Source organism: Rhinichthys klamathensis, unplaced genomic scaffold, assembly GCF_029890125.1.
Source record: "Rhinichthys klamathensis goyatoka isolate OS25496 unplaced genomic scaffold, OSU_Roscu_1.1 h1tg000001l_1, whole genome shotgun sequence".
In the NCBI taxonomy this organism is placed as follows: Eukaryota; Metazoa; Chordata; class Actinopteri; order Cypriniformes; family Leuciscidae; genus Rhinichthys; species Rhinichthys klamathensis.
Window position 1 is genome coordinate 4,168,708 of NW_026606555.1, and position 72,089 is coordinate 4,240,796.

General features: G+C 38.1%; 2 protein-coding genes across 2 annotated transcripts; one reads left to right on the plus strand and one right to left on the minus strand.

The window, feature by feature from the left end:
* Positions 1-5,959: 5,959 nt before the first annotated feature.
* On the minus strand, positions 5,960-7,071 carry LOC130088606 (uncharacterized). The gene is made up of 3 exons (XM_056255488.1): positions 6,875-7,071; positions 6,516-6,648; positions 5,960-6,418 (listed from the first exon to the last, which is right to left on the minus strand). The coding sequence occupies exons 1-3, from the start codon at positions 7,015-7,017 to the stop codon at positions 5,960-5,962; spliced, it is 735 nt and encodes a 244-aa protein (XP_056111463.1). The 5' UTR covers positions 7,018-7,071.
* Positions 7,072-22,252: 15,181 nt separating this feature from the next.
* On the plus strand, positions 22,253-56,176 carry LOC130088675 (prospero homeobox protein 1-like). Its single transcript, XM_056255616.1, has 5 exons — positions 22,253-22,269; positions 25,058-26,900; positions 30,443-30,550; positions 30,624-30,818; positions 55,888-56,176. The coding sequence occupies exons 1-5, from the start codon at positions 22,253-22,255 to the stop codon at positions 56,071-56,073; spliced, it is 2,349 nt and encodes a 782-aa protein (XP_056111591.1). The 3' UTR covers positions 56,074-56,176.
* The last annotated feature ends 15,913 nt before the right edge of the window (positions 56,177-72,089 follow it).

A 72,089-nucleotide genomic window follows, 5' to 3' on the forward strand; every position in this document is an offset into this window, starting at 1 on the left:
AACTTCTCTTAATTTGAAATATTTGAGTAGGCTAATTCATATATTTAACTTAAATTATCATGTAATCTTAAGTTAAATATTTTTGGTAGTGGCTAGTTTTAGCTAATTCAGTAAATGCTAATTGGTAACACAATGCTTTGATAATATAGAACATTTAACATATATCTGTTCTCAAGCCAAGTTCATGCTCCACTCGTTACCTTGATTGAAAAAAACTCTAAAAAAACCAAGATAAAAGAAACTCTTCTAAATTATCACACATTGAAGCAACACTGTAACTTTTCAACCTTCATAATATATTTCCAAGACCCTTGTGATGGTACATTGACTTACAATAGGTTAAATGACACGTCTGCCATAGCCTGACGGGGTCTGTATCGCTTTTACTCGCACTATGTAACTTCGGGTTTCGGGTAGTAACCCGAGCACAAAAAGAACTACAAAACTCGACTGCTTTACGGCATACGTCACTTCCCCCACCACTTCCTCAAATTGTCTATGGCCATTGCAGACATCCCAAGTCTATCCGGTTGTTAAGTCGTGACGTAACCGCTCTCCGATAATACTGTTTCCGGGTCCAAATGCCGGGTCCTCTCTACTTACCGCTTTCGCCCGAGTTTTAACATGCCGCAGTGCTGTGTCCCGTGTTGTTTAAATAGATCGGAGTTAAAAAAAACAAGTGACATTCAACTGTCATTCTACACTGTAAAAAAAAATCCTAATTTTACAGAAAATAACTGTGATTTTTTGACGATCATTTTCTTTAATTTTAAATTGTACTCAAAACACTGTAAAATTACAAATAATATCTGTCAAATAAAAATTCAGCTGTTATTTTAGGTATTGTGACATTAATGACAAATTGCAGTAATTCACATTTTTTATATAGAAAATTGATTATATTTTTCATACAGTATTTTTTCTGTTTTCTTAAATTACATAAAAATGTATGTAAAATTACAAATATAATCTGTAATTAAACAGTAACAAAACAGTTAAATGATAAAACGGTCAAATGACTGGCAGCCCCCAAAAAACTGTAACATTAAAGTAAAAAATCCTAAATTAAATAAACTGAAAAACACTGTGATAATTCAGGATATACCTGTAAAATAACAATCATATACCTTCAGTGGGAAAAAAAATCGTAAAAAAAGGGTCAAATGACTGGCAGCTACGGCTGCCAAACAAAAACCATAAAATTAAAGTAAAATCTTCTAATTCAAATAAAACAAAAAAACACTGTTATTTCACAGGTATTTCCTGCATTATTATGATCATATCCCTTTATTGTAAAAAAATCGTAAAAAAAGGGTCAAATGACTGGCAGCTACGGCTGCCAAACAAAAACCATAAAATTAAAGTAAAATCTTCTAATTCAAATAAAACAAAAAAAACCACTGTTATTTCACAGGTATTTCCTGCATTATTATGATCATATACCTTCATTGTAAAAAAATCGTAAAAAAAGGGTCAAATGACTGGCAGCTACAGCTGCCAAACAAAAACCATATAATTAAAGTAAAATATCCTAATTTAAATAAAGTGTAAAAAACTTTAATAGACATGTGATGTCACCATGATTGAGATCAGTGTTTGCTTTAGTTGGGCTCATGACTCTTGAGTTTCAACATTACTTTTTCTCTGGTTGCTTCAACTGTGTTTTGATGCACATTTATTATGGCAATAATTGCAAGAGAAAATATAAGATGATCTTGGTCATTTATTGATGATTTTATAGTCATCATATGATGATCTGATTCATTGATATGACAGTCAAATCTCTATTGGCTGTGAATACATTATATATAGATTGACTTTAGTGTTATACAAAGTTATACTTTTTTCACGTGATTTGTTGAAATATTGTGGGATCAGTATTAATGCAATCTCAAATTAAAAAAATATATATATTCTACATACATTTTTTTGAGTTGGCTTATTTTGTTGGGAGTATGGAGACATCAAGAATCAACATATGAATCTCAACAATGGTGACTATCAACAAAGCCTTTTTGTGACTTTATAATAGGTCAGAATTTTTTTTTCATTGTCACCATTGTTGAGATTCATACGCTAATTCTTGATGCCTGAGTGAGTCTGTATGATCCTGTCAAAACATTTTTTACATAATGACTTCATAAAATCTTATATCAAAGCATTGTAGGATCTTCTTATAGCAATACTGGCATTCTAAATTAACAATTAACATTTTACAACTTATTCAGTCATTAAAAAGTCATACCAATCAGGTGGTATCAATACAGCAGACAACTGCTTGATGAATATTATCACTATTAAGTGACCAACATCATCTGATCTGAGTTTCTCTCGATTTCCTACATTAAGAAATATGCATCAAAGACATGCACAGTTAAGAGAAAAACTAATGTTTACATAGGAAGGGTCAAGAGCCCAACTAAAGCAAACACTGACCTCTATCATGGTGACATCAAACTTTATTATTTTCAATAAAATATCAACTTCTAAACCTCTGTTATTTCTCAATAGGAATGTTAGTATGAAAGAAGTCTGGATTGTAATAAGTGAAGATGCTGAGATCTTGAGAGATCTGGTAGTGTTTAATGTTCTGCTGGGATGTAAAGTGTTTCTGTATGGTGTGTTTTGTGTGTCACCATTGTGTTGAAGAGTAGAGCCTGAGCTTCAGTCCAGGATGAGCAGAGAAACACTGATGAAATGTTGTGTGTTGCTTTATTTAACAGACAGTAACTGTGTAGTTGCTGATGACATAGGATCAGTAAATCATGTGTGTAGTTTATAGCAAGATATTTACTTTTTACAGTGAATATGTTTTTTAGTAAAAATTCAGTAAATATATATATATGTGAAAGAACAGTGTTTCTGGTAAAATCCTTAATGAAGATTTCTGCAATAGTATTTATTATTTAAATTAGGATATTTTACATTCATTTTATGGTTTTTGTATGGCAGCCATTGCTGACAGTCATTTTACCTTTTTTTCACAGTGAAGGTATTTGATCATAATAATTCAGGAAATAACTGTAAAATAACAGTGTTTTTCTGTAAAACATTTAAGGACAAAGTTTGGAAAAGTTTTTTGCACTCAATTTAAATTAGGATATGTTACTTTATTTTTACGGTTTTTGTTTGGCAGCCGTAGCTGCCAGTCATTGACCGTTTTTTTACGACTTTATTTTTTACAGTGTACCGCTTTCCATGTGACGAGAAAGATAAGAGAAAATGGCTGCAGTTGATAAGGTAAGTTACAAATCTTAAACGAATGAAGAAACTTTGGCGCCAGTGGGTGCTATCAGAGACTATTTATATAGCTGCTAGGTGCTATCCCTTAATCCCTAACACCAACTGACGACTTTAAGAAAAGGGCTTATGTAGTCTATGGGTTTTATATGTTGTTTGTTGCTATAAACCCAAATCTTGCATCATGTTTCGGTTGTCAGGCCTTGTTCTGCCGCCTAGTTAAGATGAAACTAAGTTAAGGCTAACTTGCTAACGTTAGCTTTGGCAACAGTCTATAGACAAGTCGAAGCATGAAGATGTGTGTACATAGCAAGGAAAAACATTAGACCAGTTATAGTATGATAATCTGCTAACGTTTCTCATTTGTCTGAGATATAAGATCAGACTCATGTCTATTAATGTACTACAAAAAATAAACAATGAGTCCGCACACCAGAAAATGCTCCTAAGTGAATTTAATAGTTGCTCACCACTTGTAACGTTTCGGGCCCAAGCTGTCTGATGAAGGGCTTGGGCCCGAAACGTTACACGTGGTGAGCAACTATTAAATTCACTTAGGAGCATTTTCTGGTGTGCGGACTCATTGTTTATTTTTTGCAACTACCTGTCTGCCCAGCACCCAGCTTTATTGTTTTGGATGTGCGTGCTGCACCTCTATTAATGCACACTCTATTAATGTACTACAACCTGAAACAAACAAACCCCCTTTTAGTGAATTAAAGTAGTATATTATTATGTAAGACAGTATTATTAGGTATTATCAAAATGTCACATGTAGTAAGTCAGACAGGTCACTAGGAAAATACTACAACCTTTGGAACATGAAAAAGTACTTTAGGTGAATTACAGTAATTGTTTCATAAACCTACTTGATTGTTGTATGTACAGTAAGCGAGCTGCGAGGTATTGTCAGAATTTTACCTGAAATAAGTCTTTCTGGTCAATAGGAACATGGTACAAATGTTTGAATAATAAAAAAAAATCCCTTTGGTGAATGATTGTAATTTGATTCTAAAAATAATAAAAAGTAATATTTAAAAAATTCTTTTTTTTACAGACGTGAAAACTTCATCCCAAACTGCAACTCTAGGGTGTGCAGTTGGCATTTCCCCAATGGAAAAGCTGCTGGGCCATCAAGATTTGCTTGGAATGAGGGGAAGACTTTCCAATTCCCAGAGCACCTCAGCCATCTCCCTAAACGAAAGAAACAACTGGTCCCTAGCAATGGTGAGGATGAGGGAACGGATGCTGACATGGTAGAGACCCCTGCATGTACTTCAAAAAGTCTTGTGGCACTTGAGGTGGAGAATGAGATGCTGAGAGAAGAGAATGAAAAATTGAAAAAACAATTGGAGAACCAGAAGCAAATTTTTTCCTTCAGTCAAATTTCTAATAGTCCTGACAGAGTTCAATATTTTACTGGATTGCCTGATGTTGCCACTGTCCTGTTTTTGGAAGCGCTTCTTTCTAAATTTGAGTTAAAATATCATTCTGATTGGACTGTCCAAATTATGCCCTTAGTTGATCAATTGCTCCTGACCTTAATGAAGCTTAGACTAAATTGCGGCCACATAGACCTTGCAACAAGATTTAATTGTAGCACAGCCACAGTAACCAACATCTTCACCACCATCATTAGTGCCCTGTATGAGATTTTGTATGTCGGTTTGCTTGAGAACAACATCCCCTCCACAGGCAAGAATCAAACATCGCTGCCAGACTGCTTCCAGCCCTTCCCTAACTGTAGGATCATGCTCGACTGCACAGAGGTTGCCGTCTCCAACACAGAGAGGCTTGATGCACAGTGCCATTTGTACAGCCAGTACAAAGGACGAACCACTTAAGGCTTTAATCGGTGTGGCGCCTAATGGAATTATTACATTTGCCAGTGACCTGTACGGTGGGAGTGCCTCAGACAAGGCAATAACAGCTGACTGTGGACTTCTCCAACATTTACATCCTGGCGATATGGTTATGGCAGACAAGGGCTTCACAATTCGGGACATTTTGCCAGAAGGAGTTTCCCTGAACATCCCGTCTTTCCTCGTCAATGGACAATTTACGCAGGAGGAAGTGAACAATAACAGATTCATTTCAAAAGCTAGGATACATGTGGAGCGTTCAATTCAGCGACTGAAATTGTTTCACATTTTGGACCACATTCCATACCAGTTCAAACAAAATATAAACAAGATACTTAAAGTGTGTGTGTGTCTTACAAATTTACAAACACCCATTCTCCGTGAAATTGGATGAGTTAACTATTGTATATACATGAATTTCTGGGTGTAATTCATGTCTGTATATAAATAACTGTATTTATAGTTTTATTTTAATTATATATATTTTTTATTTTAAGGTGTCATTGTAACAGTGTAATTATATATTTAAGAACTGAGTAATATTAATTAACTACATGTACTTACTATAGGGTTAGGGTAGGATTAGGGTTTGTTTGAGGGTTAGTTGCATGTAATTATGCATCATTTACTGATATTACTATGTAAGTACATGCAACAAATGTAACACACTGTGAAATAAAGTGTTACCTTTATAAGTTCTGTAGCATGAAGGGCCTACAAACTATAATAATAAATATGTAATATTTGTGACATAATATAGATGTTAAATAATAATTAATAATAAATATGTATAATAAATAAATTACCTGGCTTGTGTGAAATGTCACATTTTCATTTATTTGCAAATTTTACAGCACTTACAACCGTGAGAGAATGTATGGTAGGAAACAATCTTTATAAAATATTTCCAGAATGTCAATGTTCACAGCCCATGTAGGGTCTTTGAGCACTGGTAGAAGGACAAGGTCAAGAGGAGTCCACACAAGCAGGTGACAGCTGTTAGCTCCAGTCAGGTGCAGGTTTCCTTGGATCTGATGCCAGTAGTTGTGAGTTTGTTTTAGCGTCAGGGAACCAATCACTTCATCAAACTCCATGAAAAAGTCCCTACTCTCCGCTGCCTGCAGGATAGTCTTGGTTCTGGCTGACCACGGACACTTGACTTCAATCATGCAGTTTCCAAACACCGTCCCATCCGGAGATCCACCAAGCAGGCCACTATCAGACAGGAACAGTCCCCTCTCTTGTATAACAACACCAGTGCGCTCAGTGTATTCCTGCTTTGCCCTTGGCTCATGCAGGATTCCCCAATCACATGCCTTGGCGGGAGGGGACAAATACCACTTAGTCTTAATAAGTGTATTCTTAGACACAGATGCCTTCATTTTAAATATTCACTTATTAACTACAACTTACTTTAGATCCTTCTTTGAGGTTGTACTGGCCAAGCAGGGTTTTGAATAAGGAAGGCGGGTAAGACTTCCGCTTGACTGCTGCCAAGACCAAACCAAAGTTACTTGCTGTTATCCTTTTCTTGCGATATGCAAACCTGTTAAAAGAAACCAACCATGAGAAAGATCAATTTTGCTCAACAACTGGCATTACAGTTTCATGTAAAAACAATCTGACATTCTGCAGCGCACTTTCTAAATTCTGAGCAAATTTACAGCCTTTAGCAGACACTTTTATCCATATCAGCTTACAATAAGTAAATTTATCGAAAGCAACTAACATTCTCTTAGAGCAGGGGTGTATTTATTAATAAGCTTTCTTACCATAATGCATTCTTAGCCTGGCCAACTGTTGCTTCCTCAATCTGCTGCTTCTCCTGATCATTAACAGCAAGCCTTGACAGCACATATAGAGCCTTGTCCTCAGCTTGGACAAAACCTGGGCTGGTCACCAGCCCATCAAACATCTTGATTGGGAGAGTCTAGATTTAAAGTTAGGCAAAAGTTGTAAAGTCAGTGAGGTGTCCACATACTTGTACATACACATACATACACATAGTGTATACAAAATACATTTGAAATGAAAGCAATAGTTTACATACACTGTAAAAAATAAAATCGTAAAAAAACGGTCAATGACTGGCAGCTACGGCTGCCAAACAAAAACCGTAAAAATAAAGTAAAATATCCTAATTTAAATTGAGTGCAAAAAACTTTTCCAAACTTTGTCCTTAAATGTTTTACAGAAAAACACTGTTATTTTACAGTTATTTCCTGAATTATTATGATCAAACACCTTCACTGTGAAAAAAGGTAAAATGACTGTCAGCAATGGCTGCCATACAAAAACCATAAAATGAATGCAAAATATCCTAATTTAAATAATAAATACTATTGCAGAAATCTTCATTAAGCTTTTTAACAGAAACACTGTTCTTTCACATATATATATATATATATTTACTGAATTTTTACTAAAAAACATATTCACTGTAAAAAGTAAATATCTTGCTATAAACTACACGCATGATTTACTGATTATATGTCATCAGCAACTACACAGTTACTGTCTGTTAAATAAAACAACATGCAGCATTTCATCAGTGTCTCTCTGCTCATCCTGGACTGAAGCTCAGGCTCTACTCTTCAACACAATGGTGACACACAAAACACACCATACAGAAACAATTTACATCCCAACAGAACATTAAACAATAACAGATCTCTCAAGATCTCAGCATCTTCACTTATTACAATCCAGACTTCTTTCATACTAACATTCCTATTGAGAAATAACAGAGGTTTAGAAGGTGATATTTTATTGAAAATAATAAAGTTTGATGTCACCATGATAGAGGTCAGTGTTGGCTTTAGTTGGGCTCTTGACCCTTCATATATTAACATTAGTTCTCTTAACTGTGCATGTCTTTAATGCATATTTCTTATTGTAGGAAATCGAGAGAAACTCAGATCAGATGATGTTGGTCACTTAATAGTGATAATATTCATCAAGCAGTTGTCTGCTGTATTGATACCACCTGATTGGCATGACTTTTTAATGACTGAATAAGTTGTAAAATGTTAATTGTTAATTTAGAATGCCAGTATTGCTATAGAAGATCCTTCAATGCTTTGATATAGGGCTGCACGATTAATCGCACGATATTGTTATGCGCATCTCATCAGTAAAGCCGGTTCCTTGATTAGTAGTAAATCACCTTCACCTGCTTTCAGATGGACGATATGATGCAGATATGAGTGTTAAATTAACACTCAAGAGTGTTAAAGTTAATGAGATAATTAAGTGATTAATTTAGTGATCATTGAGCATTATTGAGGACACCTGATGTTAACAAGCATAATCACTGAAGGAGAAAATCTAAAATTGTAAGCCACCGTTATGGCGATCAGTGTTTGCTTTAGTTGGGCTCTTGATCCTTATACCTTAAGTTTAATTTTTGTTTGTCTGCTATTATTGATTTATTACAGTCAAATGAACAAAGACAAGTGTGATCTGATAGTGTTGGTTATGTTTTGACATAATCATGCTGTGATCTGAAAAATGAAACTCATTCAGATGATCTGGTTTAACTTGATAGCAACAGTTTAGTGGTTCTAAGGCATATGATAATTGTATTTTTCTTATAATCCAAAACATTTATTAAAAATTGTTATGATCAAATCACTTTCAAATGCATTTATTTAGAAACACAGACATCAATAATCAGCCTGTGAATCTCAACCGTGGTGACAATAATAATCCTTGTTGCCACCAATCACAACTCATTAATGGCTCCCATCATGCATTGCGGTATGAATAAATTATGATCTGAATTGTCTATGTAATTTACTTTTCCTAATTTAATATTCTGCTCGTCACCATTGTTGAGATGCATTGACTGAATCTTGATATCTGTGTGTGCCTAAAAGAAAGACTTTTTTTTTTTCAACTTTTAAGAAATCCTTTATATTATATCTCAAATTCTGGATATTTATGCAGAATCTCAGTTATGCTGTAACCAACAGCATAAATCACAAACAATTAGTTCAAATGATGAATGTCATATTATAACCAACACCATTAGATAAATTTTTTTTCTTTGTTCATCTGGCAGTTATAACTCAGATACATCAGCCAAACAAAATCTAAAGTTAATATTATAAGGGTCAAGAGCCCAACTAAAGCAAACACTCATCTCCATAATGGTGACCTGAAATTCCGGTTTTCTCCTTCAGTGATTCTGCTTTAGGTGTCTTCAATAATGCTCAATCATCACTCAATTAATCACTTAAATATCTCATTAACTTTAACACTCTTGAGTGTGGACTCATATACACTCCCAGGTGTGTTCATTTTTGCTGTGTACAAAGAGCCGTAGTTAACTGACAAGCTGAGCCATATCGCATTAAACATCGTTGGCGATATGTCCTTGATTTTAATGCGATTTGGCTCAGCTTGTCAGTTAACTACGCCTCTTTGTAGTAAATGCCGCTCCATCTGAAAGCAGGTGAAGGTGATTTACTACTAATCAAGGAACCGGCTTTACTGATTAGATGCGCATAACAATATCGTGCGATTAATCGTGCAGCCCTACTTTGATATAAGATTTTATGAAGTCATTAGGCAAAAAATGTTTTGACAGGATCATACAGACTCACTCAGACATCAATAATTAGCGTATGAATCTCAACAATGGTGACAATAAAAAAAAAATCTGACCTATTATAAAGTCACAAAAAGGCTTTGTTGATAGTCACCATTGTTGAGATTCATATGTTGATTCTTGATGTCTCCATACTCCTAACAAACTCGAAAAAATGTATGTAGAATATATAAAAAATTTTTAGTTTGAGATTGCATTAATACTGATCTCACAATATTTCAACAAATCATGTGAAAAAAAGTATAACTTTGTATAACACTAAAGTCCATCTATATATAATGTATTCACAGCCAATAGAGATTTGACTGTCATATCAATGAATCAGATCATCATATGATGACTATAAAATCATCAATAAATTATCAAGATCATCTTATATTTTCTCTTGCAATTATTGCCATAATAAATGTGCATCAAAACACAGTTAAAGCAACCAGAGAAAAAGTAATGTTGAAACTCAAGAGTCATGAGCCCAACTAAAGCAAACACTGATCTCAATCATGGTGACATCACATTTCTATTAAAGTTTTTTACACTTTATTTAAATTAGGATATTTTACTTTAATTATATGGTTTTTGTTTGGCAGCCGTAGCTGCCAGTCATTTGACCCTTTTTTTACGCTTTTTTTACAATGAAGGTATATGATGATAATAATGCAGGAAATACCTGTGAAATAACAGTGTTTTTTTGTTTTATTTGAATTAGAAGATTTTACTTTAATTTTATGGTTTTTGTTTGGCAGCCATAGCTGCCAGTCATTTGACCCTTTTTTTACGATTTTTTTACAATAAAGGGATATGATCATAATAATGCAGGAAATACCTGTGAAATAACAGTGTTTTTTGTTTTATTTGAATTAGAAGATTGTACTTTAATTTTATGGTTTTTGTTTGGCAGCCGTAGCTGCCAGTCATTTGACCCTCTTTTTACGATTTTTTTTTCCACTGAAGGTATATGATTGTTATTTTACAGGTATATCCTGAATTATCACAGTGTTTTTCAGTTTATTTAATTTAGGATTTTTTACTTTAATGTTACAGTTTTTTGGGGGCTGCCAGTCATTTGATCGTTTTATCATTTAACTTTTTTGTTACTGTTTAATTACAGATTATATTTGTAATTTTACATACATTTTTATGTAATTTAAGAAAACAGAAAAAATACTGTATGAAAAATACAATCAATTTCCTGTATAAAAAATGTGAATTACTGCAATTTGTCATTAATGTCACAATACCTAAAATAACAGCTGAATTTTTATTTGACAGATATTATTTGTAATTTTACAGTGTTTTGATTACAATTTAAAATGAAAGAAAATGATCGTCAAAAAATCACAGTTATTTTCTGTAAAATTAGGATTTTTTTTTACAGTGTACATACATACATACATATGTGTAGTTTACCAAATTTTTCATGAGCCTAAACTATGTAATACTTATTAACTATATTACAGTTTGATTTGGTTCAAATTTCAAGAATTTTTTAAACATATAACATTGTACAAAATTATTGTGTTGGATGACAAAACCCTAACCAAATTGTCATCAATTTAATGTAGTGTAGTTGTGATGTTTCTGCTAATTTTAAGGGAACATGAAAGTACCAATGTAAAAAATCTTACCTGAGGCGTCTCTGGACTCAAAATCCACCCCATCCCTGTAAAACGCCCAAGTTGCACCAGGGATGCCTGAACCCATTCTTTGTCCTCCTGGGTGACAGGTCTTTTGATGCCAGCTGAAATAATGGTATAAAACTGGTTATAATGATGAAATGAATAATGATATTTATCTCAATATAATAGCCTTTTATTATGATCATCATTTATTTATAGCACACAATCTAAGCATTAAAAAAAACTACAACACACCGTGAGTTTATGTTAGAAGAGTTTCATAAATGCGATTAATATTATTAGCAATAGCTTTAAACCACATTACGTAGTTAAGAAAATAATTAAAACCCCGCAACATCAACAAACTTATGACAAACCTCGTGTTGTGGATGGTGTCATCTCAGACACTCTCTTGGCTGCAATTTCGTCCCCCTTCGGAGTGTTGGCCTTCTTCCACACACATTCCACGTCGGTGCGGGACACATTTTTTTCTGCCCAAATCAACAAAGCTGCCATATGATGGCACTTGTCTCTGCCGATTGGGCACTCGCATGTGCTGTACCTGACTGCCTGACCCTCAACGTGCACCTGTATTGAAAACAATTTAACCCTCACCCTAAACACTTCTAAAACACATTGCTGCCAGCGCTGTTTATCATAACAATACTTCTGTAGCTAGCCCGGGGCTGTCAGATCATACTACTAAATTGACTAGCCTCAGACTAGCCTTAAGTTCACTAAACCCTATAAAACCTGTCTGTCACATTTTTACTTTTTAATCTTCGTTTTTAAAATAAAAATATATATATATTTTTGAAATACCTCATCCAGAACAAGGAATATCACCTTATGTCAACTAGCTAGCTAGCTTACAGCTAACTAACCTCAACCTCGTAAACCTTCTTTTTCATTGATGCCTGGACTCTACCCTTAATTATGCCACCTGAATGATGAGCTACACTAACCACTCTGTTGGAGTTAAAAGAGTTTAAACCCTTTTTGACCGCCAAGGGTGCATCACTAAAGTAGGACGTGATCGTAAATAAATTAACAGGTTCCGCCATTGTTATTAGATCTGGACCTATGATCTGGACGAGCGGAGCGCTTGGACCCGGAAGAGGCTAAACGTCACGCGTGACGTCAGACTTAACAACCGAATAGTGTCTCCCTGATGCCCGCAAATTAGTTCAAATCTGCCGGAATCTAGAGCGCATATGCGAAACAGAACATACTGCGCGCATAACATACATAGCGCGAGCACGGCAGAGAGGGAGAGAGGGAGAGAGCGAGAGACCTTGCGAGTGTGCCTCACGAAAGCTAGTCAACCCGCCAAACCCCCGTCAACAATCCAGTCACCAAGATATACCTCCCTGAAATGACTTCTTGCAGGTTGGGATGTCTGCCATTGTTGATTCCAAAGCCGGTGCTGGATAAACAGCGAGCGTGCGCGTGCGACAGTAGGCTGCGGTAGGCTAAATTATTTACGACAGTGGTAATGGACAATTCGGCTTCCAACCTGTAGGGCGACCGCTGAGGAAAAGTTCCTTGGTGTTGCTTTAAACACTACCTAATCTCCCACACTGTAAAAAGAGTATATGATCAATAAGTTACGACAACATATGTTATTATATTGTTTTAACTCATCGAAATGAGTTAAGCATTTTGAGCAAGTTATACAGGTTTTGACTCACTTTTTAAGTCAATTTAATGTAATTTAAGTTGAAATGACTTAAACATCCAAGTTGATTGTACTTAAAAATGTAAGGTAGCAACTAGGTTTTTTTTTACAGTGCACTTATCATTAATCTGGTACAAAACTTAATATAAAAAAACTTATATAACACATATAATTTTAGCATTTAATCTCCCTTTTGAGTGCCAAGGCAAAGCATGCTGGGAAATAGAAATCTGTTTCTGTAAAATCCCTGGTGTTAAATTTAACACCGCTCAGTGTTTATATGGGAACCACCAGCAGGGTGTTAAAAGTAACACTAATGCGGTGTTAGAGTTAATGAGATAATTAAGTGATTAATTGAGTGATGATTGAGTATTGAAGACACCTAATGATAACAAGCAGAGTCACTGAAGAAAAGAGAAACACAAGAACAACTGACTTCCAGAGATGAAATCAACTGAAGATAAAAGACAACATTAAATCTCTCAAGAACTGTGATATCTGTCCTATCTAAGAAACTGTCCTATCTATCTTTGTATTAATAATAAAAATCTGTATTGCAGAAAAAAAAACAGCTTGGCTTTTTAATTCTTTATTCAGCATGTGGAGAGTGACTAAGATTTACTGAATGGAAAAGAGCCACCTAAACAGCCTGCTATACGCACATGAACTCTCCTTTTGTGAAGATGGAAAGTCATGCAGGTTACAGATTACAGATTTGACATTTTTGACCGAACTAACCATGTATTCAGTGTTATTTGGGAGCTAATCTATTTCCCAGAATATGTAATCTTGATGTGTAGCTGTCAAAAAGTTTTTTATTAGTAGATTTTGGCAAAGCTTGAATTGATTCTCACCTGTGGTTGTTATTGTTAAGATATTGTTTTACTTTCTTGTATAGACAGCAAAATGAAAGAGAGACAATTTAACCCATGAGGCACCCTGAGGTCAACTATAATTACTGCATGTGTACTACAAACGCACCGCTCTTATCTATGTTATTTCACAGTCTCATATCATTAAAGCTGGAGTAGCCTACTGTTTGAAGTAGACTGTCAGGTGACCTTCTGTCACACAATCAGAAGGTCAATAGAGAACATCAAAGCATAGGAGTAGGACACTCATAACGTGAAAATAAATAAACAGCAGATAGATAGATAGATAGATAGATAGATAGATAGATAGATAGATAGATAGATAGATAGATAGATAGATAGATAGATAGATAGATAGATAGATAGATACCCTTACGGAACATATTGTTTTATATTTTACAATATATAGAATATTACTTAAGGAATTGCCACCTTTCATATATTAAAAAATATATTTACAATATATTTACACTGTAAAATTTAATAAGATGAGTATACTTAGAAAGCGTAGAAAATATTGCCTTAAATTTCTCAATGATGTTATACTCAAATTTGTAAGTCGCTAATACTAATACATAAGAGTGGCATTTCATAATCATCATAAAACATCATAAGACACATAAACATCCCAATGATCAAAAGTGTGTTAGATCATTAAATGCATTTAATAATTGTATTATAAACACTGTGACACTATAAAAAGAGGTACAGCGCTGTTGTGGTAATAAGATACTTTTATTAACACAATGTGCAAATAATATTTTTAACTACTTCCATGTTTAGACACAGAGAGACATCAAGAATCAGCATATGAATCTCAACAATGGTGGCATGCTTCATGCTGCAATGCATGTTGGGAACCATGAATGAGTTTTATAGTATGGTAACTTATAACATCAATAAACATCCAACCGATTATCCACAAAATTTTAGCCATAATGACAGTGTTATATAAATGCACAGTTACAACAGCCAGTGCAAACAAATGCTAAAAAGTCAAGAGCCTAAATAAAGTGAACACTGATCAGAATAATGGTGACTACAATATTTATTATTTTCAATAAATCATCAACATCTTAACCTCTGTTCATTCTCAATAAGGAATTCTGTAGACGTCTGACAGAAATAAAGTCCAACTGTTAATAATAAGTGAGGCATGTAATGCTGTTTTTGTTGTTTAGTCCTCCTCTGCTGATTTTTTTTTTTATGTTTAATGTCCTGTTGGGATTTAAAGGGTTACTGTTGTCTGAGTTTTGTGGGTCACTGTTGTGTTGAAGAGTAGAGCCTGTGCTTCAGTCCAGCAGAAGGCCAAGAAACATATACTGTAAAAAAATAAAATCTTACAAAAAACGGCCGATGACTGTAAGCTATGGCTGCCAAACAAAAACCGTACACTGTAAAAAATCAAATGGTAAAAAAAGGGTCAAATGACTGGCAGCACAGGCTGCCAAACAAATACCGTAAAAATAAAGTAAAATATCCTAATTTAAATTAAGTGCAAAAACATTTAACAGATATTTTTCTTAAACGTTTTACAGAAAAACACTGTTATTTTACCGCTATTATCTGGAATATTACGATCAAACACCCTACCTGTAAAAACAATCCCATAAAAAAACACTCAATGACTTTCAGCAATGGCTGCCACACAAAAACCATAAAATGAATGTAAAATAGCCTAATTTAAATAAGTGCAAAAGTATAAATCTTCATTAAGCTTTTTAACAGAAACACAGTTATTTCACATTTTTTTATTAAGAAACATGTAGGTGATTGCATGATTTACTGTGACTATACGTCACTGTCTCAGCAACAACACAGTTACTGTCAGTTAAATAAAGCAACATGCAGCATTTCATCAGTGTGATTCTGCTCATCCTGAACTGAAGCACAGGCTCTACTCTTCAACACAATGGTGACCAACAAAACACACCATACAGAAACAATTTACATCCCAACAGAACATTAAACACTAACAGATCTCTCAAGATCTCTGCATCCTCACTTATTACAATCCAGACTTTATTTATTGCATACTAACATTCTTACTGAGAATTAACAGATGTTTAGAAGTTGTTTTTTTATGGAAAATAATAAAGTTTGATATCACCATGATGAAGATCAGTGTTTGCTTTAGTGGGGTTCTTGACCCTTTGGTTTTAATATGACGATTTCTCTAGCTGCTTTAACTGTGTGTTGTCGATACATATTGGGGAATCCTAGAGAAACTCAGATCAGAAGATCTGGTCACTTATTAGTTATAATAGTCTCATGTAGTTGAATGCTTTTTTGATGCTACCTGAAGAGTGTAATATCTGATTCATTTGTTAAATATTAGCTGTCAATTTTGCAAACCAATACTGTTATAGAAGATCATGCAGTGCCGTGATACGAAGATGTGATCAAGTCATACAGAAAATGTTTTGACCGGATCATACAGAATCACACATAGGGCTGCACGATTAATCGCACGATATTGTTATGCGCATCTCATCAGTAAAGCCGGTTCCTTGATTAGTAAATCACCTGCACCTGCTTTCAGATGGACGATATGATGCAGATATGAGTGTTAAATTAACACTCAAGAGTGTTAAAGTTAATGAGATAATTAAGTGATTAATTTAGTGATCATTGAGCATTATTGAAGACACCTGATGTTAACAAGCAGAATCACTGAAGGAGAAAATTTAAAATTGTAAGCCACCGTTATGGCGATCAGTGTTTGCTTTAGTTGCGCTCTTGATCCTTATACTTAAAGTTTAAATTTTGTTTGTCTGCTGTTATTGATTTATCAAAGTCAAATGAACAAAGACAAGTGTGATCTGATAGTATTGGTTATGTTTTGACATAATCATGCTATGATCTGAAAAATGAAACTCATTCAGATGATCTGGTTTAACTTGAAAGCAACAGTTTAGTGGTTCTACAGCATATGATAATTGTATTTTTCTTATAATCCAAACTTTTAATAAAAATTGTTCTGATCAAATAATTTTCAAATGCATTAATTTAGAAACACAGACATCAATAATCAGCCTGTGAATCTCAACCGTGGTGACAATAAAAATCCTTGTTGCCACCAATCACAACTCATTAATGGCTCCCATCATGCATTGCGGTATGAATAAATTATGATCTGAATTGTCTATGTAATTTACTTTTCCTAATTGAATATTGTGCTCGTCACCATTGTTGAGATGCATTGACTGAATCTTGATATCTGTGTGTGCCTAAAAGAAAGGGGTTTTTTTAACAACTTTTAAGGAATCCTTTATATTATATCTCAAATTCTGGATATTTATGCAGAATCTCAGTTATGCTGTAACCAACATCATAAATCACAAATAATTAGTTCAAATGATGAATGTCATAATACAACCAACACCATTAGATCTTTTTTTTTCTTTGTTCATCTGGCAGGTATAACTCGGATACAACAGCCGAACAAAATCTAAAGTTAATAATATAAGGGTCAAGAGCCCAACTAAAGCAAACACTCATCTCCATAATGGTGACCTGAAATTCCGGTTTTCTCCTTCAGTGATTCTGCTTTAGGTGTCTTCAATAATGCTCAATCATCACTCAATTAATCACTTAAATATCTCATTAACTTTAACACTCTTGAGTGTGGACTCATATACACTCCCAGGTGTGTTCATTTAACAGTGAGTTTTTGCTGTGTACAAAGAGCCGTAGTTAACTGACAAGCTGAGCCATATCGCATTAAATATCGTTGGCGATATGTCCTCGATTTTAACGCGATTTGGCTCAGCTTGTCAGTGAACTACGGCTCTTTGTAGTAAATGCCGCTCCATCTGAAAGCAGGTGAAGGTGATTTACTACTAATCAAGGAACCGGCTTTACTGATTAGATGCGCATAACAATATCGTGCGATTAATCGTGCAGCCCTACTCACACATACATCAAGAATCAGCGTATGAATCACTACAATGATGATCAACTACTATAAAGTCACATAAAGGCTTTGTTGATTGTCACCATTGTTGAGATTCATATGTTGATTATTGATGTCATACTCATAAAAAAATAAACCAGCTCAAACATTTTCTTTATAATAGATATTTTTCATAAATTTCAGATTGGAGTAATCTTATTTCAACATATCAAGGTTCATGGGGAAAAGTATGACAATCATAGAATTTATTTAAAACTTAAGCACGTCTATTTATAACGTAATCTCAACAGATACACTTAAGTATTTTACTGTCATATCAGTGAATCAGGTCACCATATGATGATTATAACATACCAATAAATGACCAACATCAGTTGATACTTTCTCCTGCTTTAATTGCTATAACTAATGTATATCGAATACACAGTTAAATCAGCCAGAAAAAAACTAATGGTATAAAATTAAAGGTCAAGAGCCCAACTAAAGCAAACACTGATCTCAATTACGGTGACATCAAATTTCTGTTAAAGTTTTTTGCACTTTATTTAAATTAACACATTTTACTTTAATTTAATGGTTTTTGTTTGGCAGCCTTTGCTGCCAATCATTTGACCCTTTTTTTAACGATTTTTTTACAATGAAGGTATTTGATCATTATAATGAAGGAAATACCTGTGAAATAACAGTGTTTTTTCAGTTTATTTAAATTTGAATATTTTACTTTAATTTTATGGTTTTTGTTTTGCAGCCATAGCTGCCAGTCATTTGACCATTTTTTTATGATTTTTTTACAATGAAGGTATTTGATCATAATAATGCAGGAAATACCTGTAAATAACAGTGTTTTTCAGTTTATTTAATTGATGATGTTTTACTTAAATGTTACAGTTTTTTTGGGCTGCCAGTCATGTAATCATTTAACTGTTTTGTTACCGTTTAATTACAGATTATATTTGTAATTTTACATACATTTTTATGTAATTTAAGAAAATAGAAAAATATTGTATGAAAAATACAATCAATTTTCTGTAATAAAAATGTGAATGACTGGAATTTGTCATTAATGTCACAATACCTAAAATATCAGCTGCATTTTTATTTTACAGATATTATTTGTAATTTTACAGTGTTTTGAGTACAATTTAAATTGAAAGAAAATGATCGTCAAAAAATCACAGTTATTTTCTGTGAAATTAGGATTTTTTTTTACAGTGTAAAATAAAGTCAAATAAACTTTTACAGACATTTTCCTTAAATGTTTTACAGAAAAACACTGTTATTTCACAGCCATTTCCTGAAATATTATGATCAAACACCTTCACTGTAACAAAAAAAAACCCCATAAAAAAAGGTCAAGTGAATGTCAGCAGCGGCTGCCATACAAAAAAAAACGTAAAATGAATGTAAAATATCCTAATTTGAATAAAGTGCAAACTTTTACAGAAATCTTCATTGAATGTTTTAACAGAAACAGTTATTTCACATATATTTCCTGAATTTTTACAAACAAAAACATTCACTGTAAAAAGTTAATTTCTTGCAGTTCACTACACGTATGATTTACTGCGACTATACATAATATAATATATACTATATATAAATAAAGCAACATGCAGCATAACATCAGTGTTTCTCTGCTCTGTTATTTCTCTGTAGATAGTAATTAATTGAGTGATGATTAACCATTATTGAAGACGATGTTAACAAGCAGAATCCCTGAAGGAGAAAATCATAATTGGTATGTTATCATTATGGAGATCAGTGTTTGCTTTAGTTGGGCTCTTGACCCTTAAATCATTAACTTTAGATTTTGTTTGGCTGCTGTACTTGAGTTATACCTGTCAGATGAACAAAGAGAAAAAAATTATTTGATTGTGTTTTAACATTATCATTATATCACAATCATTTGACCAGAATCACTGAACTTATATAGAGCCATGGATTCACACGTTTTACAGTGTAAATATACAGAATTGTAAATATATATTTCAATTTATGAAAAGTGGCAATTCCTTATGTATTATTCAATATGTAAGGGATAATATACATGTAGCCAGTTGTTATATAATAAACCCCCGACAGGGTGATGAGAACCCCAACACGAAGTGGAGATAGATAGATAGATAGACAGACAGACAAATAGACAGATAGATAGATAGATAGATAGATAGATAGATAGATAGATAGATAGATAGATAGATAGATAGATAGATAGATAGATAGATAGATAGAATCACATGACTGTGCTTTGACAGGGTCACTATAATCCTGACTAATCAATGCTAAGATGACCATCTCAGATTAGTGGCCTGTATGTCATTGCACTCCAGTTGTGTTTGCTAGTTGGCCATTAAGTGTGCTGCACATCAGACTCTCTGTTTTTCTCTATCACGCAGTCTTTTCTCATTTAATGCTAGTGTTGTCTCGTGTCATGAGAAAAGTGATAGTGATAGACTGCCAGCCTCCCTTGGGCAAAACTGGCATGATTACCAGCTGCTTGTTCATCACAATCATGACCTAATGATCTATATTTGAAATAATATTTGTCCTCAGTTATTCTGTCTGATGATAGCTTTTCATAACATAACTTAACTTGGATTTGTCAGATCTTGATCTTATTGTTCTGTATAATCCTTTTGAACCTGGTACTCAATTGTTTTTTAAATAGTTAATTTGCATGATATGGAATAATTCCACATCGCTAGCAAAACAACATGAAGAAACAAAGATACAGATAAAAGATAAGCAAGGACAAATGATTGCCCGTTATAGTGTAGCCTGAACACTGAACGGAGTTTAATTTCAAAGGTGTGCACTTTTTTTCCTAAAAATCAATTCAAAGTTGTTTTTTGATTATGTACTGTGTACTGTAATGTACTGTAAAATGTTATCATCCCTCATATTTGTGTCTTTCACCAGAGAAAGATTTTAGATTAATTATTTTATTCATGAACACACCATGCTGTCGACAAATAGAGGAACTTGAGAGGGGAGCAGGTTCCCATGCCCTAACGGGCTGCTCTGATAAACTGTTTTGTCCCATATGATCTTTATAAGTCATAAACTCATCTTTAACTCATTGAAATATGTTAGGCAATTTTAAACTTTTTTAAGTTATAGGCCTACTTATATTCTACTAGATTCAACTCATTTTTAAAAGTTAGTTATTTCAGGTGAAATTACTTATTTAGTCAATTGAATGCACGATTGGAATATCCCGCTGGGTTCATTGCTCTGATTGGTAGGTTCGGCGTTACATCACACTGATTGAATGACGCGCAGTCTCTGTTTCCTTCATCTGTGTGTTTAAGCGCGTTTACAGCTGGAGGAGAGCGCGCACAACTCAACGCTCATGTTCTGCTTCAACCATATGCCGCCTCGCCCTAGAAGATCTGATATCATATTCTGTTAGTCATCTCACAAACCACTGCAGCTTTTTCTCCAGTCATTTGCAAGGTAAGTGACCTTTTTGTCCTGGATGACAATGAATTAGTTGCAATCTACTGACGTTCACATTTTTGTTGAGCAGATTCCTCTGAAAACACACACTCTCTTCTCTCACTTCTACTTTTAAACTGATTTTTCTTTTGGATTTTTACGCGATTGTTGTTTTCTTTTTCACAAGCTCTGTTTATTTTAAAGACATTTCGAGTTTGGGATGCTGAACATTGTAGGCTAAATTATATTTCAGGTTTTTTTAGAGTTTGGAAACGTAAACGGTCACCTTAAGCGCAATGGTCGTGGCTATTTGACCAGAGCTTTAGTAGCCTATAGTTTTTCTCGTTGTCCTCTTCTGCGGAATTTAGAGAGAGCAATTTGATGTTTCATCAGAAACGTTTGATTTTGATATGGTTGTAGTTTTGCTCATTTGGAAAGCTGCGGTGTATAGGCTATTTAAGACGAATTGATCTGTTTTGATACGAATTGATAATGTGACAATGGTGTAACATTAACTCACACAAATAAACATTGATAGGTCAATAAAGTGAAGATAATTTTTAATAGATAAAATCCCTCATGTATTAATTTATTGAAAAATGCTTTAAAAGCAGTCTGCACTTGAATTCCCTTAGGCTATGAGCATGTTTTTAAGTAAAAAATGTTATACAACTGTCCTGGTGGCATCATGAAGGAACAAATATTTTAGAAGTTCATTCTTAAGAGGACACCCTTTTGGCATAATATTTCATCATTATTATTTCTTAGATTTTTTTTTTTTTTAAATGATAAAGCTGTTTAAACTCACACATATTAAATATTTAAGAAATAGTTTTAAAAATTACTTATTTTTAAATGTTATTACTTTTAATGTATGGTTATTTGGACAATTGTTAGTTTCGTAAAAAAAAAAAAAAAAAAAAAAACGGTATACAAGTTTTTCAAAAGTGTATGAAACCCCTATGAATAAAAGAGCATGTTTCTAAGATATTGGCAATGAGTTAAAATCAGTTTTAAGATGTATAAACTTCAGAAGTAAGAAAAAGAAAGATCTTAAGATGAGTGGTGAATGTCTTGAAGTTGGCCATATTGTCAGAAATAAAGTCAATGAAATAAAGTCAAGTCTTTGTTTGTATGGTGAGTGTTACACTTTTCTTCTGCAGTTTGTAGAGTGAGTGTTACACTTTTCTTCTGCAGTTTGAAACTGATTTAGTTTTTTTTTTTCGTTAAATTGGTTGAGCAGCTGCCTTTTATTTTTGCCTATTTTTAGATTTTTCCATTTATTTATTGAATGCACGAAGCCTCACATGAAGTTGGGCAATTTTTTTATGGTTAATTGTATTTTGTTTCACTGTCATTCTGGGAAAATGCTTCCCTTTCTACAGTTTTTAACAATATAGGGAAGACTTGACATACACTCACCGGCCACTTTATTAGGTACCCCATGCTAGTAACGGGTTGGACCCCCTTTTGCCTTCAGAACTGCCTCAATTCTTTGTGGCATAGATTCAACAAGGTGCTGGAAGCATTCCTCAGGGAGTTTGGTCCATATTGACATGATGGCATCACACAGTTGCCGCAGATTTGTCGGCTGCACATCCATGATGCGAATCTCCCGTTCCACCACATCCCAAAGATGCTCTATTGGGTTGAGATCTGGTGACTGTGGAGGCCATTTTAGTACAGTGAACTCATTGTCATGTTCAAGAAACCAATTTGAAATGATTAGAGCTTTGTGACATGGTGGAAGTAGCCATCAGAGGATGGGTACATGGTGGCCATAAAGGGATGGACATGGTCAGAAACAATGCTCAGGTAGGCCGTGGCATTTAAACGATGCCCAATTGGCACTAAGGGGCCTAAAGTGTGCCAGGAAAACATCCCCCACACCATTACACCACCACCACCAGCCTGCACAGTGGTAACAAGGCATTATGGTTCCATGTTCTCATTCTGTTTACGCCAAATTCTGACTCTAACATCTGAATGTCTCAACAGAAATCGAGACTCATCAGACCAGGCAACATTTTTCCAGTCTTCAACTGTTCAATTTTGGTGAGCTCTTGCAAATTGTAGCCTCTTTTTCCTATTTGTAGTGGAGATGAGTGGTACCCGGTGGAGTCTTCTGCTGTTGTAGCCCATCCGCCTCAAGGTTGTGCGTGTTGTGGCTTCACAAATGCTTTGCTGCATACCTCGGTTGTAACGAGTGGTTATTTCAGTCACTGTTGCCCTTCTATCAGCTCGAACCAGTCTGGCCATTCTCCTCTGACCTCTGGCATCAACAAGGCATTTCCGCCCACAGAACTGCCGCTCACTGGATGTTTTTTCTTTTTCGGACCATTCTCTGTAAACCCTAGAGATGGTTGTGCGTGAAAATCCCAGTAGATTAGCAGTTTCTGAAATACTCAGACCAGCCCTTCTGGCACCAACAATCATGCCACGTTCAAAGTCACTCAAATCAACTTTCTTCCCCATACTGATGCTCGGTTTGAACTGCAGGAGATTGTCTTGACCATGTCTACATGCCTAAATGCACTGAGTTGCCGCCATGTGATTGGCTGCTTAGAAATTAAGTGTTAACGAGCAGTTGGACAGGTGTACCTAATAAAGTGGCCGGTGAGTGTATATATATATATATATATATATATATATGTTAGTGGGGATTGTACAGGTACACTATAAAATCTAATTAGTTAGTTTACTTTAAAAAAAAAAGCATACAAACCGATTGCCTTGAAAAAATATGTAAAGTGAAAAAGGAATAGTATGTTTTACTGACAAATGTTTATTTAGTATAGTTCGCTTACACAAGAGTTCTAGTAACTATAACTAATATAATATAGAATAAAAACAATAAAATATTAAATAGAATAAATAATAAATAAAATGTTATTGTTACCATTATTTTGTTTTGCATGCTGAAGTCTGTGTGTGACTCGGGCAATTGCAAGATATTGTCAACAACATTTTAGAAGATCATTATTTCACATGACAAAAAATAAATAAATAAATATATATATATATATACACATACATGCAGTGGTGGCCAAAATTATTAGAATGGTAAGATTTTATAATGTTTTAAAAGAAGTCTCTTCTGCTCACTAAGGCTTAATTTATTTGATCCAAAATACAGCAAAAACAGTAATATTGTGAATTATTTTAAATTGTAAAAGTATCTCTTTTCTATTTGAATATTTTAAAATGTAATTTATTCCTGTGATCAAAGCTGAATTTTCAGCATCATTACTCCAGTGCCACATGATCTTTCAGGAATAATTATAATTTATATTTTTTGCTGATTTGCTGCTCAAGAAACATTAATTATTATTTGCATTTTATTATTTATTATTGAGCATCAATCAATTTTTTATTTCATTTTTTTTTTAATGTTAAAATCTTTCAGTTGTATTGACAATTGAACATTCAAGACGACTTTGGGAAATGAGTGAATGCAACTAGAGAAAGATAACTGCAGAAGTGGAAGAAAAAAAGGTGGCCAAATAGAAAGATTGAAGTCACATTTTCTCTGGCTAAACAAATTACAGAAAGAGGATGAAGAGGAAAAAAACTATACTGTACTGGCCTGTAATGCTAACTCCTAATTTCTCTCCCCTTCCTAATAGCATTTATATTAAATATAATGAGCCATATTATATTTTTGCAAATATTTGTTTTAGATTTTTTAACATGTGGACACTTTATTGCACAAAGATTTGAGAATATTCTAGTTTTATGATTCCAGTACAAAAACCTTATTGTTTGCCTCACTTGTTCTGTTTTTCTGTCAGTAGGTGACCGTGATAATGGTTTGATAGTTCAGGCTTGTGGGAAATGGGTCAACAGCAGCTCCACAAACGCCAGCCCATGACACAGAGTTCCATCTAAATCTACAGACCAAGAGAAGACGAGTGGACATTGGGGTGAAGAGGATTAGCTCAGCAGCCACATCAACACATACAGCTTCTGCTGTCATCACTGTCACTCGTGCAGCCAAATCTACTGTCAACTTTGATGCCATGAACTCCCATCACAGTAGGAAGCAGGATGTGGTTGAGTGCCAAGGGGCTCATCTCAAGCATCGGGACTCAGGTGAGGCTAAGTCAAATGTTCTCCGCAAACTGCTTAAAAGGGCCAGCTCATATGAAGACAACATGATACCCTTTTCTGGTGCCACTATCATCACCAAGCTACTGAACAGCAACAAGGCAACGAGAGGAACAGGAGGCAGGGAGCCAATGTTCCCCAGGAAAGCAGAACCTGAACCACCACAGGAGGACACTTGCAGCAGCTCATCCCAGGAGAGTGCTAAAGAGTGTCTCTCACCATTTGGACAAATCGTAGGGACCCATTTTGACTCGGAGCGGCTAAATGAAGAGCACCTTCAGGCCAAGCGTGCACGCGTCGAGAACATAATTCGTGGAATGAACCACTCACCAAATGCGATGACACCCTCTATCCCCAGTGGAAAAGATTGTGAGCGGGATGGAGAGGGAGAAACCGAGGTTCCTGCTCAGTCCTTTAGCCCACGAGAAGGCTATCGTGAGAACAAGAGGAAACAAAAATTACCTCAGCAGCAGCAGCAGAGCCTTCAGCAGCTGGTTTCCACACATACCGAGCAGAAGGTTGAAGAACGCAGGCAGTTGAAACTACAGTTGGAAGACCTGCAGAAACAGCTGAGACAGCTTCAGGAGAAGTTCTTCCAGATCTATGACAGCACAGATTCTGAAGCAGATGGAGGGAATCTCTCAGAAGACAGTGCACAATCTGATGGAATGCTTGGTCATGGCGGTATCGCTGAACACCAAAGTTACGTGGCTGATCAAACTAATAATTTGATAGCGGCTTCAGATCCGGAATGCGTTCTAGATGAGGCGAGGGTCCTGCTCAGTGAACAAGTATTGCTAGATGGAGAGATGGCCAAACGGGAGAGTTCTTTGAGGAGCAAAGGTTTGATGTCTATGCACGAAGTAGGCAAGCATCTGGCAGAAACCCTGAAGCAGGAGCTGAACTCTGCCATGTCTCAAGTGATAGACACCGTGGTGAATGTTTTTTCAAAACCTCCACGGCCACGGTTACAAGTATTCCCATCACTTCCAGCAACCCAGGACCGCTTTGCTTTTAATGGGGACAACCCAAACTTCCACACTGCTAATCAGATGCTGCAGTGTTTTGGTGATGTTATCTTTCCCAGGCCATTTGACTCCTTTGTTGGAGTCCCTCTTCCTAGTGCCAATGACCAGATGGAGGCACTACCACTGGTGGTACAAAAGTCTGTATCTGAACACCACCAGTCCACAGATCTTGGAGCACAAAGTGGCCACCCACATCCCTCCCTACACACTTCTTCTCTTTCTGGAAACACAGGCTTCATCTCCCCATCATTCCGTCATCCATTTCCGCTTCCTCTCATGGGTTACTCCTTTCAGAGCACTCTTGGTGCTTCATCAACAGGATACTCTAGTAAAGAATCTCCTGATTTGATGGATCTGTCAAGGGAGACCACCAGCTTACGGAAAAGAATGACTTCCAGTCACCATCTGATGCATGACCGTTCCTGCTCACCAGGTTTCTCAGAAAGCACTGGTGAAGGGCTGTCACTCGTCAAGTCTGAATGTAGGGAACTCAATCCACTGTCAGACATCTCGCCACTCTCAGAGAGTACAATATCCTTTTCATAGTAGTGAAAGCTATTTTTTTGGTGTTTTAGATTGTACAATTCACTTTTTCTCATGCTTCTCTCGTTTACAAGTGTAACCATAGTTTTTCATTATAGTGTAAAGGAACTTCTGCCCCAAATGCCTTTCTAGTTCAAGCCAATTTTAAAGCAGTTAGTTTTGAACTCAACATATTAGGTCTTAAAGTCAACATGACATAACAATTGACTTTAGTTAATATGTACGTCTTAAACAATTGAAATGTTCTTACTCACTCCATCTCTGAAATTACTATGCTTTTTGCCTGATGTCATCCATGTTAATGTTAATCAGTAGCCAAGTAGAATAGAAGTGAATGTACTTTTCTTTTTATGGATATTTTGTTTTATTGAACAATAGAAAGAATGGCTTCAGATTTGGATGTAGAACTTTGGGATTGGATTGTGTCCAAATGGGACAATGCAGTTGAATTTGGTTTATGGTCATGGAGTTTACACTAAGTAGAACTGACAAAAAATTGTTTTCAATGTACTTCATGTGGGTTATCTACAATAACTGGTTTTGTTGAAATTAAATAAATGATTTAAGATTACTGATTATAAGTAAATTCAACCAACCTGAAAAAGAAAAACAAGGTTTACCGTAGAGTTTTACTGAAGAATAACTGTCAGTAGAGTAGATACCTGATTTCTCCAGCTAGGTCAAATTACTTAATACGTTTGATATAATATTTTTTGTTTTATATGATGTAGGCTAAGTCTTTTTTCCACCTTGATGTAAATATACCCAAAAAATAATTAACCTTTCAATTATTTCAATTTAATTGAAAACATCTTTACACACAATTTAATTTAGTAAGTTCAAAATAAACCATTTTATTTGGTCTATACAATTTAGTTGGTTTAGGTCACATTAATTAACACTAACATTTTGATCATTACAGTAGTCAAACAACATTTTTTTTTATGGATTTCTAAGACTTAAATTTCCAACAAGTATTGTTATTTATCAACACGATCAATACATTAATTGAACAAATAGCAATAAATAGGTGTAAGTAGTACCAACAACATGGTTAACTGAGTGTCCACAGCCTAAGCAGCAGCGCTACTATTCAGCACAATGGTGACCACAACATTCAATAACAGAAACTCCTCTAAATATCCACCTGAACATTAAACATTGAACATAACCTACTAACATCTTTCCCTTTACTGAAAAACACATAAATGTAAATTAAAAAAAAAAGTCAAATAAAGTCAATCTTGTTAGTGAAGCTGCTAATGCTTATTAGCTGCTAATAAGTGAAGCTGCTAATGCTGTTTGTGAAGTTGTTTAATCCTCCTCTGCTGAGATGTTGAGAGATTTAATGTCTTTTGTCTTCATTTGATTTCATCTAAGGCTGTGGCTGGAAGTCAGTTGTAGTTCTTGTGTTTCTCTTTTTCTGTTCTTGTCGTTTCTCTTTCCCTCAGTGATTCTGCTTGTTGACAGCAGGTGTTCATCACTTTAATGCCCAATCATAACTTATTTAATCACTTAAGTATCTCATTAACTTTCAATCTTATTCTGAGTTATTTTAACTCTCTGTAGTGAGGAACCAAATGTTCTCTGAGCAGAGTTAATTTAACTCTGGGGATTTTGCTGTGTAGAAATTATTGATAAAGTTGTAGGGCAGAATGACTGTGTGAGTGCAAGTGTGCGAGAGAGAGCAAGAGAAAGATTTATTGTGCTTTACATAAGTAATTTCGTCTAAAAAATGGAAATAGTTTGCCTTGGTTGATGTCATTGTGGTTTTGGTTCTGGCAGCAAGAGTCTTTGAAATAAGTAACTTGGCAAAGTGATATGGATCTGTAAGGTTGACAGATTTGGAACCACTTCATAGCTGTGCGTTTACTGGAAAATAATTGCACACCTTAGAATGTCTTAGAATCAGAATTAGCATTCAACAGCATTTATTTATATACACTGTAAAAAGTGAACATGTACAGATTTTCCTTTAAGGAGGAATTTCTACCTGATTCTACCTACAAATTCAAATTGTTTTTATAACCTATACTGCAATCAGGCCTTAATAAAGGGAATGCTGTTTTAACTTAATTAAGTTACGTTGACCCATCACACAATTTCCAATAAAGCTCAGGATGGACACATTCAACACATGCGCACCTGCTCTGATGATCGGCAAATTTTGTTTCAATGAGAAATTATGATTTTATACAATATACATTTAGTTACGTCAAAGTGAAAATCGCAATTGACAGCGCTACTCTTCAGCACAATGGTGACCACAACATGGTAGCTCACGATGCTTTTGATTCAAAACAGAGGTCTGGGGCATGTACAAAATAATATTGCAGGCTCAAACTGTGACTTTGAAATGTAGTTTGCCCCATTATACAGATGAATTTGGTGGATTGGAGATATTGTTATATTAAGTTCTGATTCAGATAAACATACATTTAAACAACATGGCTTGTTATTGGCTTTTTTAGCAGATGAAAGCTCCTCTGTTCGTCCACTGTTATATTGGCAGAGGTTGAGTTTTTTTGTTTAACAGTCACACAAAATGCTGTGTGCTGATGTCAGAGCTCAGAGAGGCCTTAAAGGAGGCAGCTCGGCCCTCTTTGTCTGGAGAATTTGCCCTGTCAGCAATTTTGTTGTCTGGCAGAGGTCAGTGCAGGACAACGCCAGGAGTGTCACACGCAGTGCAGTTTGAACTTTCAATGTGTTCTTATCTTGATTATTGATGGATGCTGAAAGTATAGAGGAAAATGTGCAGTGTTGGCAAAAAGATCAGACAGTTAGCCAGACTGCTTGTTTCCCTGCAAACATCTAACATGGTAGACCTTTGTAGATTTATTATACATTTAATAACATCAAGCATCGGAAATTTTCATTTCATAAAAACTTTGATTTGAACTTAATTTTAGTTACTATTTACGTCTTAAAACATGTTTTGAGTTAGTGCGCATTATTCCCTTATATTTGTCTCATCTTATTATTAATTAAAATTGAACTGAAATGTAATTACTCGCTCAGCCTCTGAAATTTAACAAATTTCAATACTGAGTACATAAGCCTGTACACACAATGTACTTATTATAGCAATTACAATAACAGTATATACAAAAAAAGTACACGTACTGTAAAATAAAGTGTAACCGTAATCTTCATTTATTTTTAAGAGTGTCGGGTCAGATTATTGTCACCTATGGAAAACAATCCTATGCCATGCCCAAAAGATCCTCCCAAAGCCCTTACCGCTATATTTGTGTTCAGTCCCTGGTAAAATGAAGGTTACAAACACATTTGAAGGTGATATGCAAATACTATATTTATCTCTTTGACATCTGGAGGTTTGGGATCAGGGCATAGGGAAAGACGTTGCTCGCTTTGCCTGTAAAATGAGTTTCTGATGTAAAATATGTTGGTGTGGTTTTTTTTATGTTTTATTGAACGTGACGAGCCGACACCTTGAGTGATGAGACTATAATGTCAAGCAAATCTTGTGCCTTAGCATTGGGCTTATTTTCCTTCACTGCTGGTCTCACATCCAGGAGGGCTTGTCCCCAAGTCACCTGAAGAAGGCCAAACTGATGTTCTTCTACAGCAGGTACCCAAGCTCCAGCATGCTCAAGATGTACTTCTCAGATGTGAAGGTGAGTGCAGACTGATAGAGATTCTTTAAAACCTAATGTAACTCATTAATATTTAACATTATGTGTGTCTTAGTTTAACAGGTGCATCACATCTCAGCTGATAAAGTGGTTCAGCAACTTCAGAGAGTTCTACTACATCCAGATTGAGAAGTTTGCCCGGCAGGCCATAAATGACGGTGTGGTGGCAGCGGATGACATCAGAGTGAGCTGTGATTCGGCGCTCTACAAAGTGCTTAACATGCACTACAATAAGGCCAACGATTTTGAGGTATGTGCTCACTTACAAACACATACACAGGCTCACCACAATGATGATCATTGTGATGTTTATAAACTCTTTTCCCGCCAGCGTTTTAGAAAAATAGTCGCCAGCCAGCGCCAGCATTTTTGATCATTTTAAAAAACATTTATGGCCCCCAGAATATTTCCTTGTATGCATATCTGAACATGCAATATATCAAAATAATGAACAGAGCCTCTGCATTTAAACTAAAAACATTTTATTTTAGTTCCATGCATTCATTTTATATCAACACTTGAATGTGGGTAAGTTTCATTAAGAAAAGCAATATTATGAACAAAAAGCTGAGAAAATCATCTTTTGGTCAAACACTTCATCCAGACCAAAACATAGATGGAGTAGATCGAGTCCATCAACGCCCCCAAAACTTGCACAGTCCTGTAGCTCGTCCTGGGTTGACATTTCATTGGTAATGTTTTGATTTGTATGTTGTTTGATGATTGCATTATTTTACACGCGTAAGCAATGCTTCAAACGCTTGCTTCTTCTTCGACTGTGTTATGCTTAATAGTAGATGCATAATAGTGCCCCCTACCATATAACAGTGAGAACATGGATTGCCGGAAAAAAGTTTGGTCAACTTTTGCAATGTTGAGAGTCAAATAAGGAAAATAATTATTCAAATAAATTTCCTGAAGAGTGTAAACATTGTGGCTTTGTTGTGCTTTTAAAACATTGCTTCAAAATGCATTTTTGTGCTCAAATTCGCACACTTGCACATTTTGTTGTATTTATTGTATCAAAAATTTGTATTGTATCTTGAATCGCTCAACCCCTTCTAAGTTTATGTAAAAAATTATTTGTTTTGTTCTCATGCATCTCAATCATAAAGACACATAAAGACGCTATTTAGGGATTTATGGACACAGCCCTTCAATAGAGTAAAAAAATAAAAACTAAATAACTAACTTTTTATTACACAAAACTAAAGTCTTCATAAGGAATGATTCACTACAAAAAGGAGCAAACATGTAACCGGAGCTTTTGGACTCATATCGCCAACATAATTAGCTTATTATACAAAACAATGGAAAGTCTTTGCTGGAGAATGTAGAAGACGTCATTTTGCGGCAGCAGAGTGTGGCAGAAGTGCTGCGAAAGGGTTTGTTTGAGTGTGTTTATAGGGGAAGGTGACCTGCCAATGCTGAGTGTTCCTATGCCAGGAGTCCTGCCACGACTCCTGGAGTCATGTGATAGAAATCTACCCTCTCCTTCTCACTGCAACAAAATCCCCCCCTCCCCCCCCCCCCAAAGAGAGCAAGACTCCATCAGGGGAATTTTTTTTATTGCTCACCAGTTTCAGATGTTTTTGTAATCTTTTGTCAAGCAAGAGTAGGCACATATCAAATATGTCATATTAAAGATACAATATATTAAATGATCTCAGTGATCTCATTTTTCTTTCCTGTTGATGCACACACACACACACACACACACACACACACACACACACACACAACACACTGTTCTGGTTCCAGGAACTGCATCAATACTGTTATTTACATAAATAAATAAGGAATTTGCAAATAGTGCAGAGATCAGTGTACAAATCTACTGTTAGCTCCGTCGCATGCTTCGTGAGTGTGTGTCTGTGTGAAGACATGGAAGGGAACATGTTTTGCATGTTAAGGATTTTCTCAGTAGGTGTCTAAGAGATGTGACGGTTGATTAACTTTGCTTAGGGAAAGTGTGCCAAGCCATGCAAATTTCACACACAAATCAACTGCCTTGACTTTTACCTTTGTAAGTGTGTGTGTGTGTTTATGAGTCTGTGTTTATCCACTGAAATGGAAAATCAAGTTACTTGTGAACTTCAATCCCCTACTGCTTACATCATCAACTGAAACCAGACCCATGCCATACTATCAGCACACACTCAAGGATGCATACGAAATCACATACTCTCTTGAGTTGGTACTTATTTTGAATAAGTACTTACATTGCGAGCGCTAAGAATTTTTTTTTTTTCTATTTAGGATGGATGTGTGTATTATGAAAGTAATCCCATGTTGTCACAGTCATGTGACCTACCAGCGTCAGTTGTGTTGCTTCACTGTCATTCACAAATCCTCTCCCATTGTCTCATGGGATATTAAATTGTCCATCGTATGCACATTTCAGAATCATGCTGGAAGTAGTAGGTCATCCGGATACTTTTTGTCTACACATTTATGAATACTGTGAATTCAGACATACTACTTTTGTCACATAGTGTTTTTCACCTACTATATAGTGGGGAAGTATGTGATTTCTGATGCAGCCTTACACTTCTACAGATCCACAGTTTTGGGAATCTATTTTTTGACTCTGTGCTGATGCTAATGTGATTTGTTGTCTCACTCACTCCTTTTTGTTTTCTCGTCTCTTTTTCCTCCTTTTCTCCACCCCTTTCATCAATCTTTGAATTTTACTGACATATTTGTCTGGCTTGCTGATGGCATGATTTACACAAACAGCATATAGAGTGTTTATTCATATTTATCACTTAAAACAAATTTTTGATCACCAAAATGTCATATTTGAAACGTTTTCCCTGAAAATTTGTTATGCCTTAAAATAGCTTGAATGTAACTATACCCTTTCCTCATTTAGTATTTGCAGTTCTATGAATATGCAAATGAGCCCCGCCTCCACTCACTCACAGCAGCTCAGAGATCCACTCATTGGCGATCACACGTTGATCTGATTGGTTACAAGGTAGTGTGTGACGTCAGAAAACACCAGCGATTTCAAACTGGTTTTGAGACTGTCTTTGGTTCACTGGAGTTTTAAGGAGAAAATACTTTGCACGTGGTTCGTCTTAAAGCATATTTAAAACACCACATAGACATATAAACATTAAACGCTTGATTTTAATAATTTAATTACTGTCTTCTCCAATTGTTCGTTTTCTTTGGGTTTTTTTTATCAGGATGGGTCATTAATACCCTAGAAATTCAAGAAAAATTTTATTTTACAGTGTTTATTTACTGCAAACATTGTGCAATGAAGAGATGCGGAAACAAATTAACAGACCTATGCACAAAGACTTTTAAGGTGGCGTTTACACGACATGGTATTCCTTATTTCCTTATTTCCAACAGCGTTTTGGACAGGGACAATGTAAAATATTAACCTTAGAAAGGAGAGATGCATTTCACCAGATTGTAGCACTTGTGCTAATTTCCACCTTTTTTTGAAAACGCAATTGAAGATGGAGGAAAAAATATATTTAAATGCTTTTGCATTCACTCGCAAAGTGTTTGCGTTCCCCTGTGAAACTTTTGTGTTCTCGGGGGAACACAAAACATTTTATGAGCAAATGCAAAACATTTGCCAGAGAAATCAAAAACCCAGACATATAACTTTTCCTCCCATCTAATATTTTTTTTTTTTTACATAATCATGCTCCCTTTAGGGCCACCGTACTTGTATGAATAAATAATAATAAGGAATAAGACCTCATTAAAAGACCCTTTTCACATTTACGGGGGTCTCAGAAGCGAAAGTCTTCATAGTTGGGTACATTTCTATGGTGAAAGGGAGATGACAGCAAATATAACTTTTTGTATTCCAATTTGCTTCGATAGCAAAAGAAACCTAAATCAATGATAGTGTTTCCACAGTCTTCTAAAAGAGGGGAAAATGAGAATGATGTGAATGTAATGAATGATGTGATGACTTGCCGTCACTCCCTCAGCCTTTGCATTAGACACTCACGCAAAGTGTTAATTTATTTCTTTGTAATTTACTGCCAAGGTATAGCATTGTAAAAGATAATATTTTTTAAAGAATGAAAATATGAAAACTATGTTTTAATAGAACCACAGTGTTTACAGTTTTTGTTGAACTCAAGCTACCAATGGTTTACTTGTCTACAATTGTCTCTGCATACCGGTATTAAGCTAAAGAGAAGGAGATAAGAGAAAGTATTTTAACGTCCCAGAAAAAAACAATTTCCAATAGGATACTCACAATTAATATCATTAATAAGGCCTTAATTTTTTTAATTATGTAATATGATATTAAAGGGACAGTTCACAAAAAAAAAAGAGATAAAATTATGTCATCATTTACTCACCTTTATGCTGTAACGCTTCTGGTGGCTGTAGAAAGGAGGAGATACTAATAGATACAACAGAACGGGGAGTATTGTGCATATTGTGTCTACACTTTGTTTGTTAACGAGAGGATTGTGCTCAGAACTCAGCACTGAACAAAAAAACTGTGATTTCCCCTGCAGTACAGCTGCAGACCCCCAGTTGAAGAGCCTTGGTTTCTGGCTGAACTATACCTTTAAGTTATAGGTTTTATTATAGTCACAATGTGGTAAAACATAGCAGTTATTGAAAAGTGTCAAGCTTGCTGACTGTCCTTTTTCAGTGTTGAATTGTGCTGAATTCAGGATTCAGATTTCTAAAGTGATATCAATGTGTTCTTTTAATTGTTTTACACTTTTACCTGAGGGTGAAACACAGTCTTTGGGATATCCACACCTCTGACCTTGAGCAATCAAGGTCTCTGTGGTGCAGTGAAAAACAACAGCTTCAGTTTCAGAGGTGTGATTGAGTTTAGCCATGCTCCAATATCCCTTAGGGTCCTCATTTGAACGCAGTCTCAGTCATTGCTAGAGATGGTCACATATCACCATGGATATATGAGGGCCATACTGTATACTCATCCAACGGAGGACTGATAAAGACCGTTTGGATCTTTTTCAATGTACCTTTGTATGTTTTTACGGAAACATTTTATTGCCAAAGTCTAAAAACTATAAGGAACTTTCAACTTGACTGTCTGCTTAATATCTGCTAACTCTTTATTGTGATGGTCCCCCAACAGACATTCTACTGAGTATAAGTAACTTTGCAAGTACCTACATGTTATCTTGTTCTACTAACCCTAACCCCTAACCTAACAGTCTACTAATACTCTAATGAGAGTAAGTTGACATGCAGTTGCAAATTATTGAGTTAGTTGACATGCAGTTAAAAAATTACTTTTAGTTAAAGTGTACCCGTTTTTACTTCTCTTTCCATCTTCTTCCGCTTATCCGTGGCCGGGTAGCAGGGGCAGCAGTCTAAGCAGAGATCCCTAGACACTTCCTCCAGCTCTTCCGGGGGAAAACCGAGGCGTTCCCAGGCCAGCTGGGAGACATAGTCCCTCCAGCGTGTCCTATGTCTTCCTCGGGGTCTCCTACCGGTGGGACGTGCCAGAAACACCTCCCCGGCAAGGCGTCCAGGAGGCATCCGGAAAAGATGCTCGAGCCACCTCAGCAGGGTCCTCTCGATGTGGAGGAGCAGTGGCTTTACTCTGAGCTCCTCCCGAATGACCGAGCTTCTCACCCTATCTCTAAGGGAGTGCCCAGCCACCCTGCGGAGAAAGCTCATTTCGGCCGCCTGTATTCGGGATCTTGTCCTTTCGGTCATGACCCACAGCTCATGACCATAGTTGAGAGTAAGAACGTAGATCAACCGGTAAATCGAGAGCTTCGCCTTGCAGCTCAGCTCCTTCTTCACCACGACAGACCGGTACATCGTCCGCATTACTGCAGATGCTGCACCCTCTCGTTCCCCGGGGCGAACTCCAACACATGTCGGCTGAGCTGGGGGGCTATGAGCAAACCCACACCAGCCCGCCGCCTCTCACCATGGGCAACTCCAGAGTGCTAGAGATCCAGCCTCAAGGAGTGTGGTTCCAGAGCCCAAGCTGTGCATGGAGGTGATTCCGACTATCTCTAGTCGGTACCTCTCAACCTCCCGCACAAGCTCAGGCTCCATCCCCGCCAGAGAGGTGACATTCCACGTCCCTATACACTCAAAAAAATGATATGTTGGCATTAATTAACTTTTTTATGTAAACAGGTTCCAATTAACTGGGTTACGTTAAATAAACATAATGTGTTCATGTAACTTAAACATAATGGAGTTAAGTAATTCTAAGCGACCTTATTAAACTCTGAGCTGAGTGTTAAATGAACACTGAATCGGTGTTAAAGTTAATGAGATAATTAAGTGAATAATTGAGTGATGATTGAGCATTATTGAAGACACCTGATGATAACAAGCAGAATCACTGAATGAGAAAACCAGAATTTAAAGTCACCATTATGGAGATCAGTGTGTATTTTAGTTGGGCTCTTGACCCTCACGTCATTATCTTTAGATTTTTGTATGGTTGCTGTACATGAGTTATAACAGCCAGATGAACAAATTAAAAAGGTGATCTGATGGTGTTGGTTGTGTTTTAACATAATCATTATTTCACAATCATTTTACCTGAACTCATATAGAACCCAATTTCTGAGTTAAGTTTACCTTATTGATTATAGCAGCACTGCCATTATAGAGCATACCATTTTTAACCTTTTCAATGAAATTCAAATGATCAAATCTATTAAAAAAAAGCCGTTGTATGCAAGCACACACAGACATCAATATTTAGCGTATCAATCTCAGCAATGGTGACAAACAGATCACCTCTAACCATAAGCTCATTATTTATTCATGCAGAAATGCATGATGGGAGCCATGAATGAGTTTTGATTGGTGGCACCCAGAATGCACTGCAACATGCTTTATAATTGTCACCATTGTTGAGATTCACAGGCTGATTATTGATGTCTGTGTGTGCCTACATAATTGTTTCTTATTTTTTAGAAGGTTTTTTTTGTTTCTTTTTTATTGATTCGATCATTTGGATTCCATTTAAAAGGTTAAAAATGGTATGCTCTACAATGGCAGTGCTGCTATAATACATAAGGTAAACTTAACTCAGAAATTGGGTTCTATACGAGTTCAGTGATTCAGGTCAAATTATAGTGATATAATGATTATGTTAAAACACAACCAACACCATCAGATCAACTTTTCTAGTTGATCATCTGGCTGTTATAACTCATGTACAGCAGTCAGACAAAATATAAAGTTAATAAATTGAGGGTCAAGAGCCCAACTAAAACAAACACTCATCTCCATAATGGTTACCTGAAATTCCGGTTTTCTCATTCAGTTATTCTGCTTGTTAACATCAGGTGTTCATGATTAATGCTCAATCATCACTCAATTCTTCACTTAATTATCTGCTTCAGTGTTCAGTGTTTGTTTAACGTAGCCCAGTTATGTGCATCCTGTTGACATAAAAAAGTTAATTAATGCCAACATATCAGAACCTGTTGTCATAAAAAAGTTAATTAAAGCCACCATATCAGACCCTGATGACATAAAAAGTTAATTACAGCCAACATATCATTTATTTGAGTGTGTTGAAGTTACATGACCAAATTATGTTTGTTTAACGTAACCCAGTTATGTGCATCCTGTTGACATAAAAAAGTTAATTTATGGAACCTGTTGACATAAAAAAGTTAATTTATAGAACCTGTTGACATAAAAAAGTTAATTAAAGCCAACATATCATTTTTTTGAGTGGTTTCCGTGTCCAGAGATCGGGTCATCGGGGCCCCCGATCCACTATGCACCGGCCCCTTACGGTCCCTCCTGCAGGTGGTGAGCCCACGGTAGGGTGGCCCCACGTCCCTCATTCGGGCTGAGCTTGGCCAGGCCCCAAGGGGGAAGGCGCACGCCTGCGGGTGACGTCTCGGTCCTTGATTTTTTATTCTTCATAATGGGCCTTTGAACCGCTCTTACCATCACGGTGACGAGTGGAGCATGAGCTTGGTTTGAGAACAGTGTACGATAACTTATTTAAAGTGCTGTACTCATTCATCAAGTGCAATGTTATGCAAATGCTATCAAAGCATTGTGTCACCAATTAGCAAGGTAGTGTTTTTTTATTTAGCTGGTTAAAGCTTACCAAGTTTCCACTACTAAAAATATTTAAGTTGAGATTTCATGATAATTTTAAGTTTTGTATGAATTAGCTTACTCACACATTTCAAGTTCAGAGCAATAAAAATGTATGATTAAAAATAAAAATCTGCAAGTTCTGATTACTTAAACGTTAAATTTCTTAAGGGTGCATTGCGCACCTCTCTGAGTTTTTGCAGAACTATGCCCCCCTCTGCCGACAAGCGAAACTGCCTTACTGTCTTTGTCTTGCGTGGAGTTTGCGTTGGGGTTTATGAACTACAAACCGGTCTCTTTGAATCCATCTTCTACTTTTGTCGAAAGTTGACTGAAGTTTTGTCGCTTGAGTTGTCTTCGCTAATACGGAGAATGGCGGCGAATACACAAACCTGCCAGACATAACCAGGGGAGCGTGAACGCGCATGACGTCACGCCCAGTCTCACGTTCCGGCCCGAATCCCTCTTATTTATTTTACTGTACAGGATTATAGAGGCAATCGCAGTGATCAGAGAAGGGCTCATTCAGCCCATCAGGCAATTGTTTAAGCATGTATGGGTTAGAAAAACGGGTATTTTGAACATGAAATGTTGCGCAATGCACCTTTAACTTAAAAATGTGATGTGAAAAAAATGTGAAAGAGTAGGGGTGTAACCCCGGCATCCTGGCCAAATTTGCCCAGTGGCCTCTGTCCATTATGACCTCCTAATCATATATATATATATATATATATATATATATATACTAATTGGCTTCATCACTCTGTCTCCTCTCCACCAATAAGCTGGTGTGTGGTGGGCGTTCTGGCGCGCTATGGCTGCCGTCACATCATCCAGGTGGATTCTGCACATTGGTGGTGGTTGAGGAGATCCCCCCTTTTATGTAAAACGCTTTGAGTGGAGAGAAAAGTGCTATATAAATGTAATGAAGTATTATTATTATTATTATGTAACTGATTACCTCAAATTATTTGAGTTTTGGCAAATTATTCGGGTTTATAATATATTTGAGTATAGAGGAAACTTAAAAAACAAAAAAACAAAAAAAACAAGGCAATCAGTTGCCACAGAATATTTAAGTAACATTGCTACTACAATTTAAGTTATAAGCAATTATATAATTTAATTTAATTTAATAACATTTAAAGTGACTTAAAAAAACTAAGTTTAGATAGTCAAAATTTGATATGTATAAAAAGGATATTTTAAGTTGTATAAGTTAAGTAATTAAAGTTGTCAGTACTTAAAACTTTGAGTTGCATTAAATTAAGATGAACAAAACACTAAATATATATTTTGATTTAAATTAATGTTCATTTGTAATTTACAGTTATTCAAAAAACCTAGCTATGCGTACGTTTGCAAACTTAAAATAATAGAGGCAATCAGTTTTTTTTTTGAGTTAGTAAAACTTACCCGGGTTTACAGTGTATACAACTACTTGTCATTTCTCTCTCTGTATTTTCATGATTCAGTCTCTTTAATTACCATGTTAGACAATTACTGTTTGAGATACATTTTGAAACGCTTCAAAAGCAACAATGCTCAATACTTTTTGGATTGGGTTTCATTTATTCTTTATTTAGGTAATGTTTATAAAATGGTACCAATAAGTTTATTATTATTACTATTTAATTATAATTCTTCTATTTTTAATTATTTCATTAACTAATTAAATAAGGTAACTGCTGAAATATAAGAAATCATATCTGATAAGTAACAATGTACCAGAGGCCAAACCACCAGACACTGAGGGGCCGCCACAACGGGATGCGATAGTCAGATTAGTGGTAAACAAATGTTGTTGTTCACTGTAAAACATTGCACTGTAAAATAATGGTAATCTACTGGCAGCTGTAGTTGCCAGCAATGTACTTTTAATATAAATTTGTTATAGTATGATACTGTAAAAATACCATGGAAGGTAACTCATATAATTTGGGAAACTATTTTTTTAAACTCGAAATGTTTAAAGCAATCGATTTAAACTGATAGTACTGTAAACTTCATTTGAGTCCACTGAAAATGATTATCTCTTAATATAAAACTGCAAACACCTAATGTGTAATAGTGCATTAATTACAAACATGACTTTAACTAAAAAATCTTTGCAATTAGCGGACATTAGCATACATGTACGTGCTAAAGTACTTAGCAAGGAGATTATCACTGCATCAGCACCTACACTTACTGCTTTTAAATAAAGCAACAGGCAGCATGCTGACATGACATTAGTTCTCTGCTCATATTTGACTGAAGCACAGGCTCTACTCTCCAGCACAATGGTGACCCACAAAACTCATTAATTAAACTAACACATCTCTGCTGTATCATCTTGTGCAAAAACACTTAAAACACTTCAGTTTTAAATTTACTCTCCTTATCAGTTATTGACTTTGCATAACTTATTTCAATGAACTTTCACTAATATTTCTGTGAAAATAACTTATTTCGTTTAGTAAATCTGGCTGTTATGTTTTACAGTATATTACTGGGTTTCCTTGATTTTACAGTAATCTACTGGCAGCTGTGGTTGCCAGTAGATTGCTGTTTTTCTACAGTTTTATGCCGTAAGTTAATTTACAGGTGATTACCGGTAAATTACACTTCACCTTTTTTTCTTTTCTTTTTTTTACACATTTAACCCTTTTAACCCTACTGCAAAATCTTCAGTTTTAAATTAATACTTGTGTGTTCACAGTACAGAGTGTTGGAGTAACACTGAAGCAGTGTTAAAGTTAGTGATATAATTCAGTGATTAATTAACCAATGTTTGAGCATTAGTGATGAACACCTGATGTTAACAAGCAGAATCAATGAAGGACAGAGGAACAAAAAGAACTACAACTGAATTCCATGCACAGAAGACATTAAATCTCTCAAGATCTCACCAGAGGATGATTAAACAACTCCAAAAAAATAGCATTACCAGCTTCACTTATTACTAACCAGATTGACTTTATTTAATTTTTCACACGTCTACAGAAATTCCTATTGAGAATTAACAGAGGTTTAGATGTTGTTTTGTTTCATTTGATGCTACCATTATGGAGATCAGTGTTTGCTTTAGTTGGGCTCTTGACCTTTGACTTTAACATTAATTTTTCTTTGGCTACTGTAACTCTGTGTTTTTAAGACATATTTGTTGTGGCAGAAACAAAGCCAACGAAAATGAGAGCAGGTGTTGCTGGTTATGTTTTGATTATAAAAAAAATTAAAGAAAATAACCAGACAATTCAGCTGCATAATTATTCATGCCACAATGCATGCTGGGAGTCATGCACAATATTTTTGTACTATGCTGGTACCCAACATGCATTGCAGCATGAAACTTTTTTTGATTGTCACCATTGTTGAGATTCACAGACAATTCATTCTTGATGTCTGTGTGTGTCTGGCTGATTTAGAACTTCTAAATGTTCTGAGCATTAACTTTTTTCGAATCCTCCATATTTTCTGATTGTCAAAACTTTCTGATTGATAAATCTCTATCTGTAAAATCACAGTGATACCATAATCAAATATACAAAACATCACTCATACAAACACTCATCTTCATAGATTTAATGTATTTTATCTTCAGTTGATTTAATCTTTTTTCTGTTCTTCTTGTTCCTCTTTCCTTCAGTGATTCTGCTTGTTAACAGCAGTGATTCTGCTTGTTAACAGCAGGTGTTCATCAGTGTCTGAATTATCTCACTTGTTTTTATTCACTCAGTCAAGTGGAAGCTTTCAAGAAAGCTTTACAATGTACAGACAATGATGACAAACAATAGTAAGTTAGAGTAACAAGCATACAGAACAGTAAAAGAGCATGATATAGACAGGGCAGAATACAGCAGAATAGAGATAAGCACAACGAAATACAGAACACAACTGACGAATGATAGCATTCAAAAAATAAGTGAGTTTTGAGTAATGATTTGAATTCAGAAATATTATTAACTCAACAGAGTGATCAGACTAACACTCAGCAACACATTTGCAAGTTTTATACACTACCAAACAAAAGTTTAGACATAATTGAAAATTACTGTAGAAAGAAATACAGTGCTGCAGTGAGGATATACTTTTGTAGGCAAACTCAGAAGTTGGAATTACCCTGGTCCCCTCGACAAAAAGCGAGTAGGATTTTTCCATTGGCTTTTGGATTATTGCAGAAAATAAACTCTGTGACCAACAAAAGTTTATGATTCTCATTCGTTTTGTTCATAATTATAATGAATACAACTTTTGTGAATTTTGAAGCCTAAATACAATCGGCAGAAGTAAAAAGCCAAATGTATGATATAAATCAGGGATGGGCAACATCGGTCCTGGAGGGCCACTGTCCTACAGAGTTTAGCTCCAACCCTGAAAAAATCACCTGCCTGTAACTTTCACACAGCAAAATCCCAGTGTTAAATTAACACTGCTCAGTGTTTATATGAGTCCACACTCAGAGAGTGTTAAATGAACACTGAAGCAGTGCTAAAGTTAATGAGATCATTAAGTAATTAATTGAGTGATAATTGAGCATTATCGAAGACACCTGATGTTAACAAGCAGAATCACTGAAGGAGAAAATCATAATTGGTATGTTACCATTATGGAGATCAGTGTTTGCTTTAGTTGGGCTCTTGACCCTTACGTCATTAACTTTAGATTTTGTTTGGCTGCTATACCTGAGTTATGCCTGCCAGATGAACAAAGAGAAAAGGTGATATGATGGTGTTGGTTGAGTTTTAACATAATCAGTAGTTGGCCTGAGTCACTGAACTCATTGAGAGCGTTAAGCGAAACTCAAAATTTCAGAGTTAAGTTTACCTTATGGATTATAGCAGCTCTGTCATTGTAGAGTATGCATTTTTTAGCCTTTTCAATTAAATCCAAATGATCAAATCAATAAAAAAAAAAAACTTAAAAATATTTCAGATAGGCACATACAGACATCAAGAATTAGCGTATGAATCTCAACAATGGTGACAAACAGATGACCTCTGAACATAAGCTCATTATTTATTCATGCAGCAATGCATGATGGGAGCCATGAATGAGATTTGATTGGTGGCATCCAGAATACACTGCAAAATGCTTTATAATTGTCACCATAGTTGAGATTCACAGGCTGGTTCTTGATGTCTGTTTTGTATGTTATTAAGATTTGAGAAATGATTTGGATTACATTGTAAAAGTTACAAATATTATTATTTTCAAGGGCAGTGCTGCTATAATCAATAAAGTAAATGTAACTCAGAAATTGGGCTCTATTCAGGTCAAATGATTGTGCAGTAATGATACTGTTAAAACACAACCAACACCATCAAATCACCTTTTCTCTTTGTTCATCTGGCTGTTATAACTCAGGTACAGCAGCCAAATAAAGAACTAAAGTTAATGACTTAAGGGTCAAGAGCCCAACTAAAGCAAACACTGATCTCCATAATGGTAGCATACCAATTACGATTTTCTCCTTCAGTGATTCTGCTTAACATCAGGTGTCTTCGATAATGCTCAATTATCACTCAATTAATCACTTAATGATCTCATTAACTTTAGCACTGCTTCAGTGTTCATTTAACACTCTCTGAGTGTGGACTCATATAAACACTGAGCAGTGTTAATTTTTCACTGGTGATTTTGCTGTGCACGAGTTCACACTTACATATAATTAGAGTGGGTAAGATTTAATGCGTATTTGGCGTGCTGTCTGGGGGGAGGGCTCCGAGCTCGGAGTTTGGCCCGAACCCAGAGTACTCTCTGCAGAGTTTAGCTCCAACCCTGATAAACTCTGCCTGCCTGTAGCTTTCTAGTAATCCTTAAGAGATTGATTAGCTGGTTCAGGTGTGTTTGTTTAGGGTCCCAGATAGATAGCAACCATAGAAACAATGTTAAATCAATGTTAATGTGTACATTTTTGACTCAACATCACTTTTGCTCCCACAATTAATGTTGATTGTTCTAAAGATTTCATCCAAAAATCATTGGTAATGGCATTGAATCACTGTTACAAAGTTACAAATCAGAAAATGAAACACAACCGCTATAACTGACTTAAAGCCACGCAGCCTGAAATCAACTGGGAATAAAAGAAGACAATAAATCACTCAAGATGTAAGCAGAAGGTCTTTGTGACAATTAACAGAGGTTTAGATGTTTTATTGAAAAGGTTTGTCACCATCATGGTGATCAGTGTTTCCTTTAGTTGGGCAGTTTTACTCTTGGCTTTTATGTGAGTTTGTGATCTTTGTAATAGTGTGTACTAAAGCACATCATTTATTGCAAAGAAAGACAGAAACAAAGATAATCAGGTGAAATAGTTTTCAGCATCAAAATTCACTAATCTTACCACTGACCAAAACTGGTAATTTGTGTTTACTAAGCTATATTCACAAACAATACTTTCTTGCCACAGGTCACACATTAAAGGAAAAATGTTTTTAGATACACACGCAGCCATCAAAAATCACCATTTGAATCTCAACAATGGTGACATGCTTCATGTTGCAATGCATGTTGGGAACCACCTATGCATTGCAGCATAAAGCATGTCACCATTGTTGAGATCTGTATGCTTGATGTCTGTGTGTCTAAAAGCAGGAAATTCCTGCTATGTATTTAAAAATCTAAATTCTGAATATTTGATCTGTTGCAAGAAAGTATTGATGGTGAATATAATCTATTGATTACAAATAACCCCCTTTGTTCAGGTGTAAAATTAGTAAACTATTCTAATTCTAATTATGCTGAAAACGGTTTCACCTTATAATTTTTCATTCTAGCTTTATTTGCAACAAATTATATATTTTGGTGAACACTGTTACAAAGACCAGAGACACGCATAAATGCCGGGAGTCAAACTGTCCAACTAAAGTAAACACTGATCACCATAATGTTGAGCAAATATTTTCCATAAAACCTCACCTCAATCTCTGTTGAGATCTTGAGAGATTTATCGTCTTCTTTTATTTGCAGTTGATTTCAGGCTGTATGGCTTTAAGTCAGTTGTAATTGTTGTGTTTCATTTTCTGAGAGTGCAGGCATGAACCAACATCACATTGTAACATTGACTCAATGCCATTACCCATGATTTATGGATGAAATTTCAACATTTTTTCAACATTAATTCCAGGAACAATAGAGATTGTGATTCAATGCAGTTGACATTGGCACATTAACATTATTTTGATGGTTGCTTGCTATCTGGGACACTAATCAAACACACCTAAACCAGCTAATCAATGTCTTCAGGAAAGCTACAGAGAGTTTATCAGGGTTGGAACTAAACTCTGCAGGACAGTGGCCTTCCAGGAGCGAGTTTGCCCATCCCTGTCATAATGTATTCATACCGAAATGCATGATGGGACCCATGAATGAGTTTTGATTGGTGGCACCCAGAATGCAACATGCTTTATTATTATCACCATTGTTGAGATTCACAGGCTGATTATTGATGTCGGTGTGTCTAAACAAGATCATTTTTCAAAGTGATCAGAACAACTTTTAAGAAATATTTTGGATTATATTGAAAAGGCTGATAATTGTTTGCTATAGAATCACAGTGTTGCTGTAATCAACAAGGTAAAGACTCTCTAAATGAGTTTGGTGATTCAGGTCAAGTGATGATTATGTCAAAACATAACCTGATCACCTTTTCTCTTTGTTCATCTAGCAGTTAGGGATGGGCGATATATCGCACGATATTGTTATGCGCATCTCGTCAGTAAAGCTGGTTCCTTGATTAGTAGTAAATCGCCTTCACCTGCTTTCAGATGGAGCGGCATTTACTACAAAGAGCCGTAGTTAACTGACAAGCTGAGCCATATCGCATTAATATCGCGGACGTATCGCCAGCGACAATTGATGCGATATGGCTCAGCTTGTCAGTTAACTACGGCTCTTTGTACACAGCAAAAACTCCAGTGTTAAATTAACACTCCTGGGAGTGTATATGAGTCCACACTCAAGATTGTTAAAGTTAATGAGATAATTAAGTGATTAATTGAGTGATGATTGAGCATTATTGAAGACACCTAAAGCAGAATCACTGAAGGAGAAAATCTAAAATTGTAAGCCACCGTTATGGCGATCATTGTTTGCTTTAGTTGGGCTCTTGACCCTTAGATTAATAACTTTAGATTTTGTTTGGCTGTTGTATCTGAGTTATAACTGCCAGATTAACAAAGAAAAAATGTATCTAATTATGTCGTTATATTATGACAATCATCATTTGATCTATCTTTATGTTTGTGATTTATGCTGTTGATTACAGCATAACTGTGATTCTGCATAAATATCCAGCATTTTAGATATAATGTAAAGGATTTCTTAAGAGTTGTTTAAAAAAAAAACTTTTTTTTAGGCACACACAGACGTCAAGATTCAGTCAATGCATCTCAACAATGGTGACGAGCAGAATATTCAATTAGGAAAAGTAAATTACATAGACAATTCAGATAATAATTTATTCATACCGCAATGCATGATGGGAGCCATTAATGAGTTGTGATTGGTGGCAGCCACTGCAACATTCATTATTAGTGTCACCATTATTGAGATTCACAGGCTGATTATTGATGTCTGTGTTTCTAAATAAATTCATTTGAAACTATTTTTAATCAGAACAATGTTTATTAAATATTTTGGTTTATAAGAAAAATACTGATAATAATATGCTGTAGAATTACAAAGCTGTTGCTAATGATTTAAACCAAACTATCTCAGTAAGTTTCATTTTTCAGATCACAGCATGATTATGCCCAAACATAACCAACACTATCAGATCACACTTTTCTGTGTTCATTTGACTGTTATAAATCAATAACAGCAGACAAACAAAATTTAAAGATGAAAGTATAAGGGTCAGAGTCCAACTAAAGCAAAAACTGATCGCCATAACGGTGGCTTACAATTTGTGATTTTCTCCTTCAGTGATTCTGCTTGTTAACATCAGGTGTCTTCAATAATGCTCAATCATCACTAAATTAATCACTTAATTATCTCTTTAACTTTAACACTCTTCAGTGTTAATTTAACACTCATATCTGCATAATATCTTCCATCTGAAAGCAGGTGAAGGGGATTTACTACTAATCAAGGAACCGACTTTACTGAAGAGATGCGCATAACATATCGTGCGATATATCGCCCATCCCTACTAGCAGTTATAACTCAATTACAGCAGCCAAACAAAATGAAACGTTAATAGTTTAAGGGTCAAGAGCCCAACTAAAACAAACACTGATCACCATAATGGTGTATTAAAAATGTGATTTTCTCCTTTGGTGATTCTGCTTGTTAACATCAGGTGTCTTCAATAATGGTCAATTGTCACTCAATTATTCACTTAATTATCTCATTAACTTTAACACTCTTGAGTGTTAATTTAACACTCATATTTTAACACTTTAACACTTGAGTCTGGAGCCAAATAAACTCTCAGGAGAATTCATTTAACACTGGAGTTTTTGCTGTGTATACTAGGCAAGGAAGGTTTCTTGCATTATTAAAGAAAATAAATTGTTTGTTTTAACTTAAAGTATGAAGTTTAACCAAGTAATAAAAAGTTAAATCAACTAAAATAACAACTTTAACAAAACTAGAACACTGTAGTTACATCAACCTCATTAACTTTCATTTCTAAGTTGAAACAAAGGCAGTCTTCAAGTTGAGTGAACTTTGATTTTCAAGGCAGCAGGTGAACTTGCATTTCCAAGTTAAACTAACATGAAATGTCTTACAGTGTACTATTTAACTTTGTGATGCGGAACTGTTTCATCACACGCACCCTGAAAAACATGGCATCATGACACTGTGTGAAAGTGAAACGCAAGGCTCGATTCAAGGCCAGAGTTCAATGTGTTTACTTATCCTTCATCAAGGCTGCTCAGTTTGAAGCCTTGCTTTCAGAAAGGCCATCTCTGAGCCCTCGAAACAACCAGAGAGATTGCAGTATACCTGTGCAGTTCCCAGCTGACATGGGAAGTGTTCTGAACTGCATTCCCATGTTGGTTGGTTATGGATTAAACAGCAGTTTAAAGTGTGTGTGTGGTTCATGGATCCTTCAAGTATATCGCTTCCTCTATCTCTCATGGTCAGTGTGTGTTTGGGGAGTGCAGATCAAATAAAAACATGTTCCCAGAAGACTGAGTCAAAAAACTGTTCTATGTACTCTTAACAAGGTCAACTCCAGAGTTTTGTCAACTATACTTAAAGGAACAATTCACCCAAAAAAATTAATTCTGACATTATTGACTCAAATAAACATGAATAAAGTCATTAACCTTCCTTTCCAAACAAAAATGTCCCCTTTCTATGTAAATTTAATTAGGCTCATTATAGATTGTGCTTTATTCACAAAATACAGCTGCGTGCATTTACATGTATTGGGTCTATATGTCAGCTTGGTGAAAGTGATTTCGCCAAGTACATCTTTGTTGATCCTGGAACAACATTCCAATTGACCAATCAGATTTGAGGGACAATTTTACAGTTTATTTCAAGTTTTGGCTTACCAGGCTCTCTCAGACCAGACAGGATAGCCTTCATTGCCCTTGTGCATCAATAAGCCTTGGGCACCCAACAACCGCTCGCCCGTTTGGGATTTATCCCTCCTCTGACCATTGTTGGTAAATTCTGATCACTGCTGACCGGGAGCAACACACAAGCCTTGCCGTTTCAGAGATACTCTGACCCAGTTACTTTGAGCAGTGTTAATTAATGAAACTTTGTTATGGCAGTGTTCATGGCCCGCTAGTGAGAGCTGTGCAGTTAAGACTATGTCTTACATTAATCTAGATACATTTGAAAACTGCTTTTTCATCTCAAAATACTCTCTGTCCACAATAATGCTTTCAAGCTTTTTCCAAAAGTTTCTTGTCCACACTGAAACATCGGACAACACTAAAGTCACCTGACTGTGCATGTGTAAACCGGCATAAAAGCTCATGGAGATGATACAGATGGAGCAAGACATAAAATTATCATGCAATTCTTTTATTTAGCAAAATATCTTACCATTCACTGACACATCCAGGTCACACTCTTTCACCACTATGTTTGTTTTAAAACAAACTCTCATGTACTGCCGCAGGACAGCAAATGTGAGTAAATTGTCCATCATTTTGGCAGGACTGTGGTATGAAGACTGTACAAAGTAACATATTTTTGTAACTGTGTAATAGTGAATAGCAGACACAATACACAATACCGGTATAAACATAAACATCTATCGCTACAATATGCGTCACATGACTAAACATGCGTCATCATTTTCAAATGGATATGTTTTCACAGTCCACACTACAATGCGAAAATGCCATTTTTAAATTTTCCAAATCATGGCCAAAATCGTACAATGTGAACCCGGCTTTAGATTATTAAGACATTATTGATGACACCAGATGTTAACAAACAGAATCACTGAAGGAAAGAGAAACAAACATTTGAAGTCACCATTGTGGTGATTAGTGTTTGCCTTAGTTGGACACTTGACCCTCCACTTCTTATGTGAGTTTTGGCATGTGTTCAGAAAATGTTTACTGTGGAAAAATAAAAGTAGATACAGAATAACATCAGACGCTGTTGCGTGTACCGTAAAACTTCAAATAATAGCCGAGTCCCAAATAGACGCCTGTCTCTTTTACACGCCTGGTGTGGCTGCAGGTTTGGGTAAATAAAGGCCGGTCTCAAATAGAGGCCGGGTCTGTTTTTTAGTTTCGGGTTGTATTTAATCCTCTAAAACCGTCAGATCGTCCGCTTTTTGGCGGCCGCCAAAGCAAATTGTTGTCCCTCCAAAGCCTTTTTTGATCGATGAGTGATGTAGAATAGAATGACTGCTGCGCTTGACAGGGCGCGTTACGAGCAGAGAGAGAGAGAGAGAGAGAGAGAGAGCGCCCCGGCCGCGCGCGCGCGCACTCTCACGTCTTCAAACAACACGAGCACTGTCTTGCTCTCTCTCCCTCGCGCATATTAATCAAAATCAATTGACATGATAGTAAAAGGTCGGAAGACCGCAGTTTCACGTGGAGCATTTGGAGATTTTTAGAGATTAGAGACAGGCCTATACACTCAATGAACAACATTTCAACACTAAATTATAAAGGCCTGTCTCATATAGACGCCTGTCTCAAATACAAGCCGGTGCAGTTCGACGATTTGGGAAAATAAAATCCCGGGCTACTATTTGAAGTTTTACGGGTATGTATTTAATAGTGATATGATGAGGTGTCTTGACCTCACTGAAAATGCCTGAAGTCTAATCACTGATCAGAACTGTTCTCTCATTAATACACCTAATATTGTGCTACTGACGGTGTTGTACTATAGAGTGATATCCAGCGGTGTGTGACCATCAGATAATCTGAAAAATGTTGAAAATGTGTTGTGAGCAAGAAGCTGTTAACTATGGAGTTAAGACACAAACAGACGTCAATCACAATCGGCATATGAATCTCAATGGAGTATGATGAGTGTTGATGTCTGAGTGTGTTCAATTTTTACAAGAAAGATTAAGCATTTTTGTAAGATATCTCAGATCTTGAAGGCTAATTTGTTTGGCAATTCCCCCCCCCCTATTCATTAATGCTCCAACTTCATAATTATTTAATTCAATCTCAAAACTACAGGAAAACCAGATTGTTAATTCACTGATTTCACTGCCATTAACACACGTTGACCTGCTTTTACATTAGTATCTTTCCCTATCAAAGCAGCAATGTTCTCTGAAAACAATATTGCAATTGCTGCTGCTACTGCAAAAAAAAAAAAAAACAGTCAAGGGGCCAAGTGCACAACTAAAGGAAACACTAATCGCCATAATGGTGACATTAAATAAAACATTCAATAAAACATCAACATCTAAACTTCTGTTACTGCTATTAACACTTTAGATTGGACCCATATAGACATCGAGTAGTGTTCATTTATGACTGAGGATTTTGCTGTGTATCAAATCTCTATAACGATTTCCATTGTATTAATTAGTACAGTTTTTGAGGACTTTACTGTAAATGTTGAGTTGTGAATGTTGTAACAAATTAGCTCTATAAAATATTAATAATCAATAATAACTTGTTATGATTAATTATGAATATTTGGGTCAGTAAATTGGATTAACTTGATGTGGCTAAATTAATATTTCAATCAATTAATCAGTTCGTCCAACGAACTCTTTTGATTATTCATTTATTCCAAGAAAAGGGTATCTTCCATGGCTATAGAAGAATAATTATTTCTTAGCATGTACATCGCTTAGAGCATGTAACAAGATCAAGATCGTAAAAGAAACTTTGTTTGCAAGCAGTGAATCAGAACCAAATACATATTGTGCACAAGTTTTATTAACTAAATCACAAACATAACTAAACTAAACAAACATACATACATACATACATACCAGAGTTCTGCTAGAAAAAAATGGTGCCTGTCAAAGTGACCGGCAGAGGTTTTGTTTTACGGACATTTTGATGATGCCGGTCAAATATCGCCTCTTAAGTTGAGGAAAACTGGAGAATGCAACATGTTATTATTAGCCTAACTTTCAAATAGACGTCAATCAACACCAATTGTTTTTTACTATGGTTTCACACACATTCACTTTTTGAAACATTGAGGCACGGATGTACCTAATACAAATAAATAAAACATCTCCAGTTAACTAGCAGATCATTCATTTAGTTCGCTATTAAATAAGAGATCTAGCGCTAAAATCTGTTGTTTTTTAAATCAAGCTGAGCACTCGTGTCCGCTGCTATCAGTTGCATGGACGACGTGCTGCGCTGCGCGTGTTGCGCAATCTTCACTCGGACGCGCGTTTCAATCTATCGCCATTGCGGAAACTCTCTATTCATTCCGGTGAAATCACTAAATAAAATGCACACAAACGTGTCCCTGCTTGATATAGGCTGTAACCACTGATGAACATAGGCTATTCAGTTTTGATGAGAGAAAATAATGAGATGTTCCTGATTCACCATCGTCCGTCGCGTCTGGCCTCTGAAAAAAGCTTTTAAGGCTACACAGCAAATTCCTCAGTGTTAAATTATTTAAAGTGTGAATTATATCAACTCTGAGCAGAGTGTTAAATGAACACTGAAGCAATAATTGAGTGATGATTAAGCATAATTGAAGACCCCTGATGTTAACAAGCAGAATCACTGAAGGAGAAAACCGGAATTTTGAGTCACCATTATGGTGATCAGTGTTTGTTTTAGTTGGGCTCTTGACCCTTAAATCAATAACTTTAGATTTTGTTTGGCTGCTGTACATGAGTTATAACAGCCAGATGAACACATAGACAAGGTGATCTGATGTTGTTGGTTGTGTTTTAACATAATTGTTATTTCTCAATCAATATAAAGACCAATTTCTGAATTTGGCTTACTTTAATAATTGAAGCAGCATTGTCCTTGTACAATATAATGTTTTTAACTTTTACAATGTAATCAAAATATATTTTTTTAAACTTTTGCTTATTAAAAAAAAACCTTTTTTAGACACAGTCATCAAGAATCAGACTGTGAATCTCAACAATGGTGACAATTAAAAATCATGTTGCAGTGCATTCTGGGTGGCACCAATCAAAACTCATTTATGGCTCCTATCATGCATTGCTGCATGAATAAATAATGAGCTTATGTTTAGAAGTGGTCTGTTTGACACCATTGCTGAGATTAATACGCTAATTATTGATGTCTGTGTGGGCCGACATAAAATATTTTTTGGAAGTGGTTTTATTTTTATTGATTTGATCATTTCATTTTCATTAAAAACGGTATGCTCTACAATGACAGTGCCTCTATAATTCATAAGGTAAACTTGACTTAGAAATTATGCTCTCAATGAGATCAGAGATTCAGGTCAAATAATGATTATGTTAAAACACAACCAACACCATCAGATCACCTTTTCTAATTGTTAATCTGGCTGTTATAAGTCAGGTACAGTAACCAAATAAAATTTAAAGTTAATGATTTAAGGGTCAAGAGCCCAACTAAAATAAACACTGATCACCATATTGGTGACTTAAAGAAATCCGGTTTTCTCTTTCAGTGAATCTGTCACATGTCAGCCAAGAGCAAAGAAATAAACCAGAACTGGACCTTATCTAAGCCACACAATCTGTGCATATTAAATATGGAGTCATCTCAGTCTTAATACGCCTGTTAATAAGCAGAATCACTGAAGGAAAGAAGAGAACAGACAAAGAGACGAGCAGAAACACAAGAACTACAAATGACTTCAGACTAGAGCTGTCACTTTACGTTCGAAAATCGATTGTACAATCGATCGGACCGACCAACACAAGTATCGAAAACGAAAATAGGGAATCGATTTTAACGGCCTTCTCTCGGAGAGCGTCCAGCTCGTCACGACACGCCCGCAGCGAACGCGCGTCACACAGCAACTGCAGGCTCTGACAAACACACATACAAACTATACTATACTTCTAGCCTGGTTCTACCAGACCCTCGTACATTTCATTTGTACAGAGAGTCTGGCCTCGCTCCATTGAGAAACATTTACTTCCTTGTAGACGGGTTCTCTGTTAAAGTTCAAAACTATTGGATCTGCCCAGAGTCACTCAGGATCTGCCATAGCCAATCGCCAACGTGTGGTCGTGACGTATGTCATGCGCCGAAACCGGCTGGAAACAAGTCCGAATTCCATATTCATAAATCTAAATATCTAAATGCTAAACCTCTCTTTCTTACATTTGTGAAAGAATTTTTAAAAATACCTCTTTTCAATTAAGTTGTCTGAGAACAAAAAAAGCCTTAAAAACATTATCTGTTTGTAATTATTTTCCTTTTTTCAGTGTCATGTAATTCTCTTAACTTGTTAATGTTTCATTTATATTATCCCCCTATTGTTTTATTTTTGTTTTGTTTATTATTATTTTTTTTTTTTTTGTATTATGTTTTCTGTTATTACTTGTGTATTGTTTTAAGCAATAAAAAAAAACAAGTCTGAATGATCAGAGGATTATGTTTAGAATAAGATGTCTGTCAACGAGAGCTGCATGTTTTGTTCATCGAATTTAAGAGTTCAAGGAACAATTCTAAATGTATATTTCACACTAAGGACAGTGACGTATTCAGTCAACTGTCGAAGCTGGGTGTAATCATTAACAATACGCCGCTGCGGTCGTTTCGGATCTGCCGCAAATGCTGTACAGTGATCATCGTGCACGCCGAGCTGCCCAGCACGAACTCCTTACCTTTCTGCCTCCCTCACTTGGTCCTCCATTAGTGCAACAAGAAGAGACGACAACAACTATAGGCTTTGCATCCCTGTCGTTCGCCTTAGCTAACTCATTCACCACTAGCGGAGTGAGCTGGAAAATTAAACTTTTTCCGAACCCCGTGGGGAGGAGGGCCACAACATCATGGCCACCAACAACACTTAGCAAACATTGATCTTGCTCCGGCTTTAACTTCTGTATATTCGGAAGTTTTGCAACAACGGACCGAATAGATTTTCTCACGTCTTTCTCCGCTGCCGTTACTGAACTCCAACTCAAACTGACGCGCTACATCGTTCTCAGCCACTCCCTCTATTCGCTGATTGGTCCTACAAAAAATTGATTTCTGGAAACCTAAGAATACACAGCAGTCCCAGACGTAGTACTGAAGGAAAATGAAATTGAGCGGAAGTGCGTAGGAGGGCGGAGCCAGGCTACTATACTTCTGCATAATGTGTCTCTTTTTACAACAAAAATGTGAATTCTGCCGGTATTCAGACAGTCTCATGCATACAGATACAGATTCGCCCTACAATCGCCTACGTAGGTGAAATTTGTTTGACACTTCTAATCGTAAACACAGCCATGTTGAAGCCTGCAGTAATGTTTTTCATTGATGTTATGGCAGTCCACTCTGCTTATTGTTTTTCGAGAATCTTGCACTCATGTTTGTCATTGTGCACGAAACTTCATGCCAATAAATCATCAGGAATATTGCTGACTTGTGCGCCTCTCAAGCGCACTCTTTACGTTCGTCCTAATGCTTGTTAGTTGTCCGTGGATTTGCCTATACACTGTATAATGTGATTAAAATCATAGTGCTCTACATATCTTATTGATTTTATGTTTACTCTGATTATGAGCATAATCACATAATTGCAGTATTCTGTTTACATGAACTAAAGTTTAAATCACAGCATTGCCTTAATTGGATTATACAGGAATTGCATTATGAGGGTGCATCTAAACAATATTTGACTAAAAGTCAACACGTTCATCTTTAACTTCATCTCCCCTTGTGTTTCTGCAGGTCCCTGAACGTTTCTTGGAGGTAACTCAGATTGCGCTACGCGAGTTCTTCAATGCCATAGTGGCCTGTAGAGATGCGGATCCATCGTGGAAGAAGGCCATTTATAAAGTCATCTGCAAACTGGACTCTGAGGTTCCAGATTTATTTAAATCGCCCAGTCGTCTTCAGGAACTTCTACATGATTAACGTTACAAAACATCACTAAAATGCTTTTCTACCCTTTTTTAATGTATATTAATAATTTGAGTTGCAGGATTTTACCTGTTTGTTTTTAAGTATTTTTCTGGCTTTTCACAGTTGAATGTACTATATAAAAAAAACATTTTATTTATTAATGTTATCATTTGGTAACCTTTTGAAGTATATCTCTAGTTAATGCAGCCTTTTGATTGTGGATTGTCTCAGAGTCCTGGTGTGAGAAATTCAAATTTTGTAGTGTGTTTTTTTTTTTCATTGAATGTGAAGGATGAACAGAATTAAGGTGAACTCATTTTTATCATTAATTTTATGTACCTTTTTATGTATTCCTGCTTTAAGGTTTTCTATTTGTTCTGTGGTAACCAAAACTTATTATTATTTCAAAATATAGAACTCAATATGCAAATGTATACTACTGAAAGATAAGTGAAAGAGACAGAAAGAAACATTTTTTTCTTTCCCTTCTTTTGTGGTTTGTTGGGGTGACAGCTTATTATGCTAAACAGAGTAGTCTTGCCCTCTTGTCTGTGCTTGCTTTACAGCACTATACCTCACAACATAGAACACAATTGTGCTCACTGTTTGAGATAAAAAGCTGACACAGTTGGAAATGCCTCTGCTATTGTTACGGTATTGTGCGGGTAGAAGAAGAAGGCTGAGTCAAAAAGCTCCAAATCAAACAGTTTTACTGATCAAACTCACAGGTACAGACAGGCAGGCAGAATGACGGGCAGAAACACACACAAAACACATCCATATAACTTTAACAACCGACCAGGACAGACTGAACAGAAGCAAACTAAATACAAGCATGAATCAAACATAACAAGGTGAAAACAGGTGACACTGATGATGATAACAAGGGACAGGCTGGTAAGTGAGGGAGTGAGTTCCGGTGTGGAGACAAGAAGGATTCTGGGAAGTGTAGTGAAGATGACTAAGACAGACAGGTGCAGACGAAGACTGTGACTGAACGCCCCCCTTCAACAAGGCGCGACCTCGCGCCGTAGAACATCAATGGGGTGGGGGGGCGGGCGCCCTGAAGGCTGGCCAGGGCGTGGCCAAACTGGGACGGGAAGCCTCCAGGGCGGATCAGGAAGTGCAGGCGGCCAGGGCGGAGCAGGATGTGGGCGTGGCCAGGGCGGAGCAGGACGTGGGCGTGGCCATGGCGGAGCAGGACGTGGGCGTGGCCATGGCGGAGCAGGACGTGGGCGTGGCCATGGCGGAGCAGGACGTGGGCAGGGCGGACATGGGCGTGGCCAGGGCGGAGCAGGACGTGGGCGTGGCCAGGATGGAGCAGGACGTGGACGTGGCCATGGCGGTGCGGACCCTTCGGGCGGCCATGGCGGTGCGGACCCTTCGGGCGGCCATGGCGGTGCGGACCCTTCGGGCGGCACTGGCGGTGCGGACCCTTCGGGCGGCACTGGCGGTGCGGACCCTTCGGGCGGCCATGGCGGTGCGGACCCTTCGGGCGGCCATGGCGGTGCGGACCCTTCGGGCGGCCATGGCGGTGCGGACCCTTCGGGCGGCCATGGCGGTGCGGACCCTTCGGGCGGCCATGGCGGTGCGGACCCTTCGGGCGGCCATGGCGGTGCGGACCCTTCGGGCGGCCATGGCGGTGCGGACCCTTCGGGCGGCCATGGCGGTGAGGACCCTTCGGGCGGCCATGGCGGTGAGGACCCTTCGGGCGGCCATGGCGAGGGCCTATGGCCCCCCCCCAAAAAATTAATGGGGAGAGTGACAGAGTCATTACAAGTCTCTGGACTGGACGGAACCAGCGGTGAAGGGGTCTCTGGGCTGGACGGGACCAGCGGTGAAGGGGTCTCTGGGCTGGACGGGACCAGCGGTGAAGGGGTCTCTGGGCTGGACGGGACCAGCGGTGAAGGGGTCTCTGGGCTGGACGGGACCAGCGGTGAAGGGGTCTCTGGGCTGGACGGGACCAGCGGTGAAGGGGTCTCTGGGCTGGACGGGACCAGCGGTGAAGGGGTCTCTGGGCTGGACGGGACCAGCGGTGAAGGGGTCTCTGGGCTGGACGGGACCAGCGGTGAAGGGGTCTCTGGGCTGGACGGGACCAGCGGTGAAGGGGTCTCTGGGCTGGACGGGACCAGCGGTGAAGGGGTCTCTGGGCTGGACGGGACCAGCGGCGAAGGGGTCTCTGGGCTGGACGGGACCAGCGGCGAAGGGGTCTCAGGGCTGGACTGGACCAGCGGCGAAGGAAGCTCAGGGCTGGACGGGACCAGCGGCGAAGGGGTCTCTGGGCTGGACGGGACCAGCGGCGAATGCTTGATGCAGGACGGATCTGTCTCAGGCTGGGCAGGCATGACGTGAATCGTCTCAGGCTGGGCAGGCATGACGTGAACCGTCTCTGGCTGGGCAGGCTGGACGCGAATCATCTCTGGCTGGGCAGGCTGGACGTGAATCGTCTCTGGCGCAGGATCAGCGGGCTCTGGCGCAGGATCAGCGGGCTCTGCTGGATCCTGGGTGAGGATGGACGGCGTGGCGAAGATGGCTGGAGGCATCACTTGGGTGACGGTGATGCGGATACCTCTCTCCATCAGGATCCTGATGAGGTATTCCGTCAGGTCACGGCTAGCCAAGTCCATATTTTGTTTGGTCGGTTGTTCTGTTACGGTATTGTGCGGGTAGAAGAAGAAGGCTGAGTCAAAAAGCTCCAAATCAAACAGTTTTACTGATCAAACTCACAGGTACAGACAGGCAGGCAGAATGACGGGCAGAAACACACACAAAACACATCCATATAACTTTAACAACCGACCAGGACAGACTGAACAGAAGCAAACTAAATACAAGCATGAATCAAACATAACAAGGTGAAAACAGGTGACACTGATGATGATAACAAGGGACAGGCTGGTAAGTGAGGGAGTGAGTTCAGGTGTGGAGACAAGAAGGATTCTGGGAAGTGTAGTGAAGATGACTAAGACAGACAGGTGCAGACGAAGACTGTGACAGCTATCAGCAAATTCATCAGCATATTCCTCAATCAGACTGTGCGTGCACTTGGCCCTTGTACAGCTCTATCAGTATGCCTCACTAAACCAGATGTAAGGAGAGTGGAGTCACTAAGTCCTAAGTCCCTCCTGGATGACTGTAGCATAGCTAAAAAATGTCATCTCAAAAAGCCAACAAGAGCAAATGGAAGTGTCTGTTGTTGCCTCTTTTAAAAAGAGATCCCAACCATTTGGTGAGAGTGTTTGTACATTCATATATGTCTAAAATTGAAACTGAAAGTGGCTCCAGCTTGTGTGGTTGATCTCTTATTTTAATTCCTTCTTGTCATGCAGTACACACATTTGTGAATGAACAGTTACTGACAAGATCAGTTCAATCACTTTGAACTGAGATACAGATAGCAATTTTATGTGTGCTGCAACTAAAGTTACGACACTGATTTTGTAATAAAGATTTGAAGCTTGTTTGACTTGTTTTATTCTGGTTTTACAGAATACACCTACAATTACTTAAGCTGTAAATCAGGCGACTGAGGCAAAATGGTTGGGAGTTAAATATGTTCCCAGAGTCTTATTTTCCCAGGGTAAACATACGTTCTTTTTACCCTACAACAGGGGTGCCAATTCATGGAGGGCCAATGTCTTGCAGAGTTTAGCTGCAACCTTCCAGCTGACAACATTAAAAGGCTTTTATTAATGTTAGTATGATGTTCCTGAAACGATTCTTTAACTTAATTTTTCCTCTGACATTTGTTTTCTGAACACACTTCTAAAGCAGCTAGAAAAAAGATAACAGTCAAGGGTCAAGAGCCCACAGTAAACACTAATTACCACAATGGTGACTTCAAATGTTTGTTTCTCTTTCCTTCAGTGTCATCACTTATGATAAATCATCACTTAATTATCCAATAAACTCCAACACTGCTTCAGTTTCAGGGGCTGTTTACACGACACCGTTTTCAACAAAAAAACGTAAAACTTTTTATGCATTTTGGCAGTTCGTTTACACGACAACAGCGTTTTAGGCGCCTGAAAATGTAATGTTTTGAAAACGGTCTCCATGTAAACAACAAAAACGCAAATCTCTGACGACGATGACGTATTACGTGTTCAGTCTGAAGTGTCTCATCGCAATCTAATGGCCTGGCAGCAGAATACAGCGTTTTTAGTCGTTTTCGCGGATCCATGTGAATGTGGATCGTTCTGACAATGATATCGTCTGTATGCGGGAAACTCAAAGGAAAAATGTCTTTGTTTTAAGCATATCGGTGTTGTGTAAACATACCCTAAGATTCTGTAGGCCTACTGTGGAAACATATGAACAGTGAGCGGTGTTCATTAAACACAGGGGACTTTGTTGTTTAACATCCAACCTTAAGCCTTTTTTTTTTTTTTGCCAGAAAGTCAGTTAACACGTTGATCTCACAGTGATCTCTCCATATGATCACAATGTGAGGTCACAGTGAGCTAAAAGTGTAACCTCACTGTGCACTCACTGCCCATATTATGCATCACATTTGTTTTATTTTCCTTTACCACAGAAATGTTTATTATAAAAATACCATTACATCAACCAGAGAAAAAAAATGTCAAGGGTCAAGAGCCCAACTAAAGGAAACACTAATTCCATTTTACAAAAAAGGATCAACATTAATTAGAGCTAGTTTATAAGATGCTTAGACTGTGGTGGAGGGGGGAACCCCTTTGAGAGGAACACTATTGGGGAAGCCCATTCTCTTCTAGCATTGCAATGATTTTAAAAATCGATTTACAGCTGATTGAATATAATGTTGGTGTATTTTCAATATATAAATAAGGCGAATTTCAAACTGTAAGGATAATGGTGTAATGATGTAAAAAAAAAAAAAAAAAGATTAGTAAGTAGGTTTTGTTAAGTCTGTAATAAAAAGACTGGGTGATGCAGGTAGTGCAGTGAAGTGTCCTTTGCAATGTTCCCTATTTTATTCATTGTTGTAACAAACCTCCGACAGAAGAGGGCGAGATTTCACTAAAAACGGACAGGTGGCTCTGAGCACAATCCAGTTCTGAATCAGCTGCTGGGACGCCGCTTTTCTCCGGATGTTCCCCGACCATCCCCCGACGGCTTTCAGCTCCTCCCGTGGCGCGCGCGCGCCCAGCAGCGGATCATCGCTCCTCTGTTATTAGCTGATGGACTTGTACTCATTGGGTGAACCCAGAACACTCTTCTCCTCAGACACACTCAAAATAAAAGTGTCTTCTAACGAGAACACGTGACACTCTTACGTTTTTTAATTACTTATTCTTGGGTCAAGAAAGCGCTGGTGTTTCCTTCACGCGGTCTCGGGGAAGAGATTAGAGTTCATCTGGCGCTTGACAAAGAGTAACACAAAATACTTGCTTTCAAAAATGCGTTTACATGTCAACAAGCTAAAAATGTAACCTGTCCGAAAAACGCGGGATAGTGATGCTGATACTGGAATACACTGATCCATCATCGCCAACTGCGCTTGCACTGGATAGCCGTGTCCCAAGGACGATACGAACAGGTATCATTGCATGTTTTCTGGGTAGTAAATCAAGCCCATGACTTTTGAACAATCATTCTCAGAGGGAACAGAGACAGAAAATGGCACTATTCCAAATTAATTAATGTAGTCATATGAATACCATTACATTTGTTGATTAATGGATCGGCAAGTTAATTTTGTACTTAAAAAAATTTAGACACACAATTATGATTATGCTTTATTTAAATGCTGCCAAAATGATAATCAATCTTCCATAATATGCAACTTTATAATGTGAAATCACAGTAAAACAAGAGCAGTAAATTACTGTAATGTCCGCATCATTCTTCTGTTGATTTACAGTAAGAAAATGCCCCAGCATGCACTGATTTCACAGTAAATTTCTGACTACAGTAATTCATTGTAAAATAATACTCTTTAATCCTGTAAATTCCTGCCAATTTTTACAGTGTACTTGACATACAAAACACAACAATATCAGAGTAGCATTTTTAGAGCAAGAAAAGTCCTAGTGTGAAATTGCTGTGAAAGTAATGCAATTATTAACCTGGAATATACTGTAATTAATTTCACACTAAAATGTTTAACAGTGTAGTTCTTCTAATGTTCTGAACATTACCAACATCCAGTCATAGCCTACAATATACAAAGGCCATTACAGTAATTTACTGTATTTAATTCATTCACCTGTCGTGCACAGTATGAACACAGTAGGCCTACTACACTGTTAGACCTTACCGGGGTTTTTTTTTTTTACAGTAAAATACTGGCAACACTGTTTCAGTGTTCATTTAACACTCTCTGAGTGTGGACTCATATAAACACTGAGCAGTGTTAATTTAACACTGGGGATTTTGCTGTGTATTAATATTCATCAATGCGCACCGCACATCAAATATGGGAAGATCAAGCATGCTCATGAACATTGTTGTGTTACGCAGCACGTTTGAGCTACTGCAATTGCAAGAGGTTTGTTCTCGAGCGTAATGCAGGTTTATCAGCTTCTGTTTATGTTCGCTGATCAATGAAGCAGCTTTCTGTGTGCACGTGTGTGTGTCACACAGACAGGAGATTCACAGTATTGCACTGCGTTCTCTTTTGTGTCTAATCATGCTTGAATTGTTTAAAAGCATTTGCATAAATAAGAGCATGATCAATGCAACGCTAGCCAAAGGATGACAGAAAAAATTGCTGCGGTGTTAATTGCGTTAAATATTTTTAACACGTTAAATTGAAAAAATTAATTGCATGCATTACCGAGTTAATTTTGACAGCCCTACTCTTTGCATCAAAAAAGTAATCTGATTACATAATGCACGTTACTCTTAATGCGTTACTTTACTTGTTACACCAAAAAAGAGATTTGAAAACACCTGATCGCTAGTTTTTCCACAGTCTGAAAACATCAATAGATCAATGTACACTTTAAAAAGACGGGATGAGGAGGAGGGAGGGTCGAGCTAGCCTCCGTTTTGTTTGACAATACTTCGAACTTCAACAAGAAGTGACGTCACCCAACATCGCTTAGAGCACCTTTAACTAAAATAAAATAAGCTAAAGTAATATGATTTTTTTTCACAACTTAATTTAATTGTGTTCAATCGACCTAATATATTTAAAACTGAAGTTTACTTATTTAATTTGTGTAAAAACTACATAAATCATTTTTGTTAACAACTAACAGGGCAATGGATCTGTAGGACCCAGCATGCTTTGCAAGAGACTGCATTAGGAGGGTCAATTTAGGGATAAAAGTGTTATTTTATGTGTTTTTCAGTAAATGGAAAGATGTTGTTTGTTGAAACTTAGAGGACTTTCTGTAATTTGTTTTGAATTTTGTGGTTACCATTATGTGGGTGAGTGGCAAATGTGTTTAAACTGTGGGCACTCATTTTAGGTAAGCATCTGTAGAATCAAGTTGGCTAAAATTATAATGTTGGCAATTTTATCCATCGCAAGGACCATCGAGCAGGATGTTTCTCAGTGATAAATGAGATGAGATGTTGCAACTGTAATTCCTCACCCTCAGCATGTCCGTCAACAAAGCGATTATTTTACTTGTACTTATTTATTTACAGAGTATTTTTCTAATATATTGCGGTGAACACGTGGAAACTGTATCAATAACAGTGCATGTACGCAATGTACATTAGCCGAGCTCTAGCGTGAATGACTGATGTAGCATAAATGTTGGTAAAACAAATCTTGCTCCATGCTTAATCTTTCCTCAAAGTAGTGAGAATAACAGATAATAAATAGCACAGTTTTAGGTAATAGTGGTCCATAGCTGCTTAGCAGAAGTATTTCAGTAAGACAGTGATAACATGAGTTAGCCAGTTAGCAGGAGACCTACACAATATCAAACTCAAAAGACAAAGTATTTTGAACACCATCTTTCAAGAGCAAGCGGTTTGAGAATCCTGCATTTAACTCAGAGATTTGAGAAGCAGTCGTCAGTAAAATAAAGGGAACACCGCAAAAGTTTAGGATTATACTGCTGTGGTATCGTGGTAGAGATGAATTTTAACCACTGATTCTTCACATGCTCGTCCTTGGGCAGTGAAAAAAAACTGGCACACCTTCACCGTTTTCTCAACATGATGCTATCCTGTATCCACAGGAATCAGCTGCAGTGTTTGAGGTTCAAGTTTTCCCTGGTGTCTGCACACGCAATAAGTGGGCAGGCAATATGCTAATGTTTCGTCTTGACGTTACAACGAAACGGCTTATGACTCGTTTGAAAAATGATTAATTTCATTGACTCAGAGTCGACTCTTACTTTTGAAAGACAATAACTTTATATATGGTGCACTTTCAGATTTAAAACTTTGCAGGATGTTTTCATTCACTTAGAGCTATGTTACACACTACATAAAATTCTAATGTAATGTTCACTTTAATCTAATGTTCACATCAAATGTTAAGACGTCAGCCCAATTTTCATGTCTGAGTGATGTTGGAGTCCACGTCCAATAACATTTATAGCTGGGGTGACTCACATTGTGGCCAAAATTTGAGCACACAGTGAGTGCACAATGCGGTTACACTTTTAGCTCACTATGACTTCACATTGTGATCATATGGAGAGATCACTGAGATCAACGTGTTGACTGGGTATGCTTGTGTTCGTGCTGCAGAAGCTACTGAGCCTATCAGCTTTACTAAAGCAAAATCTTCTGCTCCTATGCTACTACGGTGAGCAACAAGTGATTATGGACAACAACATACGCCACATGCTCTTAGGTCCACCACGGAGGACAACCAGGAGGGCAACCAGGATAAAATTTTGGGTAAGACCTGGTAGAACCAGCAGTTGGTGGGACAACTTTGTCAATGGTGTTGTTGTGGTAGATGAAAGGAGGAAGAACTTTTGCATGTCCAAAGCATCTCTCATCGCCCTGAGAAAGAACTTAGTCCGTATATCAAAGGGCAAACAACAAACATGTTGGCACCAATTGAGACGCTCAAAAAAGGTGCGTTAACGCTGTATTACTTGAGCGATGAGGGGCGGCTACGGAGGACTGCTAGCGCCTTCGGCATGTCGCGACAGGCTGTGTCTGTTGTTGTCAGGCAAACATGCAAAGCAATCGCTATCCACCTGAATGGTGCTGGTTATGTTAGCAATATTTGTCTTGATCTGCAGCATGTGGTCGGAGTTACGTCTAGTGGGCTCGTTGGTGTTTTAAGCCCCCAACGGAGCCTTCAAGGCAGCGCTGCATGGAAGGCGCTCCCCGCCCCCTACCGCGTTTCAGCCAATCGCAACAATGGTGCTTGCATTCAACTTTGAGAACCAACGAGCGATCGATCTTGACTCCACTCAACTTGGTACAGTAAGTTGCATAGAACAATATTCTAAGATCTGAATTCATAATGAAATGTTTTATTATTTTTAAAAAAATGACTATGCTTTGAAATATAGCCAACACTAGCTGCTAGGGATTTTCTTTGCCGCCGGCCGGACACGCTCAGCTATCTAGCTAACTGTAAACAGATTGGCAATGGTAGATTTTGCAGCGATTGGCTGAAAGGCGGCAGGGGGCGGGGAGCGCCTTCCGTGCAGCGCTGCCTCGAAGGATCCGTTGGGGGCTTAAAACACCAACGGGCGTCTAGTGGAGTCCTCCATCAAATCCAACATCCTCCTCTTTTTTTTTACGTCCTCCTCTGCCGGATTGGTCTGAACCTTCCTCTTCAGCCTGTCCCCTCTGTGGCTGTTCAACTTTTCCTTGAATATAGCAGAGCAAAATCACATTATTATTATTACCAAAAACAAGTTAAGAGCAAGGCTATGTTGTGAAAATGGTGTAGCTAATTAACTCTATGAAATATTAATAATCAATAATAACTGGTTTGGTTGATTATGAATATTTTGATCAGTTAATATAATTAACTTAATGTAGTAAAATAAATATTACAATCAACCCACCTATTCGTCCCGTGAACACTCAGCGTTAATCGTTTATTAATTCTAAGAAATATTCATTTCCGGGGAAGGGAAATGTCTTTCTTACTGTACAGTACTAAAAGACCATAGTCAAAATCTAAATCGTAAAGTAAACTTAGTTGCAAGCAGAGAATCAGAACCAAATACGTATTGTGCACAAGTTGTATTAACTAGATCACAAACATAACTAATCTAAACATATGGATACATGGGTAAAAGGGTGAGTGAAATAATAGAACCGGAAGCAGGAAATGGAACTATGGGAAAGATCCATTTAACCCTCTGGGGTCTAAGGTGTTTTTGGGGTCCTTGAGATGTTTTGACATGCCCTGACATTTGTGCTTTTTTCAGTTGCTTATAAACATATTAATGGCACAGGTGAAATTACACTCTATTTACACAGCAAAATCCTCAGTGTTAAATTAACACTGTGAGTGTGGATTATATAAACTCAGAGCAGAGTGTTAAATGAACACTGAAGCAGTGTTAAAGTTAATGAGATAATTAAGTGAATAATTGAGTGATGATTGAGCATTATTGAAGACACCTGATATTAACAAGCAGAATCACTGAAGGAGAAAACCGGATTTTTAAGTCACCGATATGGCGATCAGTGTTTATTTTAGATGGCCTCTTGACCCTTAAAGCATTAACTTAAGATTAAATGTGGCTGCTGTACCTGAGTTATAACAGCCAGATGAACAAATAGAAAAGGTGATCTGATGGATTCGCAGAACTCGCATCATGTTTTTTTTCTTTATTTGGCGAAAAGCACAAATATCTCAAAAAATAAATGTCTATTTTTTTGTGGATACTCACAATAAAAACAAAGTGTTTTTGTTTTTATTGTGAGTATCCACAAAAAAAATAGACATTTACCAGGATCTAATGATTTACAACACTTATATGTAAGATCAAAATCAACATAGTAATTTGAGTCTCTTTTGCACTGATAAGAAAAAAAGTGAGCCCGTCGCGCCGGCGCGATTGCCGACCCGAGGGGGTTAACAATGAAAAGAACCATCAGCTTATCATTTTTAGAGTACCTCATTAAATGTGTATACTTGCATGGCATTTGCAGCGGACACATTTCTTGAAGATCTTGGAAAAAGGTTGATGTTGAGTGTCAAACATTGAAGTTGCAATCGTTTTCTTCTCCGTTGGATGAAGATATGATGAATTTGCATGGGTAGTTGGACTCTGTTCTGGATAAAGGTTTTCTCTCTCTCCATGAGCACATGGCTGGTTTTGAGTCAAGGCCTGCTCCCCTGGGGTCTGGTGCCTGGTGCGGCCAGGCACCAGTATCTAGCTAACGTGTTAGGTGTCGCCCAGCCCGCAGCTCTACAGATATCTGTTAGCGAGGCGCCACGAGCCAACGCCCAGGAAGATGCAACGCCTCTCGTGGAGTGTGCATGCAACCTGAGCGGGCAGGGCACGCCTTGAGCTTGGTAAGCCAAGGCGATGGCATCCACGGTTATCGACATATCATGTACACAGTCATTTCGATCTTCAAAGTACCAATTTATAGAGACCAAACATGGTATAGGTGAGGTTACAATGACAGTTGGTTCTATCGTAAAATACACAGCCTCACAAAATAATAGTATTAAAAGACATTACAAAAGACAGTAAATCATTTGCAAAATGTTCTTCATGTTCATTTATAGATCAGTTTGTCTATAATTAATGCAGCAAAGTCTGTATTAAAGGCTGTTTCTGTCTTCCCCATCGTCTCTGTCTTGATCATGTGATCACATTTTTAACAGCAATAAAACCAACTTATCTGATCGTGGTCATGGTAACTAAGACCTTCTTGCCCTTTTGGAGGGATGGGACCACAGATCCCAGAGTGAGTTTAAAATATTGTTTGTTAACTATAACAAATACTTGTGCGTGTGCAAATACATTTACCATTTGTGTCTGATTTGTCTCAGTCGTTACAATGGACTAAGTCAACACACCTACAAAGAACATGCATCCATCCTAACTATGCCCACATCAAACGGTACTGTACCATATGTCTCACTCGCTAATCTTGAAATCATAACCCAGTCAACACGTTGATCTCACAGTGATCTCTTAATATGATCACAATGTGAGGTCATATTGTGGCCACAATGTGAGTCACCCCAGCTAGAAATGTTATTGGACATGGACTCCAACATCACTCAGACGTCAAATTTTGGTTGAAAATGATGTTTTAATGTTAGTTAGTTAGTTAGTTCTTCTCTGGCTGCTGTAACTGTTTGTTATGGCAAGAACAGTAAGAGATGATCAGATGATGTCAGCTACTTGATAATGATGATGATGATGATGATATAATCATGTAGAAACCCTGGATTGTTATGATCATGTAAAATTGAGACCAGAGACAAGTCCTTGGATAATATCAGGCAGGATAATCTCCTCGCAAAGCTCATAAAATATGAGCATTACCCATCCTTGGCCACTTCGACACCCTGTGTCCACCGCATGCCTGTATTTGCTACGTATATTTTTAACTTGGCTTGGGCTTTTGAGACCATGCTAGCATCGTGAGGGAAATCCTTCTCAGTTAGCTCCCTCGGATACTGCGCCTGAAACGCATCCATTATATCAGAATATTTGGAGTGACACGACTCCCAGTCAATGTTTTCTTGGAGTTTAGTGGACTTGTAGTCGAGAATAACTCTGAGTAGAATTTCGACTTCGTCGTCGGTCGCTGCACCCCATCCAGCGCCCCATGCAAGCCTCTGCACCTTCTTGCCTGGAAGGACGATAGGAGGAGGGTTACACAGAGAGTGTCTGACACTGTTGTTCCTTTATAACCCATACAGTGAGACTTGGATAACACTGGGAAAGCGTGCCCTTTTTTAGAGGGAGGGGAACGCTGCGGAACCCACTTTCTTCAGAGAGTTATGTGGAAAATACATATGGACTAACCCGAAGGCTGTACTGCATATGATATAATGGGTGACTTAGCCCGAGGGAAAGACACGGGCTTCCGACTTAGGAGCAGCCGTGGAACATATACACATATGGGATCCCCGAAGGGTCGCACATATGGAACCCAGCCTGGGTCCGGCTCTCAAGGATTCAGCGGACAGGGGCCTGGCTCCGGACGCTCCGCCATGTCCGGGCCGAGGGGTGTTGGAGGACTCGACAGGTTTTTCACTCTGGAGCAATAAGGTTGCACAGCAGGGTGCAGCAAGCCGACAGAGCCGGGCCTCTCACTGCTTCTACCCGTTTAGGGTGAGAACACGGGAGGAGACCGGCTCTACACGTAGGCTATAGTATCTAGCTAACGTGTTAGGTGTCGCCCAGCCCGCAGCTCTACAGATATCTGTTAGCGAGGCGCCACGAGCCAACGCCCAGGAAGATGCAACGCCTCTCGTGGAGTGTGCATGCAACCTGAGCGGGCAGGGCACGCCTTGAGCTTGGTAAGCCAAGGCGATGGCATCCACTATCCAGTGGGCCATCCTCTGCTTGGAGACAGCCTTTTCCTCCTGCTGGCCTCCGTAACAGACAAAGAGCTGGTCTGAGGTCCTGATACTTTGAGTTCTGTCCACGTACATACGCAGAGCACTAACGGGACAGAGCAAAGCCAGGGCTGGGTCTGCCTCCTCCAAGGGCAGCGCTTGCAGGTTCACTACCTGGTCTCTAAAGGGAGTGGTAGGAACCTTGGGCACATAGCCAGGCCGGGGTCTTAATACCACATGGCTGTCACCCGGCCCGAACTCTAGGCACGATTCGTCGACCGAAAATGCGTGCAGGTCTCCTACCCTCTTGACAGAGGCCAATGCAACCAGTAGCAAAGTCTTCATGGAAAGAAGCTTTAAGTCCACTGTTTGCAAAGGCTCAAAGGGAACGTCCTGAAATGCTCGGAGTACCAGGGAAAGATCCCAAGAGGGTATGGAGGGGGGTCGAGGAGGATTTAATCGTCTCGCCCCCCTAAGAAACCTGACGACCAGGTCGTGTCTTCCAACTGTTTTGCCATCGATGTGGTCGTGATAAGCTGAAATAGCAGCAGCATGGACTTTGAGGGTGGAGGGAGACAGTCTTCGCTCCAACCCTTGCTGCAAGAAGGAAAGCACGGACCCTATCGAACATCTTCGGGGGTCTTCTCGCTGAGAAGAACACCACTCGACGAACAGGTTCCACTTCAGGGCGTAGACACGTCTCGTGGACGGCGCCCGTGCTGAAGTGATGGTGTTAAGTACCTCTGGGGGTAAGTCACCTAGAACCTCCGCGTCCCGTCCAGGGACCAGACATGGAGTTTCCAGAGGTCTGGACGCGGGTGCCATAGGGTGCCCCGTCTCTGAATCAGAAGATCCTTCCTCAGAGGAATGGGCCAGGGAGGGACTGTCACAAGGAGCATGAGTTCTGAGAACCAAGTCCGGGTGGGCCAATAGGGAGCCACCAGAAGGACCTGCTCCTTGTCCTCCCTGACTTTGCACAGTGTCTGTGCAAGAAGGCTCACTGGGGGAAACGCATATTTGCGAAGGCCCTGGGGCCAGCTGTGTGCCAGTGCGTCCGTGCCAAGTGTTCTCTCGGTCAGGGAGTAAAACAGCTGGCAGTGGGAGGTCTCTGAGGAGGCAAACAGGTCTACCTGAGCCTCCCCGAACTCTCTCCAGATCAGCTGAACCACCTGGGGGTGGAGTCGCCATTCTCCCGGGGGAAACAGCTTGTGATAGCTCGTCGACCACACGGTTGAGCACGCCGGGGACATGGCTCGAAGCGACCTCAGATGCTTCTGACTCCAGAGGAGGAGATGGCGGGCGAGTTGCGACATGCGACGGGAGCGTTGACCACCTTGCCGGTTGATATACGCAACGGTCGCAGTGTTGTTCGTACGGACCAGCACATCCCTGCCCTGCAGTGGCCTTTTCAGACGGCGCAGAGCGAGGTGTATTGCTAGCAACTCGAGGCAATTGATATGCCAATGCAGATGAGGGTCCGTCCACACCCCTGATACTGCATGCCCGTTGTACGTGGCACCCCAGCCGGTGGCAGAGGCATCTGTGAAAACCACAGCGTGCCTCGATACCTGTTCCAAGGGGACTCCTGCCCGAAGGAACGAGGGATCTGACCACGGGCTGAAGGTCTGACGGCAGGCCGGTATGATTGCCACCCGGTGAGTGCCGTGATGCCACGCCCATCTCGGGACTCGGCCGTGAAGCCAGTGCTGAAGCGGTCTCATATGAAGCAAGCCGAGCGGGGTTACCGCTGCTGCTGCTGCCATATGCCCCAGGAGCCTCTGAAAGAATTTCAGTGGGACCGCCGTCCTGCCTTTGAATGCGACGAGGGATCTGACCACGGGCTGAAGGTCTGACGGCAGGCCGGTGTGATTGCCACCCGGTGAGTGCCGTGATGCCACGCCCATCTCGGGACTCGGCCGTGAAGCCAGTGCTGAAGCGGTCTCATATGAAGCAAGCAGAGCGGGGTTACCGATGCTGCTGCTGGCATATGCCCCAGGGGCCTCTGAAAGAATTTCAGTGGGACCGCCGTCCTGCCCTTGAATGTGTTCAAGCAGTCCAGCACCGACTGAGCGCGCTGCTCTTTGAGGCGCGCTATTTGTGCGACCGAATCCAACTCTATACCGAGAAAAGAGATCCTCTGCACGGGGGCGAGATTGCTCTTCTCCCAGTTGACCCGAAGACCCAACTGGCTGAGGTGCCTGAGCACAAGGTCCCTGTGATCGCATAACTGATCTCGAGAGTGTGCTAGTATGAGCCAGTCGTCAAGATAGTTGAGGATGCGAACACCCTGTTCTCTCATGGGAACAAGGGCCCCCTCCGCGACTTTCGTGAAGACACGGGGGGACAGGGACAGCCCGAAGGGTAAGACCTTGTACTGATATGCTCGACCCTCGAACGCAAAGCGCAGAAACGGCCTGTGTCGAGAGAGAATCGAGACATGAAAGTACGCGTCCTTCAGGTCGATCGCTGCAAACCAATCTTGGGGACGGATGCATTCGAAGATGCAAACGGTAGCTTGTGGAGGCTCCGATTCAAAACTCGCAGGTCCAAGATCGATCGTAACCCACCACCTTTCTTGGGTACAATGAAGTAGAGACTGTAGTGGCCTGACCTCATATCGGCT

Bases quoted from the DNA above. Each gene is read 5' to 3' on its own strand.
- LOC130088606 (XM_056255488.1), bottom strand. From the start codon at position 7,017: ATGTTTGATGGGCTGGTGACCAGCCCAGGTTTTGTCCAAGCTGAGGAC. The intron at 6,649-6,874 runs GTAAGAAAGCTT...TTCTTTTAACAG, and splicing joins CAGGCTAAGAATGCATTATG to GTTTGCATATCGCAAGAAAA. The intron at 6,419-6,515 runs GTAAGTTGTAGT...CCTCCCGCCAAG, and splicing joins ACCTCAAAGAAGGATCTAAA to GCATGTGATTGGGGAATCCT.
- LOC130088675 (XM_056255616.1), top strand. The intron at 26,901-30,442 runs ATATCCTTTTCA...TGCTGGTCTCAC, and splicing joins CGCCACTCTCAGAGAGTACA to ATCCAGGAGGGCTTGTCCCC. The intron at 30,551-30,623 runs GTGAGTGCAGAC...TGTGTGTCTTAG, and splicing joins TGTACTTCTCAGATGTGAAG to TTTAACAGGTGCATCACATC.